We start from the raw sequence: 72,089 nt of genomic DNA, 5'->3' as shown, positions 1-72,089 counted from the left end.
AATGAAAATGTAATATTTCATTGTCCATTGTAATCAATTTACCAAACTACAATTGATTTCGTAGTCGGTTTACACACTTGCAGCGAAACTTGTTTTAAAAATTTACTATTGGATCTAACACTTCACTGTACGTCAAAAATACAAATTTTTTGTTAGAAGACATGTGAATCGGTGTAAAGTTTTAATGCTCCCATTTTTTTTTTTATAGTTTTCAAATAAGAAATTGAAATCTGAAATTTAGGCACAAAGTGTTATCGGCTATATCACTGATAACAAAAAAAGTGCAATGAAATATATGACAAACCTGTAAGGAAAAATCAAATGTCGGGCGGGGCCGACTATACGATACCCTACACCACTATGCATATTTAGTAGAGCTCCTGTAACAAAAGAAATTATTTGAAGTATATCATAGAGCAGTTATAATTTGATTTCAAAAATAATTAGTATATGGGAGGCATATCCAATTCTGAATCGATTATCACTAAATTTGAAGGAAAGATTTTTATCTTTTATACCAAAAAACAAAACATAGCTACAGAGTATATGTTATCATTTCGGAAAGGATTATATTTAAAAATATATATATCGAGGCCGAGTTCAATCAACTGGAAACGTACGTCCGAAAACTCACTCCATTTGGGCTGATATTAGTTATTATTTGCACAATAAACTTGAAATCTGATTAAGAATTCACAGGCTGAGATGAAAAAACTGCAACCTTATTCAGACGGCTGTCATTTCTAAGCCACTCGTCAGACAGCTGTTAAAATTATTCCAGTGACAGCTCATTATATTGTTTACAAGCGTACAGAAATATCCAGAAAAAAAGTTATTCGTGATGGAATTCCAGCGTGATAGAATGACTTCTTTATATTTCGCTGGAGAACCAAAAAGAACCAGCATTTAAATGTGAATAAATCTTTTGTGTCTCGTACCATCGCTTGTTACTGCGATACTGGTAGCGTAGGCCGTCGTCAAGAAAGTAGACGCAAGAAAACAGCAACATCAGCAGAAATGGTTCGAAAAGTAAAGAAGCGAAACCCGCGTCGCACTGGCCGAAAAATGACTCATGAGCTGAACATATCACAATATTCCATTCGCAAATATTGAAAAATGAGCTCGGGGTAAAGCCTTTGAAATTCCAAAAAAATGCAAGAACTTACACCGCAACGGGAAGAAATAGACTCAATAGAGCTAAAGAGTAGCTTGATCGAATGTGGCGAACTGCCGAATGTTCTCTTCTCCGATAAGAAAACATTCGTTTTCCAGCAGTTTGTAAAAAAATGATCATGTGCACCTTCGATTGGCCACCAGAACTTAAGCGCCGGCCATGGTGATGGTGGGGGCCACCATAACAGCAGTGGCATCGGAATAAATGCCGAATATTATCGCGAAAATATTCTGTATACACTCTACAGAATATTTTCGCGATAAAGCCTTGGGCGAGCAACATTTTGGCCGCAGACCAACAGGACTCAGCACCATCGCACTCAGCACGCGCTAAACAAGAATGGTTCCAAAATGAGGTACCTCGCTTCATTTCCAGCGCACAATGGCCACCAAAATCTCCGGATACCAATACGTTGGACTATTTTGTGTGGAGTATTTTAGAAAGCAAGGTTGGTAGTAAAAAATACCGTCAAGCAAGCGCATCGTCGGGAATGGACCAAAATACCGCGGAGCAACATTCCGACTGCGTGTGACGGTTATATTGGCCCTTTGAAGGCCATAACTCGTACCAAAGATGACCAATTCGAACAAATCTAAACTTATTCTAAGATTTGATGCGATTTCCGACATCTTTTGCTTTCATTCGATAAAATTAAAAAAATGTACAAATTATGACGTTTGACTTTGTTGGAGTTTTTTTTATCTCACCCTGTACATAGCTATATCGACTCTGCTCGCCGATATAGGAAGATCCATATACAATATCGTGGGTCAAGGACCTAGATTTCAAAGTGTTGTAAGCGTTTTTTCCCAACACATAATGTTGTAGGATATAAATATTTTAGGAAAATAAAAATAAGATAGGTTTCAGAATACATCAAGAGTCTAAATCTAATTTAAACTCCCGGAATTCATTATTATTATGACCACAGTCAAGGTTTAAAACTGTACTACATGACTGTTGACTTAATGCAAAATTCTCCTACAGAGCATCGTTTTAGAGTAATGACGTTACAGAGAGAAATATCAATTCCCAAATCGAATAAAATTTTTTATTTCATTTCAAATTCCAAAGAAAAACAGATCTCTATTTCCGCTACATATCAAGAAAAAAATATTCAACATTATGCTCAAAAAAAAAACATCCTAATTTTTTTTATCAATTTTATCCCGGGCTTTCTTCGAGTTGATGCATGAAAGTAAGACAAAACTTCGATTTAGACGGAAAGTATGAAAAAACGAAATACTTTTCCTAAAATGTCCCTCTAAACCTCAGAACAATCCATATGTCAAGGTCTAATAATTTTGAAGGGAACTACATTCTAATTTTACGAGAAAAATAATGTGTTTTCATTTTCGACTGCTAATTTTACACGATTCAATTCTAAGTCAAAATTTCCCTTAAAACTCAATTTTTTTGTATGTCCCTGAACTAAAAAGTTGGTATAAATATTGTAAATATGATAAATATTGGTTTATAAAAATCAATTTTTATTTTCGGAAAATGTGGCAATTTTTCCGTCATTTTCTTATGTTTCACTGTGTTTTTGTGGAAAATTTCAAGTGTATTTTCATCGATCAAAACCTCAAAAACTCATACGCCACCCACAATCCACAACTTTCCACACAGCTTCCAAACAGTTTACACAGGATTTACGCACATATTTTTTTTTTTTTTTTTTTGGTTCACAACTTTCGCCTTCTGTGCTTACACACTCCATCAAGTCTATATCATCCCTGGCCACCCCAAAGCAGGGAATTCATCACATCACTTAAAAATCATGGTTAATGATCGTAAAATCCCGGGCTCGTTATATGACTCCATCGATTCTGTTCTTTTTTTTTTTTTTTTGCCATGTCATGTCATACTCGCATAACTGGCTACCACAAGTGACAGCAGCTTTATGCGGCCCCTTTGTTGTTCTCCAAAAGTACTCTGCAAGAGATGTAAACGAGAAGAGAGAAAGAGACGAAGTACAGCCATAAACGAACAAATAGACAAACACCCAGGCAGGGACAGACAAAATGAAGTTCATTCCAAAGTATAAAATGTCATTTCAATACCAAACTGCAAGATGGCTGCCTTATCGGAACGTATTCATTGTGGTCATTACTGAGGATGTCAAGTTGTTAGTTTCCGACGAATGAATGATTCAAGGATAATGTAGGTGGTGGCCAGGGGTGGAGATGGCAGAAAATAACGAACGAAAAAACAACATAGAAATGGTTAAAGTGTTGGTTTTCCATGTCATTTTGATTTTCCAATTTAAGTTACTTTGCCCAGTTTACTTCCGTTCACAAATTCTCTTTCACACACACTCTCCCTCTCTCTCTCTCCTTTATTTTAACTGTAGTCAAATGTATGCGACTGTGTGCAAGAAGCTGAAAACTTTCCATTCTTGCCGAGAAAACTCAACTAATACTATTTTCCTAGCCAAGCAGCCAACCAACCAACCGAACGACCGACCATCTGTCTGTCGGGCCTTAAGTTTTAATATTTGTGTTTGTTTGTGTGTGCGTATGAGTCTGTAAGAGTGTGTGTTTGTGTTATTTGGATGAGTACTGGCCCACCATGTGGCCCGGTGCATGGTGAGAGATATGCAAAAGGATGCGGACTAGTGCCGTCTAGTGCTTGGCTGCCACATTGTCTGTCGCTTTACGATTTAAGTCCTGAAATGCCATTTCATCTTTTTAATTGAATTTTAATTTGTTTAGAGTGAATTTTTCACGCAAAAGCATATTCCGCACAGCACAGCACTGAGTTGAGTACAAACATATTTTTATCCAGTTTTTTTTTTTTACAAACACTATTATATTTCATTTATTTCTTTTTCATATTTTTTTATCTTATGGAATGGAAAATACCGCTACGAGGGTTGTGGAATTTCTGGGAAACAATTAATAAATGCAAATTAATAGATATTTCATTAGCGATGGAGGAAGACGGATTATTATTATATTTTAAATCTTTATATTTATATAAATCTTTGTATATGAGATGTTTTTAATATACCATCCACCTTGACAACGGAATGCGATCGAATATCTCGAAATTAGTATTATTTATTATTTTGACAAAACTCAATTTTTTCAATAATTTTAGAGAATATCAAGGAGATTATGAAAGTCGAGCTAAAAATAGAGGACACGTGTACTTTACGTCACAAAATAACCGAAATAGAGGCTAAAGTTCGCACCTCTTTCACATATTAGGAAATTTTCGGATTAAGATTCACTGGAATCCTCACCTTTTAGATATATATAGGGTGGGATGAAAAAAACTGGAACCATCTTCAGACTGCTGTCATTTCTAAGCCACTCTTCCGACAGTTGTTAAAATTATTCTAGTGACAGCTCATTATATTGTTTACAAGCGTACAAAAGCATTTTGGTGAGAATTTTCCAGAACAAAAGTTAGTTAAGGGTGATGGTGTGATTTTATTATATTTGGCTGGAAAACCTCAAGTGGCTATCGTTAGAGCACTCCAGCATTTAAATGTTAATAAACCTTTTGTGACTCGTTTCATCGCTCGTTACCGTGATACTGGTAGTGTAGTCCGACGTCAAGGAATGGGACCGAAGAAAACAGCAACATCAGCAGAAATGGTTCGAAAAGTAAAGAAGCGACTTGATCGAAACCCGTATGACGGTTTCATTGGCCGTTTGAAGGCGATAATCCATGTCAAAGGTGACCAATTCGAACAAATCCAAATTTATTCTAAAATTTGTTGCTATTTCCGACATTTTTTTGCTTTCACTCAAAAAAAAATAGAAAAGGGAATTTGACTTTGTTGCATTTTTTTTATCTCACCCTATAGGCAAACTGGCGGGGAAAAAAGTCTAGGCTTTATAGACAAACAGATTGGGGAGGGACTCTGTGCTTTTTAGACCTGCTGGCCAGAAAGTGAGTATATGATCTATGAATGAGCGGGTCGACCAGGGTGTCTATATTCTACAGTCGAGATGGAGGGCCAAGCAGTCAGGGCGCTGCAGATGACATGACCTGTCAGGGTCTATGAACTATAAACGGGTTGGCGTGTTAGTGGGTCTATGCTCTTTGGACGTGTGGGCTCGGGAGACGATAAATGGTGGATAAATAGATTTTCAGCCTTATAGAAGTCTTTTACAGATATAACATCTTCTACATCTGTCCTATACATATTGAGAACTTAGCGTGTCATAATTGCCGATTACAAATTTACGAATATTAAATATCACGGCAAATTATTATGTATATCCATATTTAAATTTTTTTGTCATATACTTTTTAAAAATTCGATTATCGCGAATTCCCATCTTGAACTCATAAAATTTAAAAATTTAATTATAATTTAATCTGCAATCGTTACGACTTAATATCAATGAATGAGTACCTCTTAGAGCATTTGTCAAAATGATAATTTTTTTTGTTACTAGTCCACACTCATCCCCGTTGTAATATGTATAGTGTTAATCCTTTTACAATTTCCCTATTTTATTTTCTTTATTTTATTGCACTACCCCCCTACCCATGCCAATTGTCCAGCTGTGCACATTTTGTATGTTCATTCGACACTCGCCTGGCAGATCTATTTACAAATCGATTAAATTTAATTTGTTTTATCTACCTTATGATTTCCTATTCCTGGATTGTTTTTTCTTTGCTGCAACACTTCAACATTGTTTTATTTCCTCTGCAGACGCCCTCACACCAGTTGGTCGGTCGTTGCTGCAACTTCAGCGGCTGCTGCTGATTCATTCATTAAATGGATGAAGTTTTAGTGTTTTGAATGCCAAGTCTGTTTTTTTTTTTTTGTTGCTGTTGTTTTTTCATTGTCTAGTTTTAGTTTTATAGGTTTGCCAGCGTTGCATTGGTCCAGATAATCATTAGAGGGTCTATTGTCTGCCATACCCTTCACCGAGTGTGCATAATTTCTAATGAGTTGTCGATGGAAGACCGGCAGGCAGACATTCTTGACTTGGTTGGCCGTGGCGATAATGCCAGTGGATTTCCAAGTCGTGTTTCTGCTGCTCCTGTCGGTCTGCCGTCTCTTCGTTTATTTTGTGTTGGATTGGGAGTGTCATTGTCGGTTCTCCTCCATCGTGTCTCTTTCATTTTAGTGACATTAGCCGTAAATTACATAAATGAATGGCACATTCATTCATTTTTCCATTAAACTGTTTTTGGTCGCACCATAGAATAGATAGACAGCAAGACAGACGGTGGTGGTACTGATGCTGCAACACTACTAGAATGAATAATTAATACCAATGCATGGTTGAGGGTTTCCATTGATGTGTTTTTTTTTATAGAAATTACAGAATTAAAAATAACAGAAAATTCCAGTTTATTTTTCTCATTTGTCCGTTTCCAAAGTATTTCCTCTTTCAGTTGACTCAGCAAATGGTTTTTGGAGCGAAAGCAATTCGATTATTTATTTAAAAGTCTTCAAATGTTTTTTTTTTGCGAAAAGGGAAAAAATCTGATAACTTTTTTCCTCAGCATTACTGATAAATTGGAATTTTGGTAATATTATATTTACAAAGTATGGAAAATGAGATCATTTTAATGGCAAGTAAATTGGATGTTTCAATGAGGTAATAATTTGGACAATTTTTTCCATAAATATATATTTATATATTTACAGATTTTATGTCTTCAATGGCTTGTGATGGAATTTTTTTCCTTTTAGAATTACATGATACATACACGATTTAGTATGAATTAATAAAAAGTACCACTTCAATGCGAAAATAATCCACTTTTTGGTATAGTCCTCATAAAATGATAAAGGCCGATTTCGAGATATTTCACGAAGAAATTAAAATACAAATTCGCAGGCATATAATTTGGAAAATACGACCAAGTCCCTTACTATAATGAAAATCAGGAGGCATATTTGTGTAAGGCTATATTGATATTTTTTTACTAGTAGCGCTTCTGCATAATAAGAGCTCAAAAGGTCGAAATTCGGCGAAATTATATAGAAAATTTGTATCAAAAGTAAAAAATCGGGGCTTATTTTGAAGTTATGCCAAAAAATGAACCGATAAGGCCCATATACAACAATTTCAAAATACATCTCAAAATGTGTGGGTCCTTTTTGTATATGGCCTTAGAAGCTCTTTTGGGGGTTTGATCTACAAACCGAGTAGTGGATTATTCCACATCTGATTGGAATTTTCTGCAACCCAAACTGGCTATTGAAATTTTAAGAAAATTTAAAGCGAATTCAAAAAAGTGCAAAATTTGCTAAAAATAAAAAGTCTTTTATGTCCTCAGCCATATGACTACAGAGGATATATACCATTTCATACCGCCAAAGCGTGCCTCATCGAAATGACGATATTAGACTCCAGGTCTCTTTGAACTAAATCCGTTTTAGAACATTTAGAGTGGATCTAGCGATATCCGTCCGTCGGTCTTGCTGGCTGGTCAGCACGATATCTCTCGAAGGGAGTATTCGATTTGGTTAAAACTTGGTACATAGTAATATTATTATCAAACTTTGGTCGACTTCGGAAATGGGCAATTTCGGTCCACACCTTCTGGTACTTCCCCCACAAAAGGTCGAGATTTTCAAGTAAATATTTTACTGCACAGAAAGAGAAGGGACAATCCAATTTTGCTCCAACTTAGGAAATCTTAATGTTTGCATTAGTTTTGGGTAGAGTGTAAAGATTTACAATATCGGTCCTATCCATCAAGTACCTCACCCACAAAGGGTCAAAATTTTGAATAATTATAACTCTTACAAAATGTAATGTAAAAGTACGATTGTCTTCAAATTTTACACATCCCAATATTTATAATAGCTCAAGGTCTGGTGTTAAGATTGAATATATCGGTCCACTGCTTCTGGTACCTCCCCCACAAAAGGTCGAAATTTTCAAAACAAAAATCTGCACAGGAAGAGAAGCAATGATCCGATTTTGCTCAAACTTTGTAAATCCTAATATTTGCGTAGGTACTAGATCAGGTGCAAATATTTACAATATCGGTCCACTCCATCAAGTGCCTCCCCCACAAAGGGTCAAAATTTTGAATAATTACAACTCTTACAAAATATGATGTAATTCTCCGATTGTCTATAAATTTCACACATCCCAATATTTTTATAAACCCAAGATCTGGTGTTAAGATGGAATATATCTGCTCATTCCTTCTGATATTTCTATCACCACAGGATCTGTTATAAAGAGGTAGAGATTGCACCATTCCTTGTGGTACCTCCCCAAAAAAGGGTCAACGTTTTGAATAACCAAAACGTTTATAAAATCCGATATAAGTATCAGGTTCTTTTTATATATCCCACAAAGGCTCAACATTTGAATGTCCATTAAGTTCATGAAACGCTAAATTGACGTCCGATTCCATCGGACTTGGTACATCTCAATATTTCTATCAGCACAAGATCTACTATAAGGTTGACTAGAGATCGGACCATCAATTTTTATACCTCCCCCACATAGGATTCAACATTTTGAAAAAAAGAAAGCGAAATAAGCATCCAACTCTCTTCAAATTTCACACATACAAATGTTTTTGCTAACACAAGATCTGTTGTGAAGATGATATATATCTGCGCCTTCCGCCTTCGGGAACCTCATCTACAAAGTGTCACAATTTTCAATACTTTTATAGTGTTGTACACCAGTTCTTTTAACGTATGAGTGATTTCATAAATGGCATATATTTAATATCACTCATACGCAAAATTTTCACATGAACGACAGTCCACGAAACTAGATATGAAACTTTTTCTTTCGATCGAGCTAGATTGGAACAACTCTAGCTCTAATGTGACGATGTTCCATGCTGTTCTACATTCTTAAAGTTTCAATCAATATATCCAATTGGTTCTGGTTCCAGTTTTTCTTTTTTTAATATGGATCCGCCTTTTGGAATTATTGTTATACATTTCATTTAACACACACACGCCCAAATAGCCGATATTTTGCATTTTATATTCGCAGCCGACATAAATTTTTCCTGTGGAAAATATTTCAACCATGCTTTGATTTAGTCCCGAGTAACAATACTAACCGATGTTAGTATTTTCAGGGACCTAGTCACATTGGGATGGAAGCCCATGTAAATTTTAACGTTTGGAATTTCAATATACAGAACTCATACTTCCCCTATATAATGGATACGTTCAATTATTGATTTCGAGAGCTCAATCACATTTTAAAAGCAAATTTTTGGTATGTTCTTGTCTTAGCCAAATGCGTTTTAACAAAATCTTTATGTTTTTTATGCTACCATCAATACGTACACTGAGTTTTTCTGCAGGGCAAAAACACACTTGCTACTTAGTTTAAATCACTTAACCCTAACTTAAATAAATCATTTTGCAGCAACTTCCACAATGTAATAGAAAAAAACTATCCTAAATGTTTTAACATGGCTTGGACATTCTGTTGCATGAGTAATGTACAATAAAATCACTCATACGCAACGTGTTACATCCTCGATTAATTTCAATTGTTAATAACAAAAAAACTTAAAAATTCTAACGAAGCAAAAAAGTCCAAACACACGAAATAACATATCCTGGCCTGGCCCTTTAACGACGCGCAAAAACAGATGAATAAATTTTTTAAGGTTTTTTTCCAAATGCTGTTGTGCAATTTTTTTCTCCTCTATCCTCATCAATTACTCACTGATAGTGTTTTCTTGCTCATAAACTATGCAAATTCAAATAAAAACTGCCAGCGAAAAAATAACAGCGGGAACACTGCACACTGCTGCCGGGGCAGACAGTGTCCTATGCAAATGGTGTGATTTTTATATTGTTTCGCCGACGAGTTTTTCGTTGCACGTTCACGTTATCCTGGCCAGCTTTCGTTCTCTCATGCCGCGTGTGTGTATGTGTGTGCGCCTGTGTCTAAGTAATGCAGGAAGCGTTGATCTAGCTTAACTATGCAAATTGGTTATTTTATGTCATTGTTGCACAGACCTTTTAGCATGGGCCACAATAACAGGGCCACACAAACACAGACACAAGCACACACACACACACCGGAACTAGTCCAATCAGAAACCAGTCTTAGTTGGCCGTTCACTGCCACAGACAGCAACTGTACAAATACAAACACACTCGCAGCGAGAGAAGTATCATCAACAACGAAAGAATACCTTGGCACAAAGGGTCATGCATTGAGTCTCTCTGGCCAAACTAATGGCTAATGGTAAGCACATAACATGGCCCACAATCGGATGCCAACAGAAACCCCAGCAAAAGACAATAACAGCATGGAGCAGGTTAACAACCATCCTCACTCCGTCAGTTAGTTCTATTTTAGCAGTTCGTTGTCGTCCCATGGAGAGGACTACTGAATTTGCACAACACCACTGGAATGCGAATTCTTTGTCCTGCCCCGGCGCTGGGCTTTCGTTTAAGGTAATATGTGTTAAATTCAATGAAATGGAAACTTTACAAATAAAATTTCAGAACAAAAAAGAATCCAAAAACGGAACAGGAAGAATGAATGAAATTTAAAATAAGAAACCATCCAGCCGCTCTGCGCTCCAGTAGTGGCTGCTGGCCACAAACAAAGTAGGTCTTTTCATTGGAATCCGGTGGTGAAAAACGGACCGAAGCCAATGGCCAAAAGAAATCATTCGAAGAAGATTTTTCACCCCGGATAATACAATGAAAATAAAGAGAACAGCGATGCTAAATCAACGAACGAACGACCGACCGATCCACCGAACAAACAGAGGAAAAAGGAAAGCCCAACGGAAATAAACAGAAGAAGTAACAATTGCCGTTCCAAAGGTCGCTAAAAGAAGGCAAATAGCACACGGCTGTAATGAAAAAAGAAAATAAGAAAAACGGGAGGAAAAAATAACAAGGAAACAATTGGAAGTGCAAAAAAAAAAAAAAAAGACTACAGCAATAATGAATATGGACTACCAATACTCAGAGCCAAGCCTCGCCACGTTTTGTGTGAAAATTGTAGGATAAATCATCGACACACTTTTATTAATTACACAGAAAATACTACAGCAATGAAATGCAAAAGGAAACGGATACGCCGGCCTACAATTTGAATATCGCTACGGGGACACATACAATGTTTATATACAGAAAATAAATACATATATATTTGTGCAATATTGAAAATAGTTTGAACTATTCGAATTGACTCGACACCTTAATGCAGCTGAGAGTAAATATGCTAGAAACTAAGGTGAAGACTTTAAAAACAAAAACTCTAGATTTTTCAAATGAAGTTGAAAGAAAGTAACGCAGACCCTAGGTCCAGGTATTTTTAAATCTAAATAAAAAGGGAAGATGGAAAGAGTCATTAACTTTAGGAAAAGTCAAAGATACATGTTGTTTTGCTGTAAAATTGATTTTTTTCATAAGGGTGAGCTATATATATCCACCGCATACCACAAATAATATTGATGTCAAATTTGAGAATTTTATTTTTATCCCTTCACCTAATGCCAAATATAGTACCGTTCAGTTCTTTTCGTACAATTATAGCACACATTTATACACATTTACAGTACAAAGTCAAACTCTATAATTTTTACATCTTTTTTATACCCTCCACCATAGTATGGAGGGTATCTTAAGTTTGTCATTCCGTTTGCAACACCTTGAAATATACATTTTAGACCCCACAAAGTATAAATATTCTTGATCAGCATAAAATTCTATGTCGATTTATCAATGTCCGTCCGTCTGTCCGTCTGTGGAAATCACTCTAGCTTCCGAACGAAATAAAGTAGGTTGATAAAATTTTACTCAAATGTGTACTATGTCTGCAGGACTTTTGGTATTGAAAATGGGCCATGTAGATCTACGTCTTCGTATAGCCCCCATATAACGGTACCTCCCGATATTCGGTATTTTGATGATTTTAGCGACATTATTTACCGGAATTGTTTCAATTTTGGTATTTGAAGTTCGTAATGAATACTACATCCTAAGGCAGAAAATGAGTCACCTAGGTCTACGTCTTCGTATAGCCCATATATAACGTTACCCCCCGATGATGATTTTAGCGACGTTATTTACCGGAACTATTTCAAATTTGGCAATTGAAGTTCGTAATGAATACAATAGCCTATGACAGAAAATTGTCTGTGCAGGTTCACGTCTTTGTATAGCTCCCATATAACGGTACCTCCCGATATTCGGTATTTTGATGATTTTAGCGACATTATTTACCGGAATTGTTTCAAATTTTGTATTTGAAGTTCGTAATGGATTCTACAGCCTATGACAGAAAATTTTCTGTGCAGGTCCACGCCTTCGTATAGCCTCCAGATAAAGGTACCGCCCGATATTCGGTATTTTGATGATTTTAGCGACATTATTTACCGGAATTGTTTCAAATTTTGTATTTGAAGTTCGTAATGGATTCCACAGCCTATGACAGAAAATTTTCTGTGCAGGTCCACGCTTTATAACCACCATGGTACCTCCCTATATTCGGTATATTGATGATTTTAGCTACCTTATAGATTTTTTTTCAAGTTTCGCATTTGAATATTGTAATAGCTTGTGACAAAAGTTGCCTATGCTGGTCCACGTCGTCGTACAGACTCTAATATACGGCTACATTAGGTATTTTCAAGATTTTAATAGAACTTTTAACGGATTTTATTTTTTTGAAAATTGTTAAATTTGTTCCAAATGGTGGAGGGTATACAAAGTGCGGCCCGGCCGAACTTACAGCTTTTTTACTGGTTTTTTTTTTTTTCAACAATTTTATGGAATAAAAGCAAAAAACTGCCCGCAAGTTGCTCTGCGGTGTTTTGGCCCATTTCCGGCGAAGCGCTTGCTAAAGGTGATCGACACTTTGGTATTTTTTAGTGCCAACCTTGCTGTCCAAAATACTCCGGACACAATGGTCCAGCGGAGTTATAATGAAGCGAGGAAACTCATTTTGTAACCATTTTTGGGTGCCACGTGCGATGGTGCTGAGCCCTGTTGTAATGTTCAAGGTCTGCGGCCAAAATGTTTGCGTGCCCAAGGATTTAATACACCTTCCAGAATATTTTCGAGATAATATTTGACATTTATTTTCATGTCACGGTCGATTAATACGAGCGGTGGACGACCATCAGCTGTTATGGCAGCCCACACCATCACCATGGCCGGCGCTTGAGTTCTGGTGGCCAACCGAGGGTGCACATTATCAGCTTGGGAAGTAGATAGATCATTTTGTTTGTTTACAAACAGCTGGACAACGAATGTTTTTCATCGGAGAAAAGCAATTTTCGGCCTAGCGAAGCAACTCTTTAGCTCTTTTGAGTCTATTTTCTTTCTGTTGCGGTGTAAGTTTTTGCACTTTTTGGATTTTCAATGGCTTTACCCCAAGCTCATTTTTCAATATTTGCAGAATTGAGTATTGCGATATTTTCTGCTCACAAATCATTTTTCCGCCACTGCGACCCGGGTTTCTATCAAGTCGCTTTTTTATTTTTCGAACCATTTCTGCTGATGTTGCTGTTTTCTTCCGTCCTCTTCCTTGACGTCGGGCTAGGCTACCAATATCACGGTAACGATCGATGGTACGAGACACAAACGATTTATTTACATTTAAATGCTGGAGTGCTCTAACGATAGCCACTTGTGGTTTTCCAGCCAAATATAAAGAAATCCCGCTTGAATTCCATCACGAATAACTTTTTTTCTGGAAAATTTTTTTATAGGCTTGTAAACAATATAATGAGCTGTCACTGGAATAATTTTACCAGCTGTCGGACGAGTAGCTTAGAAATGACAGCAGTCTGAAATTGGTTGCATTTTTTTATCTCACCCTATATATATCAACAACTAAAAAAGGCAGAGAGTCCTAGCACAGATAAAATTATATATATTGTCGCAGGCATTAAAATAAGAGGGTCATGTCGTTACTCTATTTCATTAAAATCGTGACTGAAGTTCACTAAAAGGGGACACGTCGCTATCAAAAAGTTTTCACTGGGCGACATATCATTTATTGCATTTGGGATGTTACTGCACTACGCAGCCACCAAGCTGTAATTCTTAGCACTGCTTTTAGTGGTTTTTTGATTTGCTCTCAATGTAATACTTTCAGACCAGTTTTGTATGACATTTTCAAGTAGCTTTCGCCTGGGGTTGCCTGAATGATTAAAGAGTTAAAGAAGCAATTTAGTTCATGTAATTATTGATCTATGTAGCTTCTCTGATTACATCCTCAAGGAGTTCTTGGAAAAGTGTGCCACGAAATGCATTTAATTTACTATATAGCTATTTTCTTTTTTTCCGTTTTTGTTATTATCCCTTCTGTAGCTTCTTTGGCTGTACATGATCTGCATTACATCCTTTGAGCTCCTTTTCTGTCTTATTTTAACATTTTTCCGCTACCATTATTTTAATTTCTTCTCTGATGGTTGGGCCTTCTTCAGCCTAACGCTTTGGTTCATTTCATTTCGTTTTGTTTTCAATTCGTTTTTTTTTTTGTTTTCTCATTCAACTTTGGCTCTTAATATCCGTTTATACCGTAATTCCTGGCCAAACGCCTTTCCAATCAGCATAATGTCTGGCATTACAGCTCCCCGAAGAGTGAAGACGTCGAAAAAAGGATAAAAATGAAGCAGACATTATGGCAAACAGCAAAAAATGAGGGACGGGATAGATGCTGTTGTAGCTGTAGCTGCATTTGCTATTGTTGATTGTTTAATTTGTTCATTTATTGGTAAATGATTTTTTTTGTTCACTGCCTATAAACAATAAGAAGGACGTAACGACAAACACTCGCACACACACACACACACAGACTTACATACACTTATTGACACAAACAGAAACATTATCCATTGAAAAATAAGGAAAACGGGCCGTCATGGCAGGTTCAGCCGGCCAGGCAGCCTGATACAAACAGGCAGTCGTTCTTGCATCCGGCCTTTATTTCATTCATTCAGCTCTTCATTCATTCATTCTGCCAGTTGCAAACTCAGACACACACAAGAGCAACTAAAGAATGAATGAACGAACGAAGCGAATCATTGATTACTGAAATGTTTATTTCCAATATATTTTCCCTCGCCCCGTCGCCTCTCCTTTATTGTTTGACTGCTCAATGGGATCATGGCTGGGTTATGGCAACGCTGCAACAAAGAGTAAAAAAAAAACGAAAACGCCAGAATTCACAACAACCGCTCCAATCGAATGAAAGTAGTTAAAAAGCGAACTGCCAGCTTTCTTTGTCGTTCATTTATGAAATATCGACCGGCTATTGTTTTCGTAATGCTGACAATTATGATTTTTAATTGTATGAACAAGAAGGGAGGACAACAACAACAACAGCAACAACAACAGCAGCAGAGAGAAAGCAATTATACTTCGCATTTACCAATTCAGCCGGCTGCCTCAAAGGTCGCTCGCGGACATTTTATGAATGGCATTCGGCTGCAATCGATGTTTGTGTCGCTGGATGTAGCAAACGGCGTATCATTATTATTTACTTCTTTTGTTAATAATTGCAAGTTAAAAATTAATTGAATTGATAAACGATTTCGCTTTTGAGGCCATAAATCCCCTTGAGAAGCGAGGGGGAAGAGTGAAGAAAAATGCGTCCAGTACAGAATGGTGATGATGAAGAAAATTTAAAACGATTTTCTTTGCTAGGCAAGTAAAACATATAAAATTTTTGAAATCTAGTAGGAAGAAAAATAACATTTTAGGTCAAATAGAAAATTTGTGATCATCATCGATATCTAATTCACATAATTCACACAGCTAAATTAAGGATGCTAAATGGACAAAATATTGCCTTTTACAACTATCTCTCTCTGTCTTTTGAGTTGAACTATCAGTGACCACGCATTAAATAAGTATGGTTAAGTGGCTCATAAGGCATATTATATGCTATTTCAGTGGCTAGAAGAAGATACAATTTTGTAAAGTTCCATTTTTGCGTAAATCATTTGATAAATGATACGCAAATTTACGGGAATCATTCTTTTATTGCAAGTTGATCTATAGCCTGACTACTGAAACCTATTTCAGTGCTCAAAATTGTATTTCGGATTATATGCCAATTTTCATACACTCCACCATACTATAGAGGGTATATTAACTCTGTCATTCCATTTGTAACTCCTCGAAATACTCATGTCAGACCCAACAACGTATATATATTCTTGATCAGCGTAAAATTCTAAGTCAATTTAGCGATGTCCTTCTATCTGTGGATGTCCGTCTATGCGGCTGTCTGTCTGTTTTAATCACGCTATCTTTCGAACGAATAGATATAGAAGGCTAAAACTTTGCACACATGTTTATTTTGCCAGTAGGCAGGTTAAGTTCGTAAATGGGCCATGTAGATCCCCGTTTCCATATAGCTCCCATATAATAGTACCTCCCGATATTCGGTATTTTGATGATTTTAGCGACATTTATTCACCGGAATTCTTTCAAATTTGGTATTTGAAGTTCGAAATTCGGATACTACAGCCTAAGACAGAAAATTGTCTGTGCAGGTCCACGTCTTCGTATAGCCACCCACATAACGGTACCTCCCGATATTCGGTATTTTGATGATTTTAGCAACATTATTCATCGGAATTGTTTCAAATTTGGCATTCGTAATGTAAACTACAGCTTATGACTAAAAATTTTCTGTGCAGGTCCCCGTTTTCTTATAGCCCCCCTTTAACAGTACCTGCCAAATATTCGGTATTTTGATGATTTAGCGTCATTATTCACCGGAGTCGTTTCAAATTACGTAATTAGCGTTCGTAATGGCCCTATATGTTAATACCTCCCTATATTCGGTATTTTGACGATTTTAGGTACAATACTCACAGAAATTGTTTGAGATGTCGTATTTGAAGTTCGTAATGGATGCTACAGCCTGTGACAGAAAATTGTCTATTCAGGTCCAGCTCTTCGTATAGCTCCGATATAACAGTACCTCCCTGTATACGGTATTTTGATGATTTTATCGACATTATTCATCGTTTATTTGAAGATTCGATTTTGAATATGGTAATAGCTTATAACAAACAAAGCCAATTTATGTTCACGTCATATTGAACCCAATATATCGGCTATATTCGGTATTTTAAGGTTTTAATAGATTTAAGATTTTTAACGGATTTTATTTTTGAAAATTTCCAAATTCGTTTCAAATGGTGGAGGGTAATCAAAGTTCGGCCCGGCCGAACTTATTACTTTTAACTTGTTTGTTTTAACTTTTGTGGAAAAAATTAACCATTTACATCAATGGCCGATACAGGGTTAATTTTGTATTTGATACGTAAGTCCGATGATTGTCAGATGTTTGGAAAAAAGGTGCGAATTTTGTGTAATTTTTTTTGAGTTTTAGCCTTCAAGGCCTATGCTTTGGAGTATAGTATTTATTTTGAAGCTATTACGAAACAGCATACGCTTTTGGACCCACGTCTTACTATATCCTCTATATAATTGTACCTCCTGATTTTTGGTGTAATAATGTGGTAGGAGCCATTTCAAATCAAATGGGCTTCAATTTGATATGAAGGGAGAATTGTTTCCAGAGTACAGGTACACCATTTGGCATGGTCTCTTAATAGGAGGACTACAGCATCTGACCCATTTTAAAGGTTTTAGACGCCTTTCCATTCATTTGAGGTTCCAATTTCTTCAGAAAGTGTTGAGAGTGGTTCCATTATTTGGTGTAACACTCTTATATCACCACCTTCTGATACGCGGAATTTTGAAGGGTATGATATAAAATTATATCAGTATCACTTCATATTTTGCTCATAAGGTGTTGTGAATGTGTTAGCAAAATGTTTAAAGCTATTGGTACACGGATCACAATTTATAGGATTTTTTTAGGGTAACTGATTTTGCAACAGTTTGCATGGAGGATAGTGTAAATAGGGGAGGAGGGTCGATCCACTAACTAAATGGCTTTTTTATATCCTTGATTCGAACAAAATGTGCCTCACTGAAGTAAACGTTTTAAACCCTATATCCGTTTGGACGAAATCTGTTTCAGAATATTCGATATTCGTCTATCTGTCGTCCTGTTTGGTCTCCGTCTGGTGTCCACTTCACAAAGTGCTAACAGAACTAGTTCAGATATAAGTGGAGAATTCCGGTCCTCTCCATCAAGTACCTTCCCAAAAAGGATCAATATTTTGATTAATTACAACTCTCATAAAATCTGAAATTACACTTCGATTTTCTTCCAATTTTGCACATCCCAATACTACCATTAACACACGATTAAGTATGAAGAACGGATAAGCCGGACCTCTTAGGTTCCCCAACATAACGGATCAAAATTTTGAAAAATCATGTACCCCCGATTCTTAATTCCTGAACATCCGATTAGAAAATGGATAATATCGACCCACTGCTTCCTGTACTTCCTCCACAAAGGGTTTAATTTTTGAATAGTCTTCTAATTTCGCAAATTCCATCATTTCTACAAGCTCTGCAATCGGGTATGAAGATAGAATAGAACAGATCACCGTTCACTGGTGCGTGAGGCAAAGGGTTTGAAATTTTGAATACTCATTACGTTCGTGAATGTGATATATGAATTCGATTATTTTCAAACTCGAGACATACCAATATTTTTTACACAGGATCTGATGTGAATATAGGATATAGCCGATCACTTCTTCTGGTATCTCCCTTGAAAAGGGTTAATATTTTGAATACATAATGGGAATATGGGATATGTCGGTGTAACCTTTCTAATACCCTGAATATGTGACTTCTTTCACTTCTTTCCTACAAATGGTCAACATGGAAGGTGTGAGTCCAATCTTTATGATACATTACAAAAATGGTGTACATTAATGTTCAAATGGTTAGAGTATATGGAGAGGTTGCATTCTCGGCCGGTAGGAGTGGCAGCGAGAGGCGTGGGAACGAACGAAAAAAAACTCCTGAAGCTTATATAACTGCTCCGAAATCATAGTCCTTTCTGTCTTACTACTCTTTCTCCACTTATAAAAACATTGTTTTTATAAAAGCAGCAACTGTGGGATTAAATTTGACTATTTAGAAACACAAATCTGTTTTGTACTTTATTCCTTACAAGTATTAGTATATGTAAATGTTCCAGACGATTGTCCTGATAAGCAATATTAATAAATTTATATCTTTTGCCCTCTTAGCACGATAACACTCAATTCGATTAATCTTAAAACTTCCACTCAGAGATACCGGCATTGGAGGTTGTAGGTCCCATTGATAGCAAAACTAAAAGCTCATATATCATAAGTTATGGAGCTTTCAGATTTCGTTGGTGTCTTCTAATTTGGCAATTTCCACTAATACAAGTTTACAGCAATCCCTATCGATACTTTTTTTTTTGCTATTGGCTTTAGGCCAATTAAGCTATGTAATTTAATACACGTCCTCCACAAAGGGGAATGAGCCAGCTACCATTATCCAAGATTGTTGTGAAAACGCAGTGGGAAAAGTGTCTGTTGCTGACGATTGTATTCTCAAAGGAGAGATTTTTCATGCAACTTTTGCCATCTTTTGTATTATGAATGCCATTCCCCTTTTCCAATGAAAGAAAAAAATGGAGAGAATAAAAGGAAAGAAAAACTAAAGGAAAAGTTGTCCCTTTTCACACCCAAGAAATGAAAACTTTGAATTCGCTTTTCTTTCAAGAGACTTTAAACAAATTCCTGTGCAGTCGCCTGTTTCTTTTTCGTTCTTTTTTCTCTGGTGTTATAGTTGTTGTAACTCATCTTTGTTCTTAAGAATAGCGAGTGTATTCATAACAAAAGGCAGCAATGCCAAAAAGATGATAATGATAAAGAAGCCAATACTAGATGTTAAAATAGTAGATATGGTGGTTTGGGAGGGAGGGAGAAGACAAGACGGGGCCAAACTAGTTGGCTTAAACCAAAGACAAAACGAAACTCTTGCATTAAAGCTTTTAGTGTCGACCACAAAACAAACTTACATCAAGGCTTCTATACACATATACACTAGCATACACGCCCAACTATACTATAGCATAACCACATACACACACTGACATACACACACATGTATTGCTGTGTGCATAGAATAAAAGTTACGAGACCACAATAACCACAACACAACATAGAACATCATTTATAATACCACCACTACCGCCAGTCTAAAGATCAACACTACCAACACATTCTCTCTGGCAATTGGAAGATAGTTTGAAGTCAATGTATGAGGATATGGTTTCGCTTGTTAATTGGGGTTTTACAAGAAGCTAGACGAAAACAAGTAAGCAAATGCTATAGTAGTGCAGGGCCGACCATGTGAGACCCTACAGCACTACAATATGTTAGAAGCCCCCTTATGTCCAAATCCATTTTAGCCTTAGCATTTTGACCAGGGACATTTGGCCAACATTTACGCATTGGGCGTGTCGATTGGCTTCAATTGTGTGATTAGGAAATTTTTTCAGCTTTGGTTCATTCGAAACCCTATTATGTATTTGCGATCATCTCCAAAAGCAAGATGACCTTCCGTATATGCTTGTCTACGATATTTGCCTATATTCCTCAACGAAATTAGCATAAAAGGTCCAAAAGTTCACCTTTTGTGTATTTCAGATATTGTCTGTAAGTAATGCTGGTATTTTTTTTACACAAAAGTAGTGGTTCCTACACGCTGTCCTAAACGCCAACTTCATGTGAGATTTCGTGTCCTTTGGTTTCTTGTGACCTTTATAACGGCTGCAAAATCAGGAACATTTTTAGTTGTTGGTCCATTTCAATCCCTAAATATATTGCTGACATTTTTGAAAACAATAGGCCTAGCCCTTCTGAGCCTAACCCTACCCTCATGAAAATCTGCGCGAGGATCGGCGATATTTGCAATCTTTATAAAATAACCCAACCTGTATTGTAAGGTGAAAAATATTACAAAATATTATAAGTGAAATTGAAAAGATCGCAAGCGATAAAAAATACGAAAAAATTTAAAATATTGTCACAGAACACTACATAATCTATATTAACATATTTTTTTTGGCGATTTTTTTTTAGATTTTATACTTTTATGTCATTCTGAAGTGACAAAATTTGTCAAAATCGGTCCAGCCATTTTTGAGATATAAGCATTCTAGCTAACATCCTCTTCCATATTGTATATATTTCGCTATATATATCCGATATATTTACTATTGGCATCTACGTAACGGTCAGAATTGACCTATTTTTTTATTTGTGATTTCGCAGGGATTACAAATATTCGCGGTTTAATGGAAAATTTGATTTTATTTAACACAAATATTATGGTATATTTCATCCACTAAATATTACCCGATGACCATCAAAATTGGAAGGCTTCTGCCCAGGCCTAAGCTCTAGCCCCATGCTAACTTCCGCTTTGATTGGTCTATAATTGCGACCTGTAGGTCAACTGTAAAATCAGGAAATTTTTCAGTTTTTGGTCCAATTCAACCCCTAAATATTATGCGATCATGTTAATCAATAATCAATAGGCTTATATTTTGGCCCTAGGCCCACCTCCATTCTAATATTCGTGAAGATCGGGCCTTAATTGCGACCTGTAGAGTGATTACAAATTAACATGGACAGACGGACGGACGGACATACATAGCTAGATCGACTCAGCTCGGTGAGATAGGAAGATCCGTATATACTTTCCTATGTGGAAACCAATATTTCGAGGTGTTATATATTTTTTGGGCCAATTAAACTTATAATACTCCCAACATATAGGGTTGTAGGGTATAATAATAACACTGTTTAGTTGCTCAGAATTGATTTTAGTACGGTTGGCATGATGTATAGGCTGTCAAAAATTATTTTTTAATTTTTTATATTTATTTATTCGTTATGAATCTCAATTCACTGACCTCACCTTTTGACTCCCATCCCACACAAATGCACTGATACACAGACACATTTATCCTTGCAATCTTTTTTTTTTGTCTTTTCCATAGCTACTCAAATATACCGACACACAAACAATCAAATTCCGCAGCCAAAGTTCAAGAGATGCAAAACACTCTGACAATTGTGTACTTTAAAGACACTCAAATTGAACTCTGCTCACAGCCTCTCACAGCCACAGTTGCCAGCTATGTTGCTGCTTCTGCTGCCGCTGATGATGATGACGACTACGACGACGAAGATACTTACTTTTAACTCTGAGGTTTCGGAATTTTGAAAAATTATAAATTATTCATTTGGCCAAAGTATCATCATCTTCTTGGGATTCTGTAGCATAGCAGCGATCTGTTATGCTTTCCGTTTGGTGTTTCCTGTTTTTGTTATTTTTTGTCTGGACTTTTGTCAGCATTTTGTTTCTTATGTTTTTTCTTATGCTGCTACATTGAAATAAAAGAGATATTTAAGAAAGAGGAAATACTTTGAGGAAAGGTTTAACATTGGCAACTATGACCAAAAATATTTAGGAAAACAACTAAACTGTAGATGTCTAGATAGACAAACGGTATTTATTCCTAGAATATTCATTAACATTACCAAATCAATTCAATAAAAATGTCAATCTTGTCGATTATATGAACAATCTTAGTTTTTAGAGATTTTTATAGATTAGTAAAGGATTTTCATTTATAAGAGATTACGATTGTTAACCCATAAATCCTTTTTCGTCCCAGTAGATGTGTGGTTTAAAGGCGTAGTTAGCCTGAGGATTTCAATATTGCAGATTGTAGAGGAGAGTGAGTCGATAGACAACAAATTTACCCAATGTAGACGCTGTTTGCGGGAGTTATCACAAGGACTGCTTATTTCAAACAAATGGAATATACTGGTAACAATTTTGGGAATTTTTTGAAAGTGTTATGACTATTGAAAATTTGACCATATGTCGTCCGATTTGTGACCTATGTCTGATATAAAATATTTAAAAATTATTTTTATACCCTACAACAACCCCTATGTGTTGGGGGTATTATAAGTTTGAATTTCGTGGGGAAGGTTCCAGAAGGAGTGAGTTAAAAGAAAAACCGCACGCCTGCATTGAAGAGCCGATGCACCCAAAACGAGTTACTGTTTGCTGCGGTTTTTGCTCCAGAGGCATAATTGGTCCATTTTCTTCGAAAACGAAAATCATGTTAAGTTATCGGGCCATTAAGAGAATTTGGATATTGGCCAAATTTGGTTTCAAGGGGACGGCGCTATGTCGATATTTTGCACCCTGTTTTTGAAGATCGCATTATAAGCCGCAGAGCAGATCTCGGTGGGCCACCTCTAAGCTTTAATTTGATACCGTTGGACAATTATGTGTGGATGCCACCAAAGATAAAGGACAATATTCACAAAGCCATTGGTGAAATACAGCTGAACACAATCGATAATGGGCTTTAAATTTGAACAGTAGTGTTGAATATGTATTTACTTAACCTTACTTCAATTTTTGTTATTTTGGAAGAAGTGAACTAGCAATCTTCTGATTGGTAGTCGGACACACAGTTCACTCAGTCAATGTTAGGAACATTTATTGTGGTTTTACTACATGTTACTACGGAAATGTTGTCCGTTTGTTCACATATTAGAGGTCGATCTAAAGTTGGTAGAAAAATGAAAATGTGCCGAAATTAGTTCGAACATTTTGAGATTTTTGTTATCCGAATGCAGGGATATTGTAGAATTAACTCTAAAAGTTCCGAAACTGATGGCCAGACCCGCAATTTCAGTGAGAGGCATTTTGATCGTATCTGTATCGGTGATGAAGAGGGTCAGATAATTGGGATGTACGATGTTGGTGTTCGGGATATTGATGTCCAAGTCTTCTAAAATTGTTCCGGAACTCGTGGTACAATCGTTCATGGGCGGAAGTTGACTGTAGAAATACTTGGGAGAAGGCGTCCAAGTCGTCTTAGGCTGTTCGGATTAGACAGCTCACGGCAGATATGTTCTGGATCAGCTGTCCAGGCCTTCTAATATGGATCGAGATTTGTTCGAGCAGATCAATCGAGTTCGGCAATTGACGTTTTGGCCTTCGCTGAGAGCCAATACAAAATGTATTCTCAGCTAAAGATGGACAGAAAATGATTCAGAATATCACTAACTACCCTTTGGAAAGCCCCTAATCGCAACCCATACCGAATACTATATCTGATCGGCATTACCAAGTTAATGATAATTATTTGCCTTATGCGGTATATTGTTAAAAGCTGAGTTGTCCGTTACGAGGCCACTTTTGTACTAAAAATTTTGAGAATTTTAGGCTTTGGCAGTGGAATACTTTCGGATTTCTGTTTGAGTACTTGTAATAGACTCCCTTCGTAGCCATTTAGTACCTATCAAGGCCCCTTTCCTTATTTTAGTACATATTCAGATTTCCTTATGTATTATGGATCGAAAAGTTAAAAGGTTACTTACGTAAAGATGAACCGTATATTTGCGAGAATCCATATTAAAGTAGAATTATTTTTGATCTTTGCTTTATTATTTATTACTGGAGTCTAATTCCCTCATATTCTTTTCTCAGCACTATTGCTTTACTGCAGTTAATTTTGCTTGCGTATTTTCTAAAGCGTTTAGCAAATGCATCTGATCTGCAAAATTTCCTCTTGCCTCGTCTTCTGTTAAAGAAATTCTGACCGTCTCGAAAAATCTCACTTTCAACGAAGAAAGTAATCTGAATCGACGAATGGTAGCTAAATATTATTATTATAGAAAAATTAAGCTTAAATCAGATAACTGACAAATTAAAAGCAAACCCACCCTCATTCTCATTTTCCCCTCTTAAAAATATCTGTTGTATATCCAATATTGTTAATTTACATAATTCGAAATATTCCTGAATGAAATGCTTTATTTGGAATTATACGATTTCAAATTGGCGGAGTAATTTTTAGGTCTTCTGCCAATTTTGTTCTTCTTCGAAATGTCCAAATATTTTCCATGCACATTAGCAAAATTTGCTATATCATATATGATGAAATCATTCCGAATTCTTCGCTTCCAACTAAACCCAGCATTAGTTAAATTATTTAACAATGCATTGCAACGCTGTCCGTTACAATAATATTAATGATCATTATGAATTGTTCGAATTTCCAAGATATTTGCATTGCCAAATGCAACATCTTCCATTGGGATTCCCAGAAATCTACTTTACATAATTACACATCATGAGGGTGGGTATTCATTATTGATATTACCTCTGCCAGAATATTCCAGAATATTTATTGTGCAAATCAATTTCCTGGTTTTTGAGGTTATTCCATTTTGGGCCAAAAGTAATTGCATTTTAATGCCACATAAAACCTTCACAAAACCCAAAACATTTTACGATAGTCACGCATTACCCAACCAATGAATGAATGGACGAATGAATATACATATTTCAAACTGCATTCAAACGCTGGAAAAGTATGGCCATCGTCTAAGCACCGGTATCCAGGCAGGAGCAGCAGTGGGTAAACAAACTCGAACAAACACCTAAACAAGAATTTAAAGGTATTTCCAAAAAGAATTCAAATTTCTACGAAATCGAAAAAAAAAAATGAGAAAAAAACATAATACTCGGAAAAGCATCATGTAGCCAGAGCTGCTGTGGGTACAAGATGCATAAGGTAACTGTAACCCAAAAGCAATTTAAATTACATTAAAATCTTTAGAGTGTCCATTGAATCTAAACTACAACCACACACACAGAGACAGACGCACACACACACACCCACAAAACCAAGAGCGCCCACTCTAAGATGTCTCCAAATGGCAGCGGGGCAACTTCCATTCCGACCCATCCAATTCGAGTACTCTCTAAGTGCGCACCTTTCAAGTGGGCCACAGTCTCCTCAGAGGGAGTGTGCGGTCGATTGAATTCCTACTTGAACATGGCCACTTCAGGAACTGGGGCCAGCCATAATATGCAATAACGAAAATAAAATCAGCGGAAAATTAGATTCAATACATTCGCTCTGCTAAATAATTTCTTGTCATGGCAGGTACAATGTTGGTGAACGAAATATAAAAAAAAATTACAAATTTTCGTATCCTCCGTCCCGGGTTCAGGGGTTTTTTTTGGAGGGAGGGAAGATGACAATTTTTTTAGGTTACTTCTTTGCCATGTAAAATTTCAACTACAGCTGTAGTACAAGCCATTTTTTCTAATTCCTGCGTTTTTTTTGTGCGCAAAACGTGTACCCTGCTACTCAAGCACCCAACCACCCCCTGAAATGCCACCAAGAAAAGATAACGAGATGCGGTCTATGTTTGTGTGCAAAGGAGAGCCATAAAGTTGGTAAATTGTGTTGTGCGCTGCAGATGCAGATTCGCAATGTAATGCATTGCTTTGAATGCTGAAGCTACTATTAAACGACGATATAAAAATTCAATGTTCCATTTGTGTACGGACCTACTGGACTGGCTAGCAGTATGTGTAGGTATAATTGGTTTGCTATAAGATTTGATCTTAGATGAGAAATAAGATGTCTCAGATGCTGAAATTGATAAAATAATTGTGTGGAGTTTTCTTTAAACTATTTGGAGGATTTTTTAATATTGCAATGATGATCGATTCGGGTGCGATGTGAACCGCGAAATCCATCAAATCCACCTGAAAATCCATCAAAGACACTAAAAAATATGAACACCGAAGAGCATTAATGACCTTAATTATGCACTTTACCCCATAAGGCAAATAATTCTCATTCACTTGCTAATGCCGGTCACATACAGGGCGAGATAAGAAAACTGCAACAAAGTCAAATAATTTTTACATTTTTGTTTTAAATTTTATTGAATCAAATTTTAGAATACGTTTCGATTTGTTCGAATTAGTAACCTTTAGCACGAATTATGGCCTTCAAACGGCCAATGAAACCATTGCACGCTTCACGAATCTTGCTCTGTGGTATTTTGGCCCATTCCCGGCGAAGCGACACGTTGTTTTTTTTTAGTGCCAACCTTGCTTTCCAAAATGCTCCAGGCACAATTGTCCAACGGATTGGTATCCGGAGATTTTGGTGTACGCTGGTAATGAGTGCGATGGTGCTGAGTCCTGTTGCAACTTCCAAGGCTTAAATACACCCTCCAGAATATTTTCGCGATAATATTCGGCATAAATTCTGATGCCACGACTTATACGAGCGGAGAGCGACCGTCGTCTGTTATGGCGGCCAACACCATCACCATGGCCGGCGCTTGAGTTCTGGTGGCCAACCGAAGGTGCACATTTTCAGCTGACCTCCTTGGCAAGTAAACACGATCAGTTTGTTGGTTTACAAACCGCTGGACAACGAATGTTTTCTCATCGGAGAAAAGCAAATTCGGCAGTTCACCACTTTCAGCCAAGCGAAGCAACTCATTAGGAGTCTTGGGCTCGTTGTTCCACAGGAGTCTTGGGCTCGTTGTTCCACAGGAGTCTTTGGTTTCTTGTACCACTGAAGCTTCGTCTCGTTTTTCCACAGGAGTCTCGGCTCGTTGTACCGTATCATAGCTCAAATATTCGTAGTTATTTAGAGGTAGTCATAACCCGTAGTGCAGCTAGAATAGTAAAATAATCATTATAGATGATCCAAACAGCTTAAACCCAAACATGCCCACCCTGAGCTGCCGGATCCGAAAGAATTCCCATTCATTTTAATAGGCCTGAATAGCTGCTTCCGAACATCTCTATGGTTCTTCTCCGGAGTATATCTTTAGTAAACTGACATCCCCGAACGTGTGTACCATGATTCCCCAACCTGTGGGGGGACTCCGTGGACTCCGACTATCTACCACTCTACCAGTGCGAAGACCATTCCTTGAAGTTCCCGACTATTTTTAAATCGTCAACATCCCGAAAACTGGCATCAATTCTGATCTCCCGCACCAGTCAACATCCGACAACTATACACTCGATTACCTTCAAGTCGTCACCGGTCCAAACACCAGCGTCACTAGGAATACAAACATCGTAATTCCTGATCTAACTTACTTGTCAACATCCGAAGATCATGTACGAGTACCCGATCACTTTCGAATCGCCGGTAGCCTGAATATTATCACTTCACCGATCGTGCCAATCGTGAATAACCCAACATCCTACTCCAGACACGCGAGTCATTCACCCTCTTACCCATGAGACATCGTAAACGTCGAATTCCCGAACACTTAGTAATCCTATATTCCATATTCATCTTATCGGACTTCAACACAAGTATCAATAAAACGCCTGATTTACACCCCAGAAAATAAAGAAATCAACTTTTCCTATTTCATAAAATTTGGGGGGTTCAGATGGAGATCCTGGATACAGCTGAGCTTACCTTAGACGACAAGACGTCTTGGTCATCTTCGAAAATTTTGACCCATGCAAATGGCGTTAAAAATCGGATTTAAGCGAAGTCCCACGCATTAAGCAGTAGAAGACGCAATTCGCAGGCGGCTCCTCAGGCATATTAGACGCCCTTTTAGTGGTTATGTGAAGATCAATTTAGGAAGCTTCCAATTATGTGTAAATTATTGGATAATTTTTATTTCTAATTTTTGTCATCTCAAGTTGGTTTATAATCTGACCATAGAAACCCATTTCAATGCTGATTTTGTTTTAATATATCTCTTTAATTTAGCGAAACCGAAATTCTCTGATGACCCCCACTCTCTGCTTTTCAAGTACCTCCACAAAGATTGTGGATAATTTAAGCACACAACCACCATGACAACGCCAGAGAGTTCTTGTAATAAGCCGAGCGTGGTGCAAAACTATTTATGACAGCGGAATCATCAGACCCGCATAATGGCCAACGAAGAAAATGTGACCAAACGAAAGCAGAAAAAAACGAAAAAAGAAAAAACATAAAACGGAGCAACGATTGTAACCAGAGGACAGAGACACATGGAACTGAAAACATTGGTTGTACCCCGGCTAGGGTGTACGTATGTTAGTCTGGCGAAATGTGAATCCAATATGGAAATACAATGTCACAAAAAACCACCATTGCTGCCTCGATGCGTCACAACGGTCGCTCATTGGCTACCAGGCACCCACCAATTTTGTTCCCCATGTTGCTTAGGGTTATCAAAAGCTATAATTTTACTTGTACGCAGAACTAGCTTTGGCTTGTGTAACGAACATGCAAGAGGTTGTACTCCAGGGAGAATAACAACGACACACACATACACAACATACATACACACACACACACATGTATATGAAAATGTGGAAATTCCAGAAGCAGAAGAAAACAACGGTCCTGTTATTTTTAAAAGAAAATTAATTGGCTATTTTACTTTTAGCAATGTCGAATGAACTGAAATGAAAAAAAAGAAAAAAAAAAAAAAAAACGGAAAACAAATCCAAAGAACTTTCTATTCCCTGACATGGCTACAAAGTCCATATTTTCAGATACATTGCTCGGTCGGTTGCTAATAACAAGAACTTCTGGTAACTGCCTTAGCGCTCATTCCCCCATATCTCTCTCCGTTAGAAGCTAGACAAACGTGGGGCTGGGGGAGTAATATTGTAATAAAATGCCGAAAATATGTTTGTTTTCGAATAAATGATTACCACTACATGCAAATGTCTTGCTTGGTTCAGGGCAAGAAAACATTATCCTTGAGAATGAGACATGTCATTCCCGCCATTCATTCATTCGCTCACCCACTCCCCCTTCATATCTATGGGGTTAAGGGGTAAATTGGGATTTTATTGTTTATGGCTGACAGATACAAGCGCATATGTTTCATTCTTTGAATATTTATGGTTACAACGTTCTCCGAGATGAAATTTATTCCCTGGGGCCGAGTAAAAAAAAAAACAGAAAAAACAGAAAACAAATGCATGAACACTCTTTTCAACAAATAATAGTCATTTGTGATTTATATTTCATAAAAATATTAATATCTATGAATGTTTGTTTTTGGACAGAAACCAAGGAGGTACTATTCGCGGAAAATGCTTTATCAAAAGTGTGATAAATTTTCGCAAGGATAATATGCTCTATGTTGCAATAAACACCGTGAACGAAACTTACGGGAAACATTTCAAAATTGGTGACTGTTCCAAAAGCGTTACAAATTCAGGTGGGCAATCCAGGCTCTCCTCCGATCCCAGTACCAGTAAATTGCTGTGATTCGGGCTCCGGAGTGGACTTGGAAAAAATCTCTATCGAGTGTGTCAACCAACTTGTGAGGTTAAATCCCAATACCCTCATCCTTATGATTTCAGAGAGAATACATCGTTTGTTAATGCCAAAATTTACCTCAACGATATAAGGGTTTTCTCAAAAATCTTTGAACGAAATCATTTTAAGAACATTTAGAGTCAATATAGCGAACCTTGTACATATGTAAGGCTATGTCCGATGTAGTTCCAAACTAGAATTTGCATTCGCTTTCTTCTTTCTGGCCTAATAAATAGAGCTCAACAGGTTCACAATTAAGCTCAAAATTTCCACATCCTTACTTTACAGACAAAGTTAGGTCAGTTGAAAAAAATTTAAAATATTTGTCCACCTCACACATAAAGAAATAAAATTTGAATACTTGGTTTTCTGAAAAATTTGCGCACCTCAATATTTTTTTGGAATATAAGATTAATTTTGAAAATGGAACATATCGGTCTACTATTTCTAAGATCTTTCCTCCATTGAAAATTTATAAAATATATTATTTGTCCCTGATTTTCACAATCTTTCCACCAGAATTAGATCAAGTGCATAAATTTTATATAAAGGTTTGCTCCGCTTTGTCAACACTTAAAAAATTAATAAAATTCTTGAAGATAATGAATCGATAGTGATCTGAGTTCAATTTCTGCACATCTAAAGATGTTTGTCATATTTTAGTCAAGTGCTAAGATTATTAAGATTATTTTTTCCCAAGACTTCTCGGCTAAAAATCAAATCGAAAACCAAGATTTTTATACCCTCCACCTTGGAAAGGAGGGTATATTAACTTTGTCATTCCGTTTGTAACATCCATAAATATTCGTCGCAGACCCCATAAAGTATATATATTCATAATCAACATAAAATTCTAAGTCGATTTAACGATGTCCGTCTGTCTGTCTGTCCGTCTGTCTGTTGAAATCACGATACAGCCCACTTTATTTGACGTAGAGCGCCAAAATTTAGCAAAGCAATTTGTATTGTGTCTAGGATGGTTGGTATTGAAAATGAGATATATCGGTCCACGTTTTGGTATAGTCCCCATATAACGGTACCTCCCGATATTTGGCATTTTGAATATTTTAGACACATTTTCTCACGGATTTGTCTAACAATTGGTATTTGTTGGTCATAATGGGTTCTAGCTCCGGTGGCGAAACATTGCATGTATGGGTCCACGATTTAGTAAAGCCCCCATATAACGGTACCTCCCGATATTCGGTATTTTGACGTTTTTGTTTTCACTGATTTGTCTAAAAATTGGTATTTGTAGGTCATAATGGGTTCTAGCTCCTTTGGCGAAACATTGCATGTTTAGGTCCACGATTTGGTATAGACCCCACATCGGTACCTCCCGATATTCGGTATTTTGATGATTTTTGGCACATTTTCCCATGAATATGTCTAAAAAATAGTATATGTGAGTCATAATGGCCTCTAATGTTTCCTTTACCCTAAGGTGGAGGGTATTAAAAGTTTGGCCCGGCCGAACATAATGTTTTTTATTTTTTAAAAATAGTCAAGGTCCTTCTTCACCTTCATAGATTTTTTTAAGAATATTTTTTAAGACTCCCGGACTAACAATCGTGTATTGTAGAAATATTTCTTGAAGACTTCCTTTCCGAGTACAGTGATTACAATAAGTGAATTTAACAATTTTCGATTTTACTGGTCTTACTTGGCAACAGCCGTAAATTTCTTAAGAGGAAATTTTCAACGACCCGCAATAGCCGTGGTTTTTAAAGAAGATATTTTCAAGGACCTGCAGCCCTAAAGAAGAGGATTTTTAATATTAAATTAGAAGGTATTGCAGGGCAATAAATGTGTACTTTTAAAGAAAATGTGTTGAAGGAGTTCCGGACAAGAATTTTTGAAATTTTCAGGATTATTTCTGAGTAGCTGAGTATAGTAAATTGAAATAGAGGATATGGAAATACTGCCAGAAAATCAGGCATTTTTAAAAATATTTTCACAAGAACTTCCTGATCAAAAATTGTTCAATATTCCATTGAATTAAAATATATCACCGATTTCAAAGGTCTGAAAACATGAAATGTATAAGGGTGTTTTTCTGAAAACTTGCTGATTTGAAATTTAAATAAAACTATTTAATGACCAAAAAATGTTGTTGGTAGATAATTTCTCATCATTTAACATTTAAATATACTTTCGGTCATATAGCCACCAAGACTATGTTGCAGTAAGGTCGCCCTGGAAGTTCGATTTTCTGCCAGATTTTCAGGTCTTTATTTTTACCCAGATAAATAATTTCTTCTTTTGCCGCCATGGTATCTATAAAAGCTTCCGATGTGCTTATATAAAAACATTCTTCTGGATAAAAATCTTTTTCTGGCTCTGCAATCTTAAATTTACTTCTTTTTTAAAATATCATTTGTTTCTGTTACATAATAATCATAGCTTTCTCATCGCTAAAAAACAATTCCCCTGCAATTTCCATGCTCATGGAGCGTATGACGTATCCGATCTGTCATCATTATTTTGTTTATCATACCTCACCTTGAATATCACAACAATTCAAGCAAAGCAAAATTCAAAATTTCGCAAAAAAAAACTTTTAAATCCGTTGCATTGTTGAAATGTTTCCTAACATGACCAATCTATGTCAAAACGAGAAACAAACACACAATCGTTTTACGTTTTATGTTCTTGCTGTTGATTTTAAGCAAATTACAAGAAAATAAAAATATATTTGAATGTGGATAGAATGTCCGGTATCCGTTCCATTTTCAACACATAAACATCATAATGATCTATGGCAGCAGCAATAGCAACAGCAGAGGCAACCAGTAACAAATTGTTTGTAAAAATTATTTCTCAAACAGCAAAAAAAAGAAGAGATTAAAATTTTTTTTTATGTCACCAGAATACTATAGTTGCATGTAAGCTTGGTCCTTTCACATATGTCTGTGTGCTTGTATGTGTGTGTGTAAATATATGTATTGCGTACAAAACAATAATCCGAAGAGAAATATTTTAAACAATATCTAAACATGGTGAACAATAATCTAAAGCTTTACACTTTTTTCTAGCAGAAGCAGCAGCTACACCCAGTTAGACACATACAAATGGAAATGTTTACACATACATATGTAGGTATAATGTGTACAAAATTGTTACAAACCTTAAATGGCACATTTGTGTGTATGAATGTGTTGCGAGTGTTTGTGTGTGTGTGTGTCGACACCAGGGGAATGCTTGTAGATGGTGGTAAATGATAGCAATAAAAAACTCAACAACAATTGTTGTTACTTTTGTTAAGAAAAAGCCAGGGCGGCAGCATTTGACAATTGAATTGGTAATGACTTTAAAATAAAGTGTTAAATTTCTTCCGGCTCGGGAGGGTTGAAAATAATAAAATAAAAATTGGAACTCCGGAAGGGGTGTTGATGAGCAATATTTTTCCTAGGGATATGCAATAAAAATGTTTATATTGGAATGTTAGTTTTGAAATGGGTTTCAATGGGAAGCATTTTTAGACTTATAATCGAAAACGGATTAAATATGTAATGCAATTTTTCCAATCTATAAAGCACTTAAGAACAATTGCTCCCACAAAAACTATTGTAGTCAAGATGTACCTCATCAAAATCATAGTTTCGACCCAATGCCTCTTTGAAAGAAACCACAACATTTGCAGTCGATGTATATTTGTTCGTCTGTCTCTGTCCCCTACAGATATCCGAAGTATCCTCTTAAAGAAATTCAAAATTTTCACATTAATATATAAACATGTTCAACATTTTGAAAAAAACTTGCAATATTTCAAAAAAAAAAAAAAAAATTGAACCAGTAAAGAAAGTTTAAAATCGGCTACTATATGATACCCTACACCACTATGCGTATTAGGTAGGGATCCCGTATCAAAAAAAAAAAAATTCGAATGAAGATGTATATCTAAACTATATAAAAATCAGAACCGATCTCTATAAAATATCCTTGTTGCGGAGTGCATATTACGCATGTGAGAGACTTTAACACAAATTTGGATGAAACATATATATGGGAGCTATAGCTATGTCTGAACCGATTTTCTCCAAATTTGAATGATTGCTTCTAGACTGAAATCGTTCGGATGTGCCAAAATTCAAGTCATTTGGACTGATATGGACCATTTGGTGCACAAGTAACCCGAAATCGGTTGAAGATATATATGGGAGCTATATCTAAATTTGAACCGATTCTCACCAAATTCAAAAATTGAAGCATTTGCTTTTTGGCTGAATTTGGCCGGAAGTGTCAAAATTTAGTCCACTTGGGCTATTATTACCCATTTTGTCACAAAAACCTGAAATCGGATAAAGTTATATATGGAGCTCTATCGAAATTTGAACTGACCTTAACAAAGTTTTAAGCACTTATTTTTGAGCTGCATCCGATATCTGTTACCAAAGATTATTGTTGTGGAGTGTATAATAGGCATGTGAGGGACTTGAAACCCCAAATCGGGTGAAACATATATATAACAGCTATAGCTATTTCTGAATCGATTTTCTCTGAATTCTATGTACTTGCTTCTAGACTGAATGCGGTGGGATGACATAATTGCTTCTGGACTAAATTCGTTCGGATGTGCCAGGTTATTTAGACTGATATTGGCCATTTGGTGCACAATAAACTTGATATCGGATAAAGATATGTATGGGTGACATATCCTAATCTAATCCGATCTCGATAAAATTTGGCAGAGGTATTTTTTAGCTCCATAAGTTATCTGGTACCAAATATCATTCTCGTGGAGTGCATATTTGGCATGAAACATATATATGGGAGCTATATCTAAATCTTAGCCGATCTCGAAAAAATTTGGCAAATGTATTTCCGTGCTCTATAAGGTATCTTGTACCAAATATCATTGTTGTCGAATGCATATTACGAGTGTGAGGGACTTCAAACCCCAAATCAGATGAATCATATATATGGGAACTATAGCTATATCTGAACCGATTTTCACTCAATTCTATGTACTTGCTTCTAGACTGAATTCGTTCGGATATACAAAATTTGATATTAAAATTCAGGACTTTTGGAATGACATTGGCCATTTGGTGCACTAGTAACCCGAAATTTATTTAATCTCTATCTTAATTCTGATGGGCGCTATATTTAAATTTGAACCGATTCTCACCAATTTCAATAGGGGTTGTCCTTGGGTAAAACAAATATTTTTTGAAAAGTTTCATCTCAATCGGACGGGCGGCTGAGATGCATAAATCGACTCCGAAAGTGATTCTATGAAATTTTCTGAAAAGTAACTATGAGTCTATCTCGTTTCCTTCTCAATGTTAAAAACAAATGCACAAAGTCATAGTACCCTGACCTCAGTGTGGTAGGATAAAAAAAAAAAAACACTGAAACTAAATATCTGTTGGTACATCATCTACCTGTTGCGAACACCTATTATCAATTTTGAGATAGTTACGTCTAAAAATGAGGTTAAAATCGTCAAAATAGTGAATATCAGGAGGTACCATAATATCGGGGATTTACGAGTAGGTGGACCTGATAAATAATTTAAGACAATTCAGAGGAAAAATGTGACATGAATCAGAAAAATATCAAATATTGTTAGGTATAGGAAAAACATGGATTATCTGCCAGGAATGAGGGTCCCTATTGTGAATTCTAAGTACGGATGGGAACTACGCCGAAATTTAGGCCCAAGCCTGAAAGACAAAATGCCAATATTCAGCAAATTCGGTTAAAGACTTGACTAAACCCGCCAATTACCTTTAATCAGACGGTACACTTAAATGGGGGCTCTATTGAAATGTGGACCTGTATGGCACGTTTTCAATACAAAAAATTCGCAGGATATAAAATAAATCTGAGTAAAATGTTATCAATCTACTTCATTTTTTTCGAACATATATTGCTACATCAACATATATGTGTTCTAAAATGAATATTTCGAGCTTTTAAAAAACGGAATTACAAACTTGATATATCCTTCATACTTTAGTGGAGGGTATACAAATCAAAGGCGAAGTAAGTGGTCAATGTACGTCTTCTTTTGATCAAATTTATTTTAAGAAAGGCATGTCTCACGAAATATGTACAAATTTGTTCCAATTTTTATATCCAAGGCCTATTTTCACTTAAATTTTATTGGATCCTTCCCATTACCGCTTTCCATGGCTGTATAGATTTTTTTTCACACCAACATTTCTGTAGCTGCTCTTACTTTTGTTGCCAAACTAAATATCCCTGCTAGATTTGTTACGTCTACTTTTTTATTACTTATACAGATAACTGCAACAGCAACAACAGGACGACCAATAGCTGCAACAGCAATCACAAAAGTAGCAACAGCAGCAACAACGCCAACAACATGTTGTTATTGTGTCAAAACAATGCAATGACGAGTAACAAAAGCGAGTTGGGAAAAAAGAAGATGGACAGCAAACGAAACAGGGGAAAAAGAAGAACAAGAAAACTGAAGCAAACAACAGTCACAACAACACCAACAGCAACAAGAATAACAATATTGTTTATGGCAAGAACATGTCACAGTGACATGTAATTGCTCAAATTATGACACACAATATGTAATTGTTAAGCGTGTAGGATTCGTCCATCCATCGCTCGCTTTAGATTCACAAGGTATCTGTGAAACAACAGCGACGGACGTAGAAGAAAGAAGGATGGAAAACAAGTGTGGGGACAGACAGAGATGTAGAGAAAACAATAAAAAACACAAAAAATATAAATTATTTTTTAAACAGAAAAGTAAGAAAAGGACATAAGAACGAGCATGAATGCTGATATGTTTGCTCTAAAATAAAACAACAACAGCAGTGAGAAACGAAAAAGTGCAACAAATGTCCCTTTTTTCCTTTCAGAAGCTCCCTACTTTTCCACTCCTTGCTGCTGATGCTATTTCAGAGGATTCTGAGGCTTTGAGGCAACCCTACAAACAAATGAGAATGCTCCAAAAAGCAAAGTGACAACAAAACGAGTGGCATCAAAACCGTGCAGAACAGAACTTTTTGAATGAAATGTAACTTTAAATGGCATTATAAACAATTGCAATTGTCATTTTTATTTGTTGGTTGTATTCAGCAACCAACAACTGGTAGAGCTTTGTGTCATTTGCAAAGTATCTCAGCTAGGGATGTGTAAGGTTTTTGACATACATATAAATGTAAATTATAAATAGGGATGAATTTTTTGAAATCGCAACCTAATTTGAAACAATTGTAAAAAGTTTTCAAATAGTGGTACTATTTTTGGGGAAATTAAAGAAAGGTATTGAATAGACATCATTTTCTAGTTCATGGACATATTGTATCCGAATCTACATAATAGAGTACTCCTCATTATTACATAATACAGGGTGAGATTAAAAAACTGCAACCAACTTCAGACTATTGTCATTTCTGAGCCACACGTCCGAAAGCTATTAAAATTATTCCAGTGATAGCTCATTTTATTCTTTACAAGCCTACCGAAGCATTTTGGTGAGCATTTTCCAGAAAAAAAAAGTTATTCGTGATGGAATTCAAGCGTGATGGTGTGATTACTTTATATTTGACTGGAAAACCACAAGTGGCTATCGTTAGAGCACTTCAGCATTTCAATGTGAATAAATCTTTTGGGTCTCGTACCATCGCTCGTTACCGTGATACTGATAGCGTAAACCGACGTCAAGGAAATGGACGGAAGAAAAAAGCAACATCAGCAGAAATGGTTCGAAAAGTAAAGAAGCGACTTGATTGAAACCCGCGTCGCAGTGGCCGAAAAATGGCTCGTGAGCTGAACATATCGCAATATTCCATTCGGCAACTATTGGAAAACGAGTTCGGGGTAAAGCCATTAAAATTCCAAGAAGTGCAAGAACTTTCACCGCAACGGAAAAAAATAGACTCAAAAGAGGTAAAGAGTTGCTTGGCCGAAAGTGGTGAACTGCCGAATTTTGTTTCCTCCGATGAGAGAACATTGTCCAGCAGTTTGTAAACAAACAAAATGATCCTATTTACTTACCAAAGAGGTCAGCTGAAAACGTGCACCTTCAATTGGCCACCAGAATACAAGCGCCGGTCTTGGTGATGGTGTGGGCCGGCATAAAAGCCGATGGTCGCTCTCCGCTCGTATTAATCAGCGGAGGATGTATTAAAGCTTTAAGGGTGTATTAAGACTTTAAGGGTGTATTAAAGCCTTGGGAACGCAAACATTTTGGCCGCAAACCTTCGAAATTCCGACAGGATTCAGCACCATCGCACTTAGCATGCGCAACCCAAGAATGGTTACAAAATGAGGTTTCTCGCTTCATTACCAGCACACAATGGCCACCAAAATCTTCGGATACCGTTGGACTATTGTGTCTGGATTATTTTGGAAAGCAAGGTTGGCACTAAAAAATACCAAAGTGTCGATCACCTCAAGAAGGGCTTTGCCGGGAATGGGCCAAAATACCGCAGAGCAATATTCGGGCAGCGTCTGACGGTTTCATTGGCCGTTTGAACGCGATAATCCATGTCAATATTTTATGATTTAACCACATTTCTCCACCGAATTCAGTCTTTGAAAGTCGCAACATAACAACTCCGCTCGTATTAATCGACTGTGGCATCAGAATAAATGCCGAATATTATCGCGAAATTATTCTGGGGGTGTATTAATGCCTTGGGCACGCAAACATTTTGGCCGCCGACCTTGGACATTCCAACAGGACTCAGCACCATCGCACTTTGCACGCGCCACCCAAGAATGGTTACAAAATGAGATTCCTCGCTTCATTTCCAGCGCACAATGGCCCCCAAAAGCTCCGGATACCAATCCGTTGAACTACTGTGCCAGGAGTATTTTGAAAAGCAAAGTTCACACTAAAAAATACCAAAGTAACGATCACCTCAAACAAGCGCTTCGCCGGGAATGGGCCAAAATACCGCAGAGTAACATTCGGGTGTGATGGTTTCATTGGCCGTTGGAAGGCCATAATTCGTGCCAGAGGTAACCAATTCGAACAAATCTTAACTTGTTCTAAAGTTTGATGCTATTTCCGACATTTTTTTGCTTTCATTCAATAAAATTTAGAAAACAAATTTAAAATTATGGCGTTTGAATTTTTTGCAGTTTTTTATTTCACCCTGTAGAGTATACCACATCGAAGGAACGGTTTAGATACTAGGTCCATTTGGACTCGTTTATTTATCTAATGATTCACATTTTATGGAAATGACTTTGCTCTCAATTCTACCTTGTATTTTATAGGTGACCTATTTGCATATATCAATTGATAATTTATCCACCTCACTTTACGAACATTCTCCTCCACTTGCTCGCATTCCCATTGGAATATCTTCCTTAATAGCTGCTACTTCGTTAATGGATCCTTAACACAGATATCCTTCATGCGTGCCAACATGATGAACATCACCAGCTTCTTGTCTGTGTCGAACCGGGAATGTTTTAACTTTAATTAAAACATAATAAAAATCTGCAAAACATACATGCACACATACTTATGCACGGCCAACATAATATTTGTTACATGATTGATAATGACCAGGCTCTTTAAATTGCAAATTTATAATCAAAGCACACCGAAGCAGGGTTTTTTACAGTTTCGTGGTTTTCAATAGGATAGTGAAAACCCACAGACAAACAATGGGGAAAAATGAAAGCAACAACTCGCCAGGCCACATCATTAAAGTGTAACACCGACAACAACAACATGTAGAAGCTGTAACAGGTATGGCTTCCAAAGTAGATCAGGAATATGTGTGTGTACATACATGTGGTCTTTCAAATAAACGTAATGACAATATTGGGGAAATATGTTTTATGTTAAGGCAAAGATCATATGGTTATCATGTGACGACATAATGATCTGCAATTTTCAATGTAAAGCAAATATCAAAAAAATATTAACAAAAGAGGTAACAATACGGATTCCTATAATAACTCTGAATTTATATCTTATGCTTCCTTTTTTTCTCACAGTACTCTTTTAAAATCCATTATGATTTAATAGTACTTTATTTAAAATCGACCCATTCTATTATTCGCCCATATCATCACTTATGAATGCAACCATGAAAAAAGGGGAAATAATGATGATGTTGATGATGCCACTCATACTTTCTGGCTGGTTAGTTTAAAGATGGATGCAACTTTTTGCCGTTGCTCTTGTTAAATAAATAAGAGGTACTCATTCATTGATATTAGGACGTAACGATTTCAGATTAATTTATAATTAAATTTTTAATTTTCGCGAAACTTTAAGTCTGATTTTTAAGCATTACATGAGAAAAACAAATAGGTAAATAAATAAATATGGAAATACATATAAATCTCCAGAGATATTAAATTCTTGTACTCTGAGAAGTTAGTAATTTTATAAATGCATCTATTTTCAATCGGCAACCGTGATACGCTCGATATTCAAAGGAAACTTTTGAATATAGATAAAAGACTTGTATAAGTTTACAAATATATACATCAATTTCGCATCGGCTCCCGAGCTCACCAACTCGTTCATAGATCATAGACTCCCTTACCCTCCAGCCAGATCTTCTGTGGAGAACAGTTTCCTCCTGTGGCCGGCCGAGCTTTTCTACAAAGCCAATTCGTATATATTGTATCAACTCCTTCGGTTTTAGGAAGTGGAATCGTTGTAGCAACAAAAGTCCTGTGAAATTCTACAGAAAGCATGGTGACGGTTCATAAAAGCCTTGACCGGTCTCCCATCTGTGTTGTAGAGCATGGACATCCTGTCCTGACCACTTATCCGCAAATCATAGACTTCTATTCTGGCCAGTTGGAATATTGGGTGCAAACTCCTTCCCCGCCCAGTTTATCTATAAAGCATAGCCTTACCATTTCGTTCATATATTAAGAATTTCCTCTATGAAGCTAAGAGGCGGCTCATCAAAATTCCTGGGAAATTATACAGATAACATGGGGAAGGTTCTCCGGTCACCTCATCTAAATAACCTTGACTTCTGAATCTCCATCTCAACTTTAAAACATAGACACTCAGTCCAAACCGCTCTTCTACTGAGCTTTTTCCCTGTTAACTAGTCCATTGAGCACGGACTATCTCCCTAGCAGCGTGTCTATAACGACAAGACTGCTTGCCCAGCCAGTTTGTCTGCATTGTATGGACTTCTTGGCCAGTCTGTCTTCGAGAAATAAACCCGTTGGCCCATCAAGAGACCTGTAGATTTATACACGTTTAAGAAGAACGGCCTCAACTCCTCGCTGACCCACCACCTCGTTTATAGTGTATAGACTCCCTGGCAGGTCATCTTACCAAACAGAAGCTTGACTTTTCGGTCTAAAATCTCGACTGTAGAGCAAAAACAATCGGTCCGATCCTCCACAGAGCTTCTTCCCGCCCATCTGGTCTATAAAGCCTAGATTCTTTGTCTAGCCAGGTCGTCTATATTGTATGGACTTCATAGCTCGTCAGATCGGTTTTATAGTCCACCAAACGACCTGTCGATTTCCACAAAAGACATGGGACAGGTTCTCAACATACAAAAAGCTGTTATATCCATAGAAGACATGTCGAAGTTTTATTCTGCATAGAAAACCGGTGGAAGGTCTACTTTCTATGAAATATCAGTCTTCTAATAAACATCTTCAAAAAATGTTGTTTACATAGAATATCTGCAGATAGTCTCCTATCTACAAAAGGTCTGCAGAAGGTCTTTTGTCTATATTAGAACTGTTGAAGGTCCTCTGTCTCTAAAAGACATGTAAAAATCTCTTTATCTATAGAGGACCTGCAGAATGATCTGTTTATGGAAAATATTCTAGATTGAAAAACCTGTAGGAGGAATTTTACCTCCTGTAGGAAACCGGCCACCTGTAGAAAATGTGTTGAATGTATTGTATCAGTATAAGACCTCTTGAAGGTCTTCCATGCATAGAATCCTACCCAAGGCCTCATTGGATAGGTTTTCTCCTCCATGTGGAAAAAACCCGTAAAAGACCTTTTGTATAAAGAAGACTTGAAGAGTTCTTCCTTGAATATATATGGTTTATTGAAGGTGTTTTTCTTATAGAAGGAATAGAGAACCTCTTTGTATAACTGAAATATGGAAGGCCATCTTTCTACACAAGACGAGTAGAATATATACAATCTATGCAATTCCTGTATCCTGTGGTCTTCTATTAATTGCGAATCTTGGAAGGTCATTCTCTACGCATAAGAGGCAGAAGGTATCTTAAAAACACGAGTCATGTAGAAGATCTTATATTATTATAAGACCTATTGAAATATTCAGCTTAAAGAGAATGTCGACCTGAAAAAGCTCTTCTATCTATAGCAGAATAATAAGCGTTCTTCTGCGTACAAGGGACCCTTGGTAACAAAAGATTCATAGCATATTTTATATTTTTAGAAGACCGGGAGATTTTTTCGTGGCGGTTGATATTCTGGCTTTAAAATATCTGTTGAAGTTTTTTTCTATCAAGAGGAACCTAGTAGAAAAACTTCTAAATTAGTAAGATTTTCTATTTAAATGTGCCTTTGGGAGACTTTCTTCTTTTTATGTAATAGGGCTGGTATTCTGGAACATCTGAGGGGAATCTTATCTATAAAGTAACTGAGAAGGGCCTTATTTGAAAACATGTGCAGTAGCATCTAAATATTAGGACAAGTGAAGGCCAGTCGAATTTCTTTCAACGGTACATAAAAATCAGGTGAAAGGTCGTAAACCAACACAAACATATAAGAGGTCATATAAACCATATAAGTATTTTCTATCACTGGACTATCTATGAATACCAAATAATTTTGTCTGTCCATAAAAGATCAGTAAAAAGGAGTTACGGTTTATCCAAGCTAGTTCTTTTGTGGCAAGTTTTTAGAAATTGTTTTTACGTAAAGACTTCTTCTGTAACAGTTTGTTTCTGACATTCAGTGATTTTTTAAAAATTAAAAAAATATATATTAGTAACGTAGTAGTAACTGCAAATTTGCTTCTGAATATTGCCCCTACTTTTAATGCAATTCGACCCAACAAACTGAAACTCATAAATGTTGCTGGCTTGCGTGCAGCTCGCAAAAAAATGCTCATGTACTACACGCAAACAAGAAGCATTGTTGTTGTGTTATGATGTGAAAGGTGAGTTATGTGTATCCTGGTGTAGAGTGAATGGTTCTGTGCCGTTGATTGAAGTAGCGCATCTAGAGCCCCGAATGTAGAGGGCAGATATTCATGTTTTTCCTGGTGTAGGTGTTTTTCTAGGATACATGTGTACGTATGTAGGTATGTTTGTGTGTGACGATGTCTGCAACTGTGCCTCTTCGTTTATTGTAGAAGCGGCTGCTGCTGCTGACTTGTTCAGGTCCTGTTGTTAGGAGGTGTTTGTTAATGAAAGTATGTCAATGCACTTAAACGTATCAATGAGTTCAGAAGAGAGTTAGCGAAGTAAGTTTAAAAATACACTTGTCTCGTACAAGTATTGATTTGCAAAAGCAAAAAAAAAAAAAAAAACATAAACCCAGAAAAAACAACAATCACTTTCACCATATTTCATTATTTTGTTTTATTTTGGCTTGGGTGCTGCACAGGAATATTTTTAAATTATAAAATTATCAGTCGATACCTAAATTCCATGTGGTGGCGTATATCAGAAAAAATAGTTTGATTAATCAAAAATTGTGGGCGTATTAAGGTAAGCATTTGTAAACACAATGTAAATATTTGGTATTGCAAGATAGGACGATAACCATTAAGGAAAGTCTTAAAGTCGGGCGTTACCTACACCACTTTGATAATTTAGTAGAGCTCCACATAACAAATAAAAGTTTTATGGGAGAATTCAATCATACACGCTATGATTATAATGATAATTTAAAGTTCAAAAGACTAAATATGCCGAAGCATTTGTATGAAATCGGATGAGCAATATACATAGGAGCTATAGTTATATCTGAACCGATCTTCCCCAAATTTGACATACTAGCTTCGAGACTCAATTCGTAAATGCCAAATTTCATCCCATTTGGACAAATATTAGATGTTTTTGTGCAAAATAAAAGGTAAATCGGACGAAGTTATATGTGGGAGATATATCCAAATCTGAACCGATCTCGATAAAATTTAGCAAAGGTATTTCTGAGCTGTATTTGATATATTTCCCCTAATATTGTTGTTACAAAGTGCATATTACGACTGCGGAGGACTAAAAAACAAATCGGATGATCAATATATATTGGAGCTATAGCTATATCTGGACTGATTTCGATCAAATTTGGCATATTTATTTTCAGGCCTAATTTGGGTGTATATGCAAAATTCCATACAATTCGGGCTGATATTACACGTTTGGTGCACAATGAAAGCCAAATCGAACGAAGATATATATGGGAGCTATATCTTAATTTTGACCGATTATCTCCAATTTCAGTAGGGTTCGTCCTCGGGCCAAACAAAAGATCTTTGCAAAATTTCATCTGGATCGGGCAATAAATGCGACCTGTACTTTGTTTACAAAAATACATGGACAGACGGACAGACGGACGGACGGACAGACGGAAGGATGGACAGACGGACGGACGGACGGACGGACGGACGGACATGCATAAATCGACTCAGAATGTGATTCTACGCAGATCATCAAAAGGAACTATGGGTCTATCTCGTTTCCTTCTGCCTGTTACAAACAAATGCACAAAGACATAATACTCTGACCACCTTGTGGTGTAGGGTATAAAAATAGATAAAAATCTCACTCACCATCAAATAATTTTTTAGCTTTTTTGGTCAAAATTGGAAACTGTTTCTAAACTTTTGATATTTCAAGATTTTTAATTTCACAATATTAAATAAAATTTTGTCATCGCTTTTTAGGCATTCTCTAAAATATTTTTTTCAACCATGTTATATAAATTTCAATATTAAGTAGGTATATCTAATACCAGGCCACACATGATGGAGACATGCCATCCCTATTCTCCTATTCTCTATGTCCAATTTAAATTGCATTTGATTTTGTATTGCCAATAAACGGTGAAATGCCAATTTGGCCTCTGAATATTATTTTGACAGCGTAATTGAAAGATTGTCAGTTTTAGATGTCTGATCCTATGGCACTTTCACATGACCACTTCATAGCGCAGGCAAATTGGATACTTAATGGCGTTGTAATGGATATGGGCGAGTCTATATTAATATAAGATATTATTTATTTATATGATATGATTTTTCAGTATCTTGAGTATAATCATGAGGTAGATATATTCATCCCATCAAAATGAAAAAATAAGAACAATATATTATTAAAAAAACAATATATTAAAAAAATGTTTAGTAAAACAGCCCATATATGTTATAGCACTCAAGCCTTTAAACAAACCAAGACCACTCTGGAATTTTGTTCATATTGTTGTAGTAGAATACAAACACACGCACCCATCGCCATGTTCATCCATTTGAAAAGCCTTAATTGTGTAATTATGACTTTATTCAGTATAAACGACAGCGACTCTGACATTGTTCTTTATGCACTGTGGGATAATCAGTTAGTCAGAAATGAAAATCCTGCAGGTCTTCTAGGAAGACATTTAATTACAGAAGAGTTTTTGAAGACCAACAAAAACTTGAGAGCTATATGAGCGAATAGCTTATATAAAAGGTAATGTAAACTAAATACCTTCTTCATTACCAATAGGTTGGAAACAATAACAATTAAAGAGATTTGTTTTTTCTTTACCAAGTTATATATCACGGCATTACAGAGTGTTCGCGTTGGACTACAAATTTGGAAGTTGATAGTTCAATACAAAAATGGGTTATAATAAAAAAAATGTTCTATTATTTTTGTCGATTATCAGCAGCCACTTAGTATAAATTCGGATGAAATACTGGCTCGCATTCTAGAAGTAGACCTGCAGGGAGTAGATAAAAAATAGAGCATACTCTAGTTTTCGATGTCCCTTGAATAAGAGAGCATACTTTATGCTCTTAGTTCTTACTCTATTTCGAGCGATTCGAGACCCACTCTAATTTTTCAAACAGGAGTGATCAGGTGCGCTCTCAAATATAACAAAAGAATGAAGATTAAATTTCGTGTAAAACTCGCAATCTTCGAACACACTCGAGTAAAAACGGGCAAATTTTTGCTCTGGTGAAACACCGTTACCGGTTACGACTTGGAAAATCACTATTTACTATTTTTCAGACTTTTTGTGGATCTATTACAGAGAGAATATTTTCTATGGATATATGGCATTTGACAGGTCTCTTGAAGGTAGACTACAGGTCGTTCTATAGCAGACTCTTTGCATTTCTTCTATAAATAATAAATAAACCGTGTATTATAACTCAGCTGGTCGTGTTCTTCAAGGTCCCTTAAAATAGTCTTTAAGAAATCCACGGATATAGTTCTAGTGATCATTTAAAAATATTCCTTCCAATATTGAATATTGTAGTCCTGTTGGTTCTTTTAACACATTCTCTAAAAAATCACGATTATAGTCCTGCAGGTCCTTTAAAAAGAAATCTTTAAAAAATCCCCGTTGGTCCTTTAAGGATATTCCAATTACAGGAGTCTATTCAAAAGCCTTATATTTATCGAAGGCTCTTAATATGTCTCCTTGGGCTAAACTACGATTTAAAAGTGTCTTATGGAGACATACCCTTTCGTAAACGACTTTTAGAGGTTTCCTATTCACAGGTCTCCTATGGATATCTTTTTATATATTTCCTAGGGAAACAAAACCAAACAAGAAGACGTATTATCTGCTACAGTAAAGACTTGTTTTTGGACTCCTAAGAGTCAAGAATCTTGTAGGACGTTGTATGTATAAATTATTTTATGGATCTGCTTTATATATATATAACATATCTTTGGGAGATCTCCCTCAAAGTAGGTTGTAGGTCTCACAGCTTTTGGGTGGACAGAAATTATTCTGTTTTTAATAAGGAAATAATTCTCACTGAAATTAAAAATAGTTTTAAATTTTATTCAGAATAGTTTCCGAAATCTTTTTCAAACTTTCCATTTTCCAAAACCCTCACATTACCCATTGTGTTACATTACTGACAAGCCCTTTGTTATTATTGTTGTCGTTGTCGTTGGCGTTGTTGCAGTTGTTGTCGTTATGAATATTGCTTGCTTTAGTGACAATTGACTATAATTTCATCTGTCGCCATTTTAACATAACAACAAAACCCCCTCCGTTTTGCACCGAATTATTAAGAGGATATGATTGCAGCTGGTAATGATGGCATTAACGCTTATGGCTACCGAGGGTTTCACGAAAAGGGGGTGGATGGGCCGACAGACGTAGAGCAATGGATGCGTAGTTGGATGTTTAGCTTTGTGCATGCATTCGAACACAAACTCTGGTCGGCCGATGACCATCAAAGTAATTTTCGAATTTTCCCTATAAAAACCCTAAACCCCATATTTATCGTTAAAATTGCTATGTGGCCTTTGGCGGAAATCTAATATCAAAGGATAACAGCGGCGGTATCATGAAATTGTTAACATTTGCAAAAGTTTTCAATATTTTGTGTTACAATGTGGCCATCATAGTTGCGCTGGGCCAACTGGCATGTTGTGGCAAAAGCTGTGAACTGTTGGCCTTTAAAGAATATTTGGATTTTCAACATTTGAAACAGGCCATTGTAATCTATGGTGGCGATGAAGCGAAGGCTTATGCTGCCGAAATGGGCAGAATGAATAATAGTTTTCTTAAATTCTTTAACACCAACCAATTGAAGGAAAACACCGATTTTTATCAATTGCTTCGTGGAAATTCGTATACAGTTGGCATCTTGATGAGCCATGCCAGTAGGAATGCTGTCCAAGATCAGTTGCTGGTTAAGGCATCGGAGTTGTTTTCGTTTAACAACTCCATTTCGTGGTTTGTCATTTTGGAAAATAATTGTAACATCGAAGGGGAAATTTTTAAAAATATTCGCGAGACATTCGGTCATTTCAATATACTTTTCAGTGCGGATTTCACGGTGGTTATAAAAAAGAAAAAGTATGCTAATCATTAACTACATCGAGTGGTTATTAAAACTGAAAAATTTTATATTTTTGGATTTAGATGTTATTTCGATTTATATGATATTTATAAAATATGTTACAAATGCAATGATGACCGTCTGTCTATTGAGTATAAGGGGAACTGGTCTCGGGAAAATGGTCTGTCAGTTGCCGAACGTTTCAGACTTCCGTTTGTGCTCAAAAGGAATAATTTCCGAAATTCTACGGTCAATGTGGCTGCTGCGGTAAGTTGAAAATTATTTTATTTGTAGATAAACATACACCCACCACGTAGAAAAATAGGAATAGGATAGGAAACTAAGTCACATCAGTCTTTTATCTGCAAGCAAGTTCGAAAATGGGCTATATTGGTCCACGGGATCGTATAGTCCCCATACAACTATACCCCATACAACTATATAATTCAATGGAAATTCTACACGAGGAGTGTTGAATTGTCTATCATGGTCCACGATATCCCATACACCCCATACAACCGTACCCCCCGATATTAGGTATTTTGATGATTTTAGTGACAGTATTGACTGGAATTGCTTTCAATTGTATTCGTAGCTGTAGCGTATTTGTAGCTCGCAATGGGTACTTCAACCTATGTTGGAAAATTGTCTATGCAGGTCCACGTTTTTGTATGGCCCCCATATAACGATGCCCCCTATATTCGGTATTTTGATGATTTTAGCGATATTTTTAATCGGAATTATTTCCGATTTCGTATTTGAAGTTTCTAATAGGTATTACCATCTCTGACTGAAAATTGATCATGCAGGTCCATGTCTTCTTATAGCCCCCATAAATGGTTTTTCATATAATAGGTATTTTTGGACGAACTTTTCTTAATATTTTGAAAGTTCCTTCCAAATCGTATAGGTATAACTTCCTTTTTACTTGTTTTTTCACTTTCTTTTCAGATCCTCAACTACTCACCCAGCTTGAATATGACAATGTCCGAATATTTGAATGATAACAAACGCTATTTGCAAAATGATTTTATGCAAAGGAAAACATACCAACTAATGACCATAACCCAGGATGTGTTTAATTACAGGTGAGATATTCCAAAAAAGTTAAAAAGGATTGTCAGGGTCAACTACCGACCATTGGGTACTCCTTCCATTTTTCATAACAAGTGACTTTTAGGACCATAAAAAGTACTTCCAATCGGTGTTATCCTCACAAAGGGGGTTTTCCAAAATCTGAACTGAATTGAAGCGATTTGTGACAAAATGCTAAGTTTTTTTTCTTAAGTTTTTTCCTTTCCGGTAAGGAAAGGTCAAAAGTTGGGCGGGGCCGTATGCCTATTTAGGGAAGCTCTCGCAACAAAGAAGTTTATATTGGGAATTTATGTAAAGTAGATCATATCAATAACCGTAAAATCGCATGAAGATGTACATCGAAGCTATATAAAAATCTGAACCGATCTCAATAAAATTTGCCAGAGATATTTTCGAGCAGTATCTGATACCCGGTATCATATATCACTGTTATGGAGTTCATATAACGCATGTGAGTGACCTAAAACCAAAAAGTGGATAAAAGATATATATTGGAGTTATAGCTATACCTGAACCGGTTATTCCTAAATTTGATGTACTTGATTTTAGACAGAATTCAGTAGGAATTGCCAAAATTCAGGACATTTAGACAGATGCTTACCATTTGGTGTACAATTAACCCGAAATCTGTTGAAGATATATATAGGAGCTATATCTAAATTTTAACCGATTCTCGCCAATTTCAATAGGGTTCATCCAAGGGCCAAACAAATATTTTTTTCAAAATTTAATTTCAATCGGACAATAAATGCGACCTGTGTTTTGTTCACAAAAATACAGTGATTTTATGAAGACCCCCAAAAGTAACTTTGGATCTATCTCGCTTTCTTATCCGTGTCACAAAAAAATGAACAAAAACAGAATTGGTGACTTATAGTATAATTGATGAGCAATACTTGTTTCTTTGACGTCATACTTCTAAATGATGCTTTGTTGGAGATTTTTGCACAAACTCACACAAAATACGGGTATACAGGGTTGCCCATATTCGATGGACCCATCTGGCAACGCCATAACTTTACAGAGATGACACATCGCAGCAGCAGCAGCAGATTTTTACTATGAACCAATACACGCCACGCGAGCGCTCTGAAATAGTTGAAATTTACATTCCACAGAAGAAGTCAATTATGAAAACTTAACGTGCTTTTAAAACATTAAAAAATGTGAGAAGTGCGCCATCTAAGAACACCATTAATCGTTTATACGAAAAATGTTCGACTGGTAAGGCTCTTTCTAATCCGAAGAGGCCATATAAAAGTCGACCAAGGCGATCGGCCGAGAATATCGAGTACGAGCCAGTGTTGAGAGGTCCCCAAGAACATCCCAAAAACGCCGTTCTCAGCAGTTGAGCATGGTTCGGTCTACTTTACAACAGATTATTCGCATGGATTTGCATTTGTTCCCGTACAAAATTCAAGCCTCGTCGATTGGAATGGGCCCAAAGAGTCTTCGAAAAAACATGGGTCCGTCGAATATGGGCAACCCTGTAGACTCTTGGATTTAGCTTTTTATTTTTTTGTGTTATACAGAATATGTCTATAAAGTCTGTTTTTTTGATAAACTTATAGTGTAACTTTCGAATATGGTGGGTTATATTTGCTTTATTTAAATTAATTTATTGAAACATTTATTTTCCTAATGCAATTTGAATATACCCTCTACATGGGTCTCTCTGGCTATTAAGAGGAATATCTGATTAGACCCAGTGTTTGTACATCCTAATATTTCTGTCAAACATATAAACAAACCTTTTTTTAAGACATACAATTATTATAAATTATAATTATTCGACAGTTTTAATCTGAAAATCGAAGATAGCTGGGGTGTTTATAATAATGGAACTTGGACCGGTGTCATTGGCCTGATAAATTCCAACGATGCTGAATTTAGTTTATCTCCGCTACGTTATATGACCGAGCGCTTGCATGTGGTCAGTTATACGCCGGTGGTGCATGTCGAATTGTAAGTATAGAAAAAATATAGATATTTTGAAACTAATGCCCTGATTTTCTAAGGTAATCGAAAATGGCAAACAAAATGAAAACTGTCCTTCGAAGTTGACTTAAATTGAGTTTTTCTAAACTCACGATTTTTCTAAATTTTGCTATAATTTAGGGACTGTTAGTATAAAACGCAACGCAAATGCAATTGACTAAACTTTTCAAAAAATAATTCCCATTTTCTCTCGTTTGTCGATTCTAATCACCACTCTAGTAAAAGACAGAAACAGACAAATGCAGAGACTCAAAATTATTTTTTTTTTCGATTTGGAATCGTTTTGATTGAAACTCAAATTATTTTTTTTTTGTTTCGGAATTAATTTGATTGCCTTGGATGAACAGGTCATAAGTTCTGGCCTATGAAGGTCAATATATGCATATTTACCATTTTCCCAAAATCTTGTGCAGGGTACGTTTTCTTCTTCGTCACCCGAAACGGACAAGCATACGCAACATCTTTTTCGAACCATTAGCCGTCAATGTGTGGTGGTGTGTCTTGGCCTTAATTATAACAACGGGATTTTTGTTGGGCATACATGTCTATACCGAATACCATTTATATTGGAAGATGAAAATGTTGCAACCAAACGAGACTGCTGCAACATTTTACCAACTTGGCCCCGAACACAAAGTCGATTTTGTGGTTTTGACCATACTGGAGACGGCATTTATGCAAGGCCCCTCACCTGAACAGTTTCATGCCAATTCAACGCGTTTGCTATTGACATCGGTATCTGTGTTCGCCATACTGTTGATGCAATTCTATGGTGGCTACATTGTGGGCTCTCTGCTGTCCGAGACTCCGCGTACAATTACCAACCTGGATGCCCTGTACAGTAGCAGTATGGAGATTGGAATGGAAGATATTTCGTATAACTACGATATATTCAATTTGACATCAAATCGTGTGGCCCAAAAGATGTACAAGAATCGCATCTGCAAAAATGGCAAACGGAATATTGTGACATTGGAGGAGGGATTGCAGCGCATAGCCAAGGGAAGTTTTGCATTGCATGTATCACTGAATAGAGCATATCAGCTGTTGACCGGTAAGTACGAGTATCTAGATTTGGATGGCCATGTGGGAGATGTCACAATTAATTTGGTATTTTATAATTTTTTGAGTAAAATCTCGTTTTTATGTAAAAATATCCCTAAATTATTTGGACCTGCAGACAATCTTCTTTAATAACAGTTGAATGGTTGTTTATAATTCATTGCTTCATGGCGATTACATTGTGGATTTCTGCATCTGTGGCATGAGCTGTTTGGCGAGTAATGTATCAAACCACCACTGCTGCCCCATAACAGCCACACTAATTCCGAACAGTAACCGGGTGTTGCCACAATAAAAGTGGCAACAAAAGATTTACTCGTTTCAGGTTTTATTTGCCAAGAATCATAAATAAATTGTTAAATATTTTCTGTTAAGTTTATGTGGCAGATAAATTTTCTGCCATAAACAAAACAAATGAAATATCTTCGTTTGTTGTTAACAATACTATTGCCACGATAATAGCCTCTCCTTTTTGTGTTGCAGTGATTATTGTGGCATAAATTGAATATTGGGTGCAGGGAAAGGGGTTTCTTTGTTCCTTTGGTCTTACTCTTTTATGTCAAAGAGAAGGGGATGAAACAACTCAAACCACGGGTGGCTTTAGTATCCAAAAAAAAAAAAATGTTTTTATATGACTCTCTAACATTACTCAATCGATTTACATTTATCAACACACTCCCATTATTTCGGTGACCTCTCTCTCTCTCTTTCTCTTTCAGACATGTTAACTGAATCGCAATTTTGTGAACTTCAAGAAATTACATTTAACAACCCCTTCGTAACGGCCATTGGTGCGGCCAAGACAACGCCGTATTTGAAATATATCAAGAGTGCAGTTTTGAAATTTCGCGAAGCTGGTATAATGAAATACAATGATCTTGTTTGGAAGCTGCCCAAAATCGATTGTGCTGCCTTAGCCAAAGACGATGTTGAAGTCGATTTGGAACATTTTGCTCCGGTATTGGTATTTTTGGCATTTTCTATTATGATTTCGGTATGGATTTTGATGTTGGAATTTCTCTATAAACGTATAGAAAAAATGCTTCATATTAATTATGAAAATATGTGCAGAACTATACGTAAATGTTTAAAGAATTAAGTCAAATTGTTGAAGAGTGTGCAGAGTGAAAGAAGTAATTATTTGCTAAAATTATTTTGAAAGATAGAGGGTGGTTGTGCATCACTCGAGTATTTACGCCTTTTCAATTGTATTTTCAGAACCCATGAGACTTGACTTGTAATAAAAGGCTTTGAAATATAGGTGGAAATGTAAATAAATGGAAATGGAAATGGAAAAATAAATAAATAAAAATAATTAAAATTGTTTACACATTCGTTTATGATGTTGCACTATTTGTTGATGTTTAATAAATGTTTTAATTAGTATTTTGAAATTTGATATTTTTTATTTGAGTGTAAGCCAATTCCTTTTGGTACTTTTAGTACTATGTATAAAATGTGAGTTTATTATTGATTGACTGATTATAGTCCAAAATCTCAGATAGACACCTAGTGAGTTCAAAACTGGAGGATAACAATTCTGAAGGATACTGATGTAGACATAATATAGAAATCATAGATTAAACGGTCAATGGTGTTCGGTATCGTAAATTGATAACCAGTTTTTATACCCTACAACACTATGTGTTGGTGGCATTTAAAGTTGATTGGACCAAAAATTATGTAACACCTCGAAATATTGGTTTCCACATAGGAAAGTATGTATGGATCTTCCTATCTCGCCGAGCTGAGTCGATCTAGCTATGTATGTCCGTCCGTCCGTCTGTTCATATTAATTTGTAATCACGCTGCAGGTCATAATTTTGGGCCGATCCTCAGAAATTGAAAATGGAGGTGGGATTATGGGCAGAATAGAACCCTATTGTTTTTGGAGATGATCGCTTAATATTTGAAATGGACCAAAAACTGTAAAATTTCTTGATTTTGCAGTTGCTCTACAGGTCGCAATTATAGACTATAGAGCTGGGCAGAAATATTCCAATTTCGGTCATCGGGTAATATTTAGTGGGTGAAATAGACCATTACATATAGTAAAATATATACAAAATGTATGTACAAAGGAAGGGGGTGTTTGCTAGAATGCTTATATCTCAAGAATGGCGGGACCGTTTTTGACAAATTTTGTCAATTCAGAAAGCCCTTTTTGCATAAAAGAATAAAGTCCAAAAAGATGCCAATAATGATGTTAATAAAGATTTTGTAATATTTTGTGACACTTTTTAATTTTTCATATATTTTATCGGATGCGATTTTTTCAATTTGGCTTATAATATTGAAGTATACATTTTGTAATATTTTTCACCTTACAACACAGGTTGGGGTTATTATGTACTGATTACAATTATTGTCCGATCCTCACGTACCCAAGGATAAGGTTAGGCGCAATATATTTTGGGGGTTGAAATGGACCAACAACTAAAAATGTTCCGGATTTTGCAACCGTTATAAAGGTTACAAATAGAAACCAAAGGACACGAAATCTCGCATGAAGTTAGAGTTTAGGACAACGGATAAAATGGGCCACTACATTTGTGTGAAAAAAATACCAACATTTCCATTTTACCGAAACGCTGAAAGTAACTTACAGTCTATATCCAAAACACGCAAAAAGCCGAACTTCTGGCTTTTTATGCTAATTTCGTTGACGAATATAGCCAAATATCGTAGACAAACAAATCATATAGATGGATCTAAATTAAGAGATACAAAAGGGACACACAATTGAAATCAATCGCCATGCCTGAGAAGAGAGTTAAGCACAGGGAAGAATTCTAGCATTTTGGATGACCATTGGATTATATTTAGCTGTAAAATGGACCATAACAATTAACAGCATGACGGAGTACGTAAATATTGGTCATATTTCATTGGTCAAAATGCTAAGGGTAATATCTGGGCAGTGCTCCGTGATATAATTTCAAAAGCGAAATTTTCCAAAATGGATTTGTATATAAGGGGGCTTCTAACACATAATATTGTTGTAGGGTATTACAGGGTCGGCCACGCACGACTATGGCCTTTGCTTAATTGTTTTTACCTACAAATACTTTAGAACGTAAGATACACATGTAGTTTTATTGTTAAGAAGGCATATCTTGATCATAGGGTTATAAAATGTCAATTTAAACGTATTTAGATTGGCAAATGCGATCCAAACCATCCAAATATTAAACAGCGGTACCGCTTTCTGAAGCCTGTATATATATTGTGCTATATTTACAAAGCTGCTTCCCAGTTCTAGGATCAGTTATTTATGCCTGAAACGTGGCACCTTCTTAACCTTCTCACAAATGAAAAAAGGCATGTATTTATATACAACATTATCAGGATTCCACGTGTCATTTGATGTAACAGTAATAATTTCCCCGTTACTTTTCCTGACAGAATTTTATATGAATATTTCTGTGGTTGTTGTTGTTTCATTTATTGTCTATTGTTAGCTTTAGTTAAAATTGGCCATAATTTTATCTGTCACAAATTTAACAAAACAGTCAACCCATAATGTGGCGCCCAATTACTGTGAATTAGAGTCTTGCAACAATTTACAATGGAATTAATCCCTATTATTAGAACAGCGAATGGGACAGAAATTCAGAATAAATGCGTAGTTGTTAGTCGTTTAGCTTTTTGGAATTCAAAATGAAATGCGTGGTCATTAAACCAAAATGGAATTCTCTATATAAATATTAAACCTAACATTTTTTTTGCTGAAATAACCTTGAGGCCTTTAACGGGAATCGAATCAAACAATTCCAGCGGCGTAATGAGGAAATTGTTGGCATTACATAATATTTTTCGTATTGTGTGCTGCAATGCGTGTGTTATAATCATACTTTGTCAAATGGTATGTTTTGGAAAAAATGTTGAACTACAGGCCTTTGAGGAACATCTTAAGTTTCATCATTTAAAACAAGCGATTGTAATCTATGGCGGCAGGGAGACTCGAGAGCACAATTGTTTTGGAATAAATAGTGTGAATCGATATTTTTTCAAATTTGTAAATATTGCATATTTAAAAAATAACACAAATTTTTATAAACTACTTCGTGGAAACTCCCATCGAACGGGAGTATTTATGACCTACACTCGTGGAAACGTAGTAAAGGACAGATTTCTTCAGAAGGCATCAGAAAATTATTGGTTTAACAATTCCATGTCATGGTTTATTGTTTTGGACGATAAATACCACAATAACCATGTGGAGAAAATGCAACAAGCTTTTGGTAATTTAAATGTCCTATTAAATTCAGATGTTTCAGTGGGATTAAAAAATAAGAGGTAAGAATGGAAGAAAAAGGATTGAAGTCAAAATTGTGTATAAATTGTGCTTCTTTTTCCAGCTGCTTCATCGATATTTATGATATTTACAAAATATGTCAACGTTGTAAAAATGAGAAATTGACAATTGAGTACAAAGGCAATTGGTCGCAAACCAGTGTTTTGAAAATCGAAGATCGTTTCAGACTGCCATTTGCTCTACGAAGACGGAATTTTAACAACTCCCCTGTGAAAGTTGCAACGGCTGTAGGTTAACGAATTTTTGAGAATTATTGAATAAATTTGTCTAAATATTGGTTAAATGATTCTTTCCAGATCCTCGACTATTCTCCCAGCTTGAATATGACTATACCGGAATATTTGAACGACAACAAACATTATTTGTACAACGATTTTTTGCAAAGAAAGACCTATCAACTTTTGACTCGCACTCAAGAGGTGTATAACTACAGGTAAAGTTGCAAAGAATATTTGAAATTTCCGAATATCCAATTTTCAATTCTGCACCATGGGCTCAAATAGGCGTGAGATATTCTTTTTTTATTTTTATACCCTTAGTCATATGGTCAAAACGTACTCCATCGAAATAAAGGTTGTGGACCCTAGGTCTCTTTGGACCAAAACCGTTTCAGGATATTTGGTGTCGATCTAGAGGTGTCCGTCCGTCCAGCCAGGGGAGTATCCAACTTGGTCCAAACTTTGTGCATCGAAATATTATTTTCAAACTTAGATCTAAAATGTGAACATTTTCTTTGAAAATAATCTACCTAATAGAACACGAAAGATCATACAATTTTTTTTCAAACTTTTCAAATCCCCAAATTTGCATCAGTGCTAGGTCAGTTGCAAAATTGAACAACAAATGCCTACTCTATTAAGTACACCCCCACAAAGGGTCAAAATTTTGAATAATTGTAACTCTAATAAAATGTGTAATAATTGTCCGAATGTCTTCGTATTTCGCGTATCTCAATATTTTTACCAACACATTATCTTGTATGAAGATGAAATGTATCAGAACACTCCTTCTGATACCTCGCACTCAACGGGGAATAATTATATCTCTCATTAAAAGCGAAATAAGCATTCGATTTTCTTCAAATTTTAGACATTCCAATATATTTATTAACAAAAGATCTGGTGAGAAGATGGCCCACTGGTTCCGGGTTAAAATGTTGAGTAATTACACCTCATATAAAATCCGAAATAAGGATCTGATTCATTCTAAACTTCACACATTCGAACATTTTTACTAACACAAGATATGTTGTGAAGATGGTAGATATCGGTCCACTCCTTCTTGCACCTCCCCCCACAAAGGGGTCAAAATTTTGAATAACAAAAAGCTCATTAGAGCGAAATAAGAATCCTATACTCTTTAAATTACATACATCTCAATATGTCTACTAACGAAGATCTGATGTGGTGATATGGGATGTATCGGACCATTCCTTTTGACACCACCCCAATATAGGGGTCAAAATTTTGATATTCGTATAAAATTTGAAATAAATGTTCGCTTTTCTTTAAAGTTTCCACTTGACAATATTTTAATCTGTATTATATGAATATATGGAATATGGAATATAATGGAATACTTCGATCCGCTACACATGGTACCTTACGCAAATTTATGTTCGAATATATTTCATAATTTTTTTTTATTTGAACACCTATTTTATTCCCCTTTTTAACTTTAGTTTCCAACTAACCATTGAGAAAGATTGGGGCTCATTTTCAAATGGAACCTGGTCAGGCGTTCTCGCCCTCTTAAAGAATCATGATATTGAATTTTCCGTAAATCCGCTACGTTATATGAGTGAACGTTTTCACATACTCAGCTACACGCCGGAGGTGCATGTGGAACTGTAAGACTCACATGAATCCTCATTATGCCCATTTATTATACTATTAATTACACATTTAAATTACAGAGTACGTTTTCTTCTACGACATCCAAAACAAAGGGGCATACGCAACATCTTCTTGGAACCACTGGCCAACACCGTTTGGTGGTCTGTATTGGCTCTAATTGTAATCACGGGCATTATGCTGGCCATACATGTGCATGCCGAATTTCAAATTTATTGGGAACTGAAAAGGCTACAGCCACACGAGAGTGCGGCCACAACGTTGAAGCAACTTGTTCCCGAACATAATCTGGATTTCATTGTATTGACCACACTGGAGGCTGTGTTCATGCAAGGTCCTACACCTGAGCAGTTTCATTCGAATTCCATACGCTTGTTGTTGACCTCGGTTTCGGTGTTTGCTCTGTTGTTGGTGCAGTTCTATGCGGCGTATATTGTCAGTTCGTTGTTATCGGAGCCACCACGCACCATCACCACCCTGGACGCTTTGTACAACAGTAGTCTGGAAATTGGCATGGAGAAGGCCAGGTATAACTATGACCTTTTCAATGGAACAACAAATCGTTTGGTGGATAATATTTTCAAGTATCGTATCTGTAAGAATGGCAAACAGAATATCGTGACATTGGAGCAGGGTGTGCAGCGTATTGCCAGGGGTGGGTTTGCTTTGCATGTAACACTGAATCGGGCATATCAGCTGTTGGAAGGTAAGTATGCATGTGGGTGTAGGGAAGCAATGGATGAAATAATATTCTTAAAGCCCTTCGATAAAAAGCAAAAGTTTCAGTTTGCAATCTGAAGACAATTACACACGTTCATGTTTGGAGTCGGGTCCGGTCTTAAAAAATTGCCATGGCTAAAAAATGGTAATTCAACATTGGGTAAAATTTTGCGAAGAAATGTTTTTTGTTGAAAGATTGAAAATGAAAATTTCCGAATAAATAAAATCCGTCAACAATTCTGTTAAAATCTTAAAACTACAGAATATAGCCGTTATATTGGGGTCTATATGAAGACGTGGACCTGCATAAGCAATTTTTGTCATAAGCCAACACAATATTAAAATGCGAAACTTGAAAAAGTCGGTGAATAATGTAGCTAAAATCATCAAGGTACCGAATATAGGGAGGTACCATGGGGGCTATACCAAAACGTGAACTGCGAAGACTATTTTCTGTCGTAGGCTGTAGTATCTATTTTGAACTTCAAATACCAAATTCGAAACATTTTTGGTAAATAATGTCGCTTAAATCACCAAAATACCGAAAACTGGGAGGTACCAGTATATGGGGGCTATACCACAACGTATATATAAATGGTCCATTTTCAATAGCAAAAGTCCTGCAGACTAATATACATTTTAGTAAAATTTTATGAACCTACTTCCTTTCGTTCGGAAGCTAGAGTGATTTTCACAGACGGATGGACACGTTAAATCGACATAGAATTTTATGTTGATCAAAAATATATTTTGTAGGGTCTAAAATTTATATTTGAAGCTGTTACAAATGGAATGACAAATTTAATATACCTACCTATGGAAGGGTATAAAAATTGTCAAATTATATCGGAGATATACAATCAGTGCACCAGCACTGTATATTTTTTGAATAAAGACACTCATGTGGTTTAATATATAGCTCAAGCTTAAAATATGACAGAAACCCACAAGGTACCGACATTCCGGGACTTTAAGTTTTATACCAAAACGTGGACCATAATATACCGTTAAGAAACATTTTAATATTGCGCATTTTATTATTGTTGTTTTTCTTCGTTTCCAGACAAATTAAGTGAATCTCAATTTTGTGAACTACAAGAGATAATATTTACCAACGCTTTTACCACTGGCATTGGTATGGCCAAAACCACACCCTATTCGATTTATCTAAAAAGTGCTATTTTGAAATTTCGTGAGACAGGAATTTTGAATTACAACGACTTGGCATGGAAATTGGCAAAAATCGATTGTGCTGCCCTGGCCAAAGATGATGTAGAAGTTGATTTAGAACATTTTGCACCCGTCTTAGTTATCTTAGCCCTTGGCATTGTCATTGCAATATGGGTTTTCATTTTGGAACACCTTTATAAACGCGTCGCAAATCGTCTACGTGTAAATTATGAAATTGTTTGTAAAACTATGCGTAAATATTTGCCCAAATAAACAGAGTTTTTTTCACACAAATGAAGAGCGGCACAAGAAGGAGACGGAATTTAGGCCATCTCCACCCCTGCGGCACCGGTAAGCATTGTGAGAATGGTACACAATATTATTTGCAAGTTTATTATTAACATAATTAAACAAATTAAATTTTATTTGCAGGAAAACAATGAGGGCCCAGGCTTCAAATAATGGCTGGCAAATACGGTCCGTTAGGGTTGTCGAAATGGAAGCGTCTTTTATCCTGTCACGCTAATTATTGATGTTGTCAACATTTTAGGTTTCACAAATAAATGTTGTAGATCGTACTTAGAAAAAAAAAAAAAAAAAAAAAAAAAAAAAAATAGAATGTATACACCGATGATTTTCAATATATAATTCGGATTTTGAAATATATAGCTATATTAATTGGGAATTTTTGATAATGGATATGCACAGAGCAAAATTCGGTATTGTTATAATTGTATACCGTTAAAATGCAGATAATCAGATTGTGCACGTATATGTCCATGAAATGTATAATTTCCTGGAACTGAAATTTTATATTTCGAACGAATAAACAAATTGGCGTTAATGTCGAATTGTAATTCAAAGATAATATTATTAACAAGTTGGAATATAGTCTATGTAGAGGAACATATACAGTCTTTACGAACTGTACGTGAGCGGATATAACATTTTTGTAGGAGCATATAAGGGGGTTTCTTGATAAACAAATTGTCTGAGATATTTTAGAAGAGATATAAGGAATCCATCCAAATGATGGAAAGCTATTAAATGAACAAATTTCTTTGTAGTGGATTATTTTCGACGATTTGAAAATCTGCTCTTGATCAGAGAAAATTTATATTGACCAGGTTTTCACCATTAATAATTTTAAAGAACATCCACGAGAGAGTTTTGAAAAAAAAAATAATATTTCCAGATGAGCAGAAAAGAGTCCTTACGTCGGAGTATTGCAAAGGACAAAAATATAAAATTTTATATAGGACTAGAAGCGGTTTTTACGGCAACCAGAGGAAAAGATAGCTTCAAAGGTTATATAGAGAGAGTCTTTGTAAACTGCTAGAAGCGCGACTTTGTAGGCGGTCAATGGAAAGTCTATAGACAAAAAACAAGTTCTTATATACGAAAAAAGGGATACATTAAATGCTAGACGGCCAGAATAAAGTTTTTATAGGCAACCAATAGTGAGTAGTATTCACGACCTTAGGAGAGTTTTTATAGAGACCAGAAATAAGTTTTTATATGTTTAGACGAACAAAAGACCCACACCCAGAACTGATTCTTTATATACCACCAGAGTACAGCCTTTCTACATGACACAGATAAAGCGCTTTTAAATCACCGAAGCAGGAAAGCAGAAACAAGATTTTTAGGCAAACAGAAGAAGGTTTTTATAGACGATTAGGAGAGAGTTATTATGGAATACCAGAAGAGAGCTTTTATAGACGACCATAAGAAAGTTCTTATAGGCAACCAGAAGAAAGCGTTTCAAGAGGACCGTTAAATTTAGTTCTTATAGACGGCCACGAGAGAGTCTTTACAAAGGACAAAAAGACAATCTTTATGGGCGGCCAGAAGAGAGTACATGTAGATGATCAGAAGATTCCTTATAGAAGGCCAGAAGAGAGTCTCTATAGATAGCCAGAACTGAGTCGTTATAGATAACCAGAAGAGAGTCCTTATGGAAGACCAGAAGAGAGCTTTGTTTAGGACCAGAATATAGTTTTTTATAGACGACCAGGAGAGCGTCTTCACAAAGGATAAGAATGGAACGGCCACAAGGGAGTCTTTATAGACGACAGGGGTAGTCTTTATTGACGTCCAAAAGAGAGTCTTAATGGACTCCAGAAGAGAATAAATATATACAATTGGACGAAATTTATAAATGACCAGAAGAGAGTCTTTACAAAGGACAAGAAGAGAGTCATGTATAAAGACTACACACAAATAAAGTCAATTTTAATGACCAGAACATGGTATTTATAGACGACCAGAACAGAGTTTTTACATGACCAAATTAGAGTCTTTATGCAGAAGAGAGTTTTATACAGAAGAGATTCTTTATACCCGACCAGAATATAGTCTTTATAGACGGCCATAAGAGAGTTTTTCGTGATTACCAGAATAAGACCTTTAAATACAAAAGAAAATCTTTAATACGAACGGAACACAGTATTTAAAGGCGGTCAGATGACTTTTTAACTCCCCGGAAGAGAGTTTTTATAGCGGAAGAGAGTCAAGAAGAGAGTTTTTTTTACAGAAAGAAGATATTTATAGACGACGGAGAGTCTTAAAAGATTATTTATAGAGATAATCTTCATCCATGAATAAATAAGCTGAATAAATTCTTTATAGGCGGCCAAAATAGAGTATTTTTAAATGATCAATATAAATCCTTTTTACACGGCCAGAAGAGTGTATTTTGCGTAATAAGGGTTATTTTAGAAGACCAGAAGAACGCCCTTTTAAAGAAATAGAAAAGTTCTTTGCAGACGACCAAACGATAAAAGAGAGTCTTTATAGATGAATTGAGGGTTGACTTTATAAACTAAGAATAGAGAGTCCTTATAAAAACAAATCTTATAAGACGATTAGCAGGATTTTTTTGATAACAAATTAAAAAGTAGTAAGTTTAAGTTTGAATACCCTCCACCATTTGGAACGAATTTGCAAATTTCCCAAAAATAAAATCCTTAAAAGAATTCTAATAAAATTTTAAAAATGCCGAAAATAGCCGTTATAATGTGGTCTGTACGACGTGGACCTACATAGGCATTGTATGTCATAAGCCATTACCATATTCAAATTCGATACTTGAAATAAACGGTGATTAATGTAGCTAAAATCATCAAAATATCGTATATTGGGAAGTACCGTTACGTCGGAGCTGTGCAAAGACCTGGACCAGTATAGACAATTTTCTGTCATAGGCTGTAGCATCCATTACGAACTTCAAATACAACATCTCAAACAATTTTGGTGGGTATTGTACCTAAACTCGTCAAAATGCCGAATATAAGGAGGTACTGATATATGGGGCCTATACGAATACCTTTACCTGCATATACAATTTTCTGTCACAGACTGTAGTTCCCATTACGAACTCTAAATACGTAATTTGAAACAATTCCGGTGAATAATGTCGCTGAAATCATCAAAATACCGAATATGAGGGGTACCGTTATACGGGGGGTCATACGAAGACGTGCACAAACAATTTTCTGTCATAGGTTCTAGTATCTATTACGAAATTCAAATATCAAATTTGAAACAATTCCGGTTAATAATGTCGCTTAAATCATCAAAATACCGAATATAGGGAGGTACCGTTATATGGGGGCTATACGAAGAAGTGGACCTGCTCAGACAATTTTCTGTCTTAGGCTGTAGTATCCATTTCGAACTTCAAATACCAAATTTGAAACAATTCTGGTGAATAATATCGGTGAAATAATCAAAATACCGAATATCGGGAGTTACCGTTATAAGGGGGCTATATGAAAACGTGAACCCACATGACCCATTTACAAACTGAACCTGCCTACTGGAAAAATAAAAATGTGCAAAATTTTAGTCTTCTATATAAATTCGTTCGAAAGATAGCGTGATTACAACAGACAGACAGACGGACATCGCTAAATTGACTTAGATTTTTACGCTGATCAAGAATATATATACTTTGTTGGATTTGACATAAGTATTTCGAGGAGTTACCATAGTAAGGTAGAGGGTATAAAAATACAATATGAAACTAACTCAACTTGGCTGATATGGATGATACCTGGATTCCCCTGAATTAGAAGAACAATTTGAGAAATAGATTGAGAAGTTAGGATTAGGTCGGCATTTTTGACGAATCGGGTTCTCAAAATATGTTAATTTTTTATTAATTCCCCGAAACAAATAGCGGAGATTAAAGAGTTTCTCTCCTGACATCCCTAATTTCAATTCGTAATGAAAGCATTTTGCGCTGTTTTTTTTATATACAATTACAAAAAAATAAACAATGATTGCTGTATACTTGCTGCTGCTGTTTTTGTTGTTGTTTTTGCCATAAATAAACGTCGGCATACTTTTCTCAAGTATTTGTTTTGTGTTGATTTTTTGCAATAGCTTTTGTTGTTGTTGTTCTTGTTTTTGTTGCTTCTGCCTTCGCATTTATTTGTTTTGCATACAAATGAGACGGAAATTTTAACGCTTTTCCAAAAAGGAAACGTATAAAATATGGAGAAAGAAAGTTACGGCTGGCGACTACGTTCAGAAGCGAATTCATTGACACCCCCTATTAGCTCCCAACATTACTCAAGCCCGGCGTTGGTGTTGTTGCTGTCTTTGATGATACACAGAAATACGGCCCAGGCTGGCCAAATGTTCATGAAATCCATAAAAAACAAAACAACAAACAATGGCAGAACTTAACTCCCAATAACAACAACAGACACTAACAGACGTAACCAGCAATTATGCTCACACTTTTTTTTTGTTGATATTTCAATGCAGGAGAGCAGATTATAAAGTTGAAAAGGAAAACAGAAATGAAACTTAAGAGCAATAATAGCAGCAGCAACAATAACTACATTCAAAATAATAAACACCAAACCGAAGTATAATGAGCCATCATAAAAAAGGTACACCCGTAGTAGCAGAGAAATCATACAAAACCAACAGCAACAAAAGCAATGAGTAGCCAGCAGAACTTTTTCATTCGAATGCGAAATGTTTTAATTCAACATTATATTTTCATAACAAAAATATATAGTGAAACCTGGCTGGGCTGGGCAGGTCTGTTCGTTTGTTTGAATTTCGACTAAAATATAAAGTATCGCCTGGCCATGGGAAATATTTAAAATTTTTTAATTTAAAATAATGAGGGTTACTGGCCAGAATGTTGGGAGGGTGAAATTGTTAACAGTCTACTTATTTTTTTTTTTTTGTTCAAATGACCCAAAAGAGGTAATGTTTTGTATTTACATTTCGTTCGTGCTTTATTTTGTAGGATATTAACCTACCGTAGGCTCGAAACCTTTAACTTAGTCTCCAAAAAGGTCAACCAGCCAACGTGAATGAATAGCGTGTTATTAGTAATAATTATATTTTAAATAAACACTTACCATATAAAGGACATGATACTCAATTAAAAAATTGAAGAGCAACAACAAACAATGAGGAATAGGTTGAAGTTCGTCTGTGGAAGGATTATTTGATTTATAATAAATAGTGAAGGGGAAATTTAAAGAAAACAATAATTTAAAGTCAATTATTGCAATTATAAGTGGGAAATTAGTTCGTTAAAAAAAATCATTAAAAAATAATGTCATATTATTGTGGGACAGTTAAAGCCAAACGGTCTATTCCAAGCAAAACAAAGACTCATCTTATAGAGGACCAGGCTATTTCAGAAAAGCCCAGAGAATGTCTTAAAAATACCTTCTTTATGAATAAAGGGAGGTATTTTTAAAGAAGCTCTGGATATCTTCTGTAGGAAGCACTGGAGATCCTTTTATGGAGCTATAATCGTTTTCTGTTACCTGGGGTTCTTCGTATAGCAGGGGGTGGGGTTCTGGGGTTCTTCATATAATAGACAATGTGTGTTCTTATATATTACTTAAAGGTATTCCTATAGTAAACGGAAGATAGAGAATAGATGATCTTTCTATAGATGACCAGAAAGTTTGCCTCCAGAAGATTAGAGGATTTTTCTATATAAGACCAGAAAGTTTTCCCATAGAACTAGGTGTTTTTTTATAAAAGACAAAGGCCAGCAGGTTTTTCTATAAAATATACGATTAGAATGTCCCTCTAAATAAGTTCCAAAGGTCTTTCTATTTAAGAAAAGAAGGTATTCCTAAAGAAGAAGCACTTCCTTCTTATAAAAATCCAGAAGGAATTAATATCCAAAAGGCCCTCCAATTGAAGATAGAAGGTCTTACAACAGAAAACTAGAAGGTCTTCCTATAGAAGGCTGGAAGTGTATAAGTAGGTCTTCCCCTAGAAGAAGTTCGAAGATATTTCCATAGAATACCACATATTCTATGGTCTTCTCATAGAAGACTTGAAGGTTTTCCCATAAAAGACTAGAAGGTTTTATCACAGAAGACCAGAAGATTTTCCCACAGAAGACCAGAAGGTCTTTCAATAGAAGATCAGAAGAACTTCCAATAGAATACCAAAACGTATTCTAGTGGAAAACGAAAAGTTCCTCTCACAAAAGACGTGAAGATCTTCGCACTGAGGATGTGAAGGTCTTCTCATAGAAGATGAGAAGGTCTTCTCATAGTAGACGAAAAGGTCTTCTCATAGAAGGCCAGAACGTTTTCTCACAGAAGACCCGAAGGTCTTCTCATAGAAGACCCGAAGGTCTTCTCATAGAAGACCCGAAGGTCTTCTCATAGAAGACCCGAAGGTCTTCTCATAGAAGACCCGAAGGTCTTCTCATAGAAGACCCGAAGGTCTTCTCATAGAAGACCCGAAGGTCTTCTCAGAGAAGCTCAGAAGGTTTGGTCACAGAAGAATCGAAGGTCTTCACACAGAAAAGCAGATTGTCTTCTCACAGAAGACCAGAAAGGCTTCTCATAGAAGAGCATAAGGTTTTCTCAAAGACGACCGGAAGGTCTTCTCATGAAAGATCAGAAGGTCTTCTCACGGAAGACCAGAAGGTCTTCTCACGAAAGACCAGAAGGTCTTCCCACGGAAAACCAAAAAGTCTTCTCATGAAAGGCGAACGGTCTTCTCTTAGAAGAAGAAAATGTCTTTTCATAGAAGAGTAAATGGTATTCTCTCAGAAGATGTCTTCTATTAGAAGAAAAAAGGTATACTCTTAGAAGAGGAAAAGTTTTTTCATAAAAGACCAGGAGATCCTCCCGTAGAAGCTCATCTTCATCAGTAGAATGGAGAGTAATTGTAGAGCCAGTAGAGTTCTTAAAGGAGACCAAACGGTTTCATGTAAAAGGACACAAGGTGCACAAAACCGGAAAGTATTTTTATAAAATACCTTAAAATCCTCCCACAGAAGACCTATAGAAGACGATATATAAAATTGGAAACAAGAAAGTTTAAATACCTTACAGCAACCATTATTTTGAAGAGTGTTAAAAATATCGAAAAATCTCTGAGACCAAAATATATAGGGTAAGTGTACCAGTAGTCGGCACTTTTAGGATTTTCGCGTTTTTAATCGCTCACCATTCTGAGTGGAACTTTTCAATTATTACAAAGTTAATTTATTCAGATTCGAAATTTTGTATATTTTTTGCAATAATAAATAAAGTTTTAATAACTTTTTATTAAATTTCATAAATTTGTAGTTTTATTAAAACAATGCTTTTTTGCATGTTCCAACAGTCGGCATACCATTTTTTTTTGTAAGAATAATTAATAATGATAATAAATTAATTCATTAAAATATAATATTTTTGTTTAGTTAAACTGATTCGACGTCTTTATTTACTTTTCTTAAGAATATGAATTGTTGAGGACCTTCACAGATAAAAAATTAATTTTTATTAGAATAAATCATCTTTTCTTAGCGAAATTGTACACAAAGATAACTGACAATATATTTGAAGTAAACAAAATACATTTAGTTATAAAAGTTTCATTTATTTGGGCGTAAAAATATAAAGTGCCGACTACTTGGACATGCCGAACTTAGGCACACTTACCCTATTGTGGGAAAACATAGAAAATATATTCTAAATATCGTTAGGCGTATAAAAATCGATTTCGTATTGCGATTACGAATTTAATTGGTACGCAATACCAAGAAATTTGATAATTATGCCTTATCTCAATTATTCACAAATACCTACGCACACACACAAATAAATGCTATCAGTTATTAATAACTCCCCCGCCAGCCCAAACACAGCCATTCTCGGCGAAATTACAAATACAATATCATATAATTGAGTTTATGAGGTTGTATTAATTTATTTATTCTTAGTTTATTTTCATATTTATCATGGCCCTCAGTATGTATGTGCGTCGCCATGTTTTAAATAATATAAATAATTGCATTAAATAAAATAGCAATAAACTATGCCATTATTATTGGTATTTCACCAGCAGTAAAATATGGCAGAATTGTAATTATTAATTTATGCTTTGTTATTTTTCCAATTTGTTTGTGTGTGAGTGGGAGTGGGTGTATGCGTGCCAGTGCGTGTGTATTTGCATGGCTGGAATGCGTTTGTCAAGCCGACAATAAACAACATCGTGAACGTTTTATGAATACTAAAATGAAATGAAAATAATGTGAATGCTGAAACTCTTTTGCACATTGCATTCCATTTCATGGCGCGATGCAAAAGTTATGACTGGCAATGGCTGCGGGAGCATCACAAATTTTGTCACACATTATTGTCACACACACTCACACGCACGCACTCTCGCACACATTCACGCTTATAAAGTATAATAATTAAATGCGTTACATGCCGCAACAGTTCACTTCCGCCTTAATAATCGGGCGAGATCATCATACCGCACATAGCATTGAGAGAATGGCATCTGCGTGCGCTCGTGTTTGTGTGTGCGTATAGGTGTAAGTATTAGTGCGTCAGTACGTGCGTAAACGCAGGATGTAAACGTGCATCCGTTTATTGTGGATAAATATACGAATAGTGAATTTTATTACCTTCATATTCCCGTCGAATATAATTTTTTTACTGCGTGTGTTTGCCATGAGGGTGTATAATTTAATTTTGCATATTTTTAAATGAGAAATTCCACGGAATTTTAGATGTTTTATATAAACAAAATCATGGTGCGACAGTTTTTTTGGTTGCATTTTCAAACTACGGAAGTCCATGTTGTAAAATACAAGCAAAAATAAATGGAAGATGAGGTATTGATATTACAATAGGACAGTGTTGGACGGACAATTTATATACCAACCATACCTTCTGACTTGTATTTTATGACAAAGGCAGTGTAAATTCTTAAAAAATCAAAATTTGATGACGAAAGTTCTGAAAAACAATATTATAATAAAAAATTAAATTGAGTAGAAAGTTATTGGATAACATTAGAAACATTTCTTAATCGAGAAAGAAGTCCTAAAAAGTGTTCCTATAAAATACACAATTTTTGAACTTATATTGTTGATGAGAGGACTTCCTGTCCTTAGAATACATGTATGAAAATCTTCAAAAATACACCACTTATCGTCATGACGTCTTTTTGAATATTATTAAAAAATGGTGCTTTAAAATATTTTTAAAAATCCATGATCAAAAATTTCACGATGTTAGACTGGAAGATTTTTCTAGGAATTTCTTAAAAAAGAAGCAAGTTAACATTGACTGACTGTCGATCCATCAACGCCCTGACTGACGATCCATCAACGGGCAGATGAAACAGCTGAAGCTAGAATCTTGAAGTATTGGGTGAGTCTCACTCTTGGTCCGAAGGGGACAGTTAAGGCTGGTGTTTCTCTCCGTATGAGACTTGATGTTCTCTCAGGCATACAAACCGTGATCGTAGAAATAAAGAGATAAATAAAACCAAAGAAGGATTAGTTAAATATAATATAAGTGACCGTTTATTGAGATGTTGTGAGTGTTTGTCAACCCGAGTCGACAGATTACCTTTTCTATGAGGTTAGCTCCGTAGCTAGCAAGAGAGTCACTATGAATGCCAAGTCGCAATGCATCGAGGTGGCTGGAAGCACCGATGCTTCCAGGAAATCTCTAACAGCAACACGGGCTGAGAGAGTACCCAGAGAGAGTTGTAAAGAAATGACTTGGAAAAGCTGCCTACGGTCCGAGCTGTGCGAACGTAGGCCCCAAGGAGAGTTGTAGGGAAAATCTTCAGACTAGGAAGGCTTTCTCCCTACGGTCCGAGCCAAGAGAACGTAGGCTCCAAGGGAAAGTTGCAGGCAACCTTTTAGCCCAAGAATGTATCACTCTATGGTCCGTACAAAGCGAACGTAGGCTCTCTGAATCATTTGGCAATTTGCAATTCTAACTTAAACAGCTGGATTTTTGGAAATTCGTACTAGAACGGTACGAAAAGTATTAAAAGGCTCTAACTATGGAAACTGTTGGAGTTTAGGAAGCAGTAGAGCTAGAACTCTTAAATTGGGGAATGAGGGTCATTGATGGAGTGCATGGTGGATGTACCAAAGGCTACATCCATCTATTCTAAACTAAAATGTACTGCATTTGGTACCATGGATATTTGAAGTGGTTTGGAAATATATACTAACTACTGTAAGTACTAAATTGTACTATATTTGGTACCATTGGCATTGGGAGGTGAGGAGAGTGCTTGAAATCTGAAATTTGGTATGTGAGTCGCTGTTCATGTGAGGACACATGGAAGTGGTTTCGAAAAATTTGTCAAAGGTCGAAATGTACTAAATGGTGCACAATTTGGTATTGGGTGAAGGGATACGGATCGAATCCTCCAAATTGATATTTAGGTCTCTGTTGTTATCTGGATATGGTGATAGTTATGGAAATGTGAACTATAATTGTTCGAAAAGTACTAAATTGCGCATTGGGTGAAGGGAATCTGGATTCCTGAAACTTCATATTTAGGTATACAGGGAGAGATGAACAAACTGCAACCAACTTCCATCGACAGCTCATTATATTGTTTACAAGCGAATAAAAGCATTTTGGTGAGAATTTTCATTTTCATTTTCATGTGAATAAATCTTTTGTGTTTCGTACCATGGCTCATTACCGCTCGAAATGCTTCGAAAAGTAACGAAGCGACTGGATTCAAATCCGCATCGCAGTGGCCGAAAATGGCTCGTGAACTGAACATTTCGCAATATTCGGCAAATATTGAAAAATGAGCTCGGGATAAAGCAATTGAAATTCCAAAAAGTGCAAGAACTTACACCGCAACAGAAAGAAAATAGACTCAAAAGAGCTAAAGACTTGCTTCGCTTGTCCGAAAGTGGTCAACTGTCGAATTTGGTTTTCTCCGGTGAGAAAAAATTCGCTGTGCAGCTGTTTGTAAACAAACAAAATCATCGTGTTTATTTGCCAAAGAGATCAACTTAAAATGTGCACCTTCGGTAAGCCACCAGAACTCAAGCGCCGGCCATGGTGATGGTGTGGGCCGCCATAACAGCCGATGGTCGCTCTCCGCTCGTATCAATCGTTCCTGGCATCAGAATAAATGCCGAATATTATCTTGAAAAATAATATTCTGGAGGGTGTATTAAAGCTTTTTATCTCACCCTGTAAAAATATTGGACCAAATCTTAATTCTTTACTTTGTTATCCGTATCACAAGATTTTTTTAAATTGACACTATTTTTAGACTCGACTTCACAAGGATGATTTTGATATTCGAAATTTGGGTAGACTTAGACAGTTTATATCCGTATCAGAAAGTCTGGTCCGATAAACCCACAGTTGATCTTATATGGACATATATTACATATTAAAAATTTTAGCCGGTTGTGAAGGAGGTGCAAGAAAAGATTGTCCGTATTTC

General features: G+C 36.1%; 2 protein-coding genes across 3 annotated transcripts; both read left to right on the top strand.

Annotated features, from left to right (window-relative positions):
* The first annotated feature begins 47,481 nt into the window (after positions 1–47,481).
* LOC109611821 (glutamate receptor 1-like) lies at positions 47,482–53,640 on the top strand. Of its 2 annotated transcripts, XM_020035106.2 has the most exons (7): positions 47,482–48,160; positions 48,227–48,410; positions 49,095–49,231; positions 51,036–51,203; positions 51,650–52,290; positions 53,018–53,431; positions 53,517–53,640. In XM_020035106.2, the coding sequence occupies exons 1-6, from the start codon at positions 47,646–47,648 to the stop codon at positions 53,395–53,397; spliced, it is 2,025 nt and encodes a 674-aa protein (XP_019890665.2). In that variant the 5' UTR covers positions 47,482–47,645; the 3' UTR covers positions 53,398–53,431; positions 53,517–53,640. The 2 variants fall into 2 exon arrangements, with proteins under 2 accessions (XP_019890665.2, XP_058988259.1); XM_059132276.1 differs by lacking the exon at positions 53,517–53,640 and having other exon boundaries at positions 53,018–53,510.
* A 2,406-nt stretch (positions 53,641–56,046) lies between these two features.
* On the top strand, positions 56,047–60,968 carry LOC101898532 (glutamate [NMDA] receptor subunit 1). Its single transcript, XM_020035105.2, has 7 exons — positions 56,047–56,597; positions 56,660–56,843; positions 56,913–57,049; positions 58,298–58,465; positions 58,532–59,175; positions 60,253–60,710; positions 60,792–60,968. The coding sequence occupies exons 1-6, from the start codon at positions 56,083–56,085 to the stop codon at positions 60,630–60,632; spliced, it is 2,028 nt and encodes a 675-aa protein (XP_019890664.2). The 5' UTR covers positions 56,047–56,082; the 3' UTR covers positions 60,633–60,710; positions 60,792–60,968.
* Positions 60,969–72,089: the final 11,121 nt, after the last annotated feature.

The sequence above is a fragment of the Musca domestica genome, unplaced genomic scaffold (assembly GCF_030504385.1).
Source record: "Musca domestica strain aabys unplaced genomic scaffold, Musca_domestica.polishedcontigs.V.1.1 12, whole genome shotgun sequence".
NCBI lineage: Eukaryota > Metazoa > Arthropoda > Insecta > Diptera > Muscidae > Musca > Musca domestica.
Note: the sequence above shows the minus strand (reverse complement) of the source record. Positions and strands in the feature narration are given on the sequence as shown.

Bases quoted from the DNA above. Each gene is read 5' to 3' on its own strand.
- LOC101898532 (XM_020035105.2), top strand. From the start codon at position 56,083: ATGAGGAAATTGTTGGCATTACATAATATTTTTCGTATTGTGTGCTGC. The intron at 56,598-56,659 runs GTAAGAATGGAA...TTCTTTTTCCAG, and splicing joins GTGGGATTAAAAAATAAGAG to CTGCTTCATCGATATTTATG. The intron at 59,176-60,252 runs GTAAGTATGCAT...CTTCGTTTCCAG, and splicing joins GGCATATCAGCTGTTGGAAG to ACAAATTAAGTGAATCTCAA.
- LOC109611821 (XM_020035106.2), top strand. From the start codon at position 47,646: ATGAAATTGTTAACATTTGCAAAAGTTTTCAATATTTTGTGTTACAAT. The intron at 48,161-48,226 runs GTATGCTAATCA...TTTTGGATTTAG, and splicing joins GTGGTTATAAAAAAGAAAAA to ATGTTATTTCGATTTATATG. The intron at 52,291-53,017 runs GTAAGTACGAGT...TTTCTCTTTCAG, and splicing joins AGCATATCAGCTGTTGACCG to ACATGTTAACTGAATCGCAA.